Source organism: Notamacropus eugenii, chromosome 5 (genome assembly GCF_028372415.1).
Source record: "Notamacropus eugenii isolate mMacEug1 chromosome 5, mMacEug1.pri_v2, whole genome shotgun sequence".
Classification (NCBI taxonomy): Eukaryota; Metazoa; Chordata; class Mammalia; order Diprotodontia; family Macropodidae; genus Notamacropus; species Notamacropus eugenii.
In genome coordinates, this window is record NC_092876.1 from 46,813,139 (window position 1) to 46,876,914 (window position 63,776).

General features: G+C 40.6%; 1 long non-coding RNA gene across 2 annotated transcripts; it reads left to right on the top strand.

Annotated features, from left to right (window-relative positions):
• Positions 1-34,409: 34,409 nt before the first annotated feature.
• On the top strand, positions 34,410-37,987 carry LOC140504150 (uncharacterized). Of its 2 annotated transcripts, XR_011966979.1 has the most exons (3): positions 34,435-34,563; positions 35,604-35,735; positions 36,290-37,987. It is a non-coding gene; the product is annotated as an uncharacterized lncRNA (long non-coding RNA). The 2 variants fall into 2 exon arrangements; XR_011966978.1 differs by having other exon boundaries at positions 34,410-34,563; positions 35,604-37,987.
• The last annotated feature ends 25,789 nt before the right edge of the window (positions 37,988-63,776 follow it).

Below are 63,776 nucleotides of genomic sequence, written 5' to 3' on the forward strand. Positions count from 1 at the left end.
ATTTGAAAAATAAACGTAGCTCACTCATTTTGTAAATAAAAGAGAAAGTGTATTCAATAAATGTTAATAACAGCTCTTTTTTTTGGTAGTGGCAAAAAACTGGAAACCAAAAGGATGTCCATCAATTGGGGGATGGCTGAACAAGTTATGGTGTGATAATGTAATGGAGTATTGTTGCATCATAAGAGAAGTCTTGTGCAGTTATGAACTGATTCAGAATGAAGTCAGAAGCAGAGAACAATTTATTCCATAATAGCAATATCAAAGAGACAAACAACTCTGAAAGACTTAAGAATTCTGATCAATGTCTAACTCCAGGGATGGACAGCAAGAAAGGTGGTCTGAGCCTCCAATCCATGATGCCAGTAAGCTGGTGAGATGCTAGTATGAACTGCAAAAGGTGATCTCATGGGAAGGGTGGGAGAGCGGCTGCTCAGCTTGGGCTGAGGTAAGGTTCTCCTGACTCAGTTTCCCCACTGACACCTGGCAGACTTTAAGCCTGACTGAATGCAAGTGGACAATCTAATCCTGCCTGGAATTGACATGAAGTTGGGGAGATGTTGTATCCCTGCAACGTCCTTACTATTGGTGGCAATTTCCTATAGTCAAAAGGTTTGTAAGCTTAATACCAGATCTATTCAATTATAGATTATGGGTAGGGGAACATCCGAGATTGGCTAAAATTAAGCTATTAGGCATAGGACTTTAGACCAACAACAATAAGTTAGGGTGCTTTAATTCTTAGTAACACTGTGGAGACAATTAGGTCAAGAGCTTCTGAAGTTAGCAACTTAAATATTATTTGTGTCTCAGTTGGTTGATGTTTAAAAAAAAATTCTTTTGTGGTCTATACTGTAAATGCTTTAAAAAGAAGTATCACCTGACCAAAAGTTTGAGTTGTTTTATCTGTTATAAACTGTGTTAAAAATGAAAAATAAAATTAAAAAAAAAAGAATTCTGATCCATGCAGTAACCCACCACAGTTTCAGAAGGGTGAGGATGAAGCACGCCATCACCTCTGACAGAAAAACTGCAGTCCACGTAACTTCAGTGGCATCTGCAGATAAATTTTGGGTCCCAGAGAAAGAGTCCAGCTCCCTTTTACAATCTGAGTAGTAGCCCTGAGGAATTAGGGCATGACTCCTGATGCAAACATTACTGTCAGCTTCTGCCATCCCATGGAGACAATCTTAGGGTGCTTATCAGATGGGACGTCCCAAATTCTTCAGACCCATCACAGCTTGTAGGTTCTTTCTCCAACTCAAAGCAAGATAGGTGAAAGAGACCTAAGACAAAGACAAAGAGAGAGTTTGCCTTTTTTCTCCAAGTGAGATTAGTTGGAAAGTCAGGGAGGTTAGTTGGAAAGTCACAGTTGCTCCAGTTTTGGGACTGCCTAAAATTCTAGCTAGCTTGATAATTTGTAGATAAATGACCAAGTTTCTTTCATGTCTTGGAAAACTATTCTTGTGCACCAGCTCTCCAATTCACTCCGGTTGGAAGGATTTCCCACACTTACTCTAAAACCGGTGGTTGCTTGAGCATCTTGTCACTTTAATGGGGTGAGGTAACTTTATTAATTTACTCAGTCACCTTACTCTTATGGTAGTTATGGACTCAAGGTACAGAGACCAATTCATTTTGCTTGAATATACATATTTGTTATAGGGGGGTTGTTTTATTTTTTCTTTTCCATTAGGGGTTGGAGAGGTGAGAGGCGGAGGAAGAATAATATTGAGGTTGGCCAAAAAGAAAGATAAAGAAAAAAGGGCCATAAAATCACTTTTACAACCAACAGAAGAGAACAGAAAAAAGGCAAGAGGGAAACACAAACAAATAGGATATCCCTGAAAGTTACGCATTGAAGTTTTTATTTACTTAAAAAGTTTTCATAGTAGACTCACAATTTCATGTATAACCTTTTTTCTGTTCTACTTTGCATTTGGAAATGCTCCTTTTTATTTGGAATTTGTTAAGTTCAAAAGAAAAAATGGGGGAAAAAATGAACATTGACCCTTGCTCCAGGAAAACCTTCAGGCAAGAGAGTTTAGGAATAATTCCACAGATAAAATATAAATCAATTGAAGGCAGGAACTGTTTCATTTTTTCCCCTTTTGTATCTTGCCCCACCTAGGGTGCCACATAAGGAGTTACTTGTTGATTAAATAAGGAAAATATGACCACAGTCTAGTTCTGTCATAGGATTATACAGGTCAGAGCAGAGGAGTTTGGGAACCATCCAGTCATATACTTAGAATTGGAAGGGACCTCAGAGCTCATTTGTCCAGCTCTCTTATTTTACAGACAAGGAAACTGAGGCCCTGAGGAGACAAGTGCTTAGCCCAAGGTCACACTGGTTACACTTGTCACAGAGAGGATTTGAACCCAGGTTTATCAACTTTATTTACACTTGAAAGAAAGAGAAAGCCATATAGAAATAACTCAGTTTATCTTTAAAATTCAGTTTTTTGTGGACTTCCTTATTTCAGTCATCTTCTTGCTTAACATGCTCATTGGATGTGAGATATCTTTAGGGGAATAGGGTTGGAAGTCGGGGAAGGAAATAAGCATTTATTAAATGCCTACTATGTTCTAGGCACAGTGTTAAACATGATTTAGATCCACTGGGGAAGGAAGGGATATCTTTTCCTAGGACAAGAAAGATCAAATGTTCTTTTTCAAAAAAAGAAACTTATTACAATTCTCTAGAGGAGTGATTCCCAACCTGTGGACTGCAGGCAAGAATGAGGTTTGGGGAGGGACACGAAGGAGTTCTTTTAAAGACTCCATCCATATGCCCACCAAATATCTCCATTTTGATCTCCAACAAAATATGTAGGTTCAGGAAGAAGACACAGAAGAAAAGTACTTTTCCAGGCTTGTTTACTGCTTTTGAATACTCTTATTGCCTCAAGTTGGAGGTATATGGCATGTGTTGTGAGTGTTTATTTACATGCCTATTCTTGTTGCCAAGTAATAAGTGTGAATTAAACATATAAAACATGCGGCATGACTGAGGATCATAAATACACAAACCTACTTTCTAGTGGACTGAAGGTCTTGTACATATATACTCATGAGCATGTGTGTGTGTGTGTGTGTGTGTTGTTTCAGGACTGTGATCTCATTAGTGTTGGGAGTCTGTAGTATGGAAATTGATCAGCAGCTCACATGGAGCTTATAGAGCTGCCTGAAGCAGCACCAAGAGGCTGAATGAATGATTAGCCTAATCAACCAATCAATAAACGCTTATTAAACTTCTACTATTTTTTTTATCGGTGAGTTGGCTCAGTAGTGTTTGAACAACCCCACTGGGGGTTTTCTTGGCAAAGATACTGGAGTGGTTTGCCATTTTCTTCTCCAGCTCATTTTACAGATGAGGAAACTGAGGCAGAGTGAAGTGACTTGCCCGGGGTCACACAGCTAGTGGGTGTCTGAGGGTGAATTTGGACTCACAAAAATCAGTTTTCCTCATTTCAATCCCCCATGCTCTATCTAAGGTTCCTCTAAACAATAGGAATATAAAGAAAGGCCAAAACAGTCCTTACCCTCAAGGAGCTTATATTTTAATGAGGGAGGTAACATGTAAATTGTTAGGTACCTAAAAGATAAATGCAGAGTAGGAAACTGAGAAGTAGAAGTGAGGGGGCAGAGCATTCCAGGCATGGGGAAGAGCCGGTACAAAGGTATAGAGGTGGGAGATGGGGCCCCATGTTAGAGGAACATCAAGTAGGACAGTGTGGAGGGTCATAAAGTGTAAAAAGACTAGAATGATAGGAAGTAAAGAGACAACACGCAACCGGGCCACCTCCTATTTTTCCGGTCTTCTTAAACCTTCTTACTCCACACATACTCTTCCATCCAGGGATACTGGCCTCTTGGGGGCAACTAGGTGGTACAGTGGATAGAGCACCAGTGCAGGAGTCAGGAGGACCTGAGTTCAAATCTCACCTCAGACACTTGACACTCACTAGCTGTGTGACCTTGGGCAAGTCAATTAACCCCAATTGCCTCATCCTGGGTCATCTCCAGTCATCCTGATGAGTATTTGGTCACTGGATTCAGATGGCTCTGGAAGAAAACTAAGGCTGGTGACCTGCACAGCCTTTCCTCACTCAAAAAAAAAAAGTCAAGTGCAAGTCATGTCATCATTTCTCTGACAGCATGGTCTTCTTTGGCAATGTAGGAACACACTTGAAAAAAAGGAATGGTCTCTTGACTGTTTCACAAATAATACACTCCATCTCTGGACTCTGGGTGTTTCTCTGACTTTCCCCTGTGCCTAGAATGCTTTCCCTCCTCTCCGACTACTAACCTCTCTAACTTTCTTGAAGTCCCAACTGAAATCTCTCCTCCTATAGGAAGCCTTCCCTCATCCCTCTTAATTTCAGCGCTTTCCCTCTATTAATTGTCTCTTATTTATCCTGTACATAGCTTGTTTATACATATACATTTGCATTAGATTGTAAGCTCCTTGAGGTTAGAAGCTGTCTTTTTTCTTTTTTTGTGACCCCAGTAAACATCACAGTGTCTGCTTAGTAATGGTTATTGAATTAAATTGAATTATGAAATTGAATTTAGTCTTATAAAGTTGTCTAGCTTACTAGTTAGTAACTTTCCCAGGGACCCATAAATTGTGTGAATGAGATAAGGATTTGGACTTGCATCTTCCTGGCAACCAAGATGGTGATCAGGCCATGTCAAGTGAGGCTCAACTGAAGGAACTGGGTATGTTCATTTAGTCTGGAAAAGAAAAGGTTCAAGGGAGACCAGAGAACTGTCTTCACATCTTTGAAGGCTTGTCAAGTGGAAGAGAGATGACTTCTTCTGTTTGGGCCAAAGGGCAGGACCAAAAAAAAGGGATGGAATTGCTTGGTGTCAGGAGAAACACACACACACACACACACACACACACACACACACCTCTTCCTAACAATGAGAGTTGTTCCTGAGTGGAATGAGATTCCCAGAGAAGAAGAGGGTCTCTTCATGGAAGTCTTCCATCAGAGGCAAGATGGCCCCTTCTTGTGTATGTAGTTGTGGGAATTCCTTTGGGTATGGGTTGAACTTGACAGCTGCTGGGGTCCTTTCCAACTCTCAGATTCTGCAGTTGATAGTCTGGGGCCTTTTCGGGTTAAGTGACTTGATGTACACGGTAATAATAATAATGACAGCTAGCATTTTTATAGTACTTTACATGTACCATCTCATTTGATCCTCACTACTCCAGGAGGTAGGTGCTAGTATCATCCCCATTTTACAGATGAGGAAACTGTATTCCTCAATTCACACTGACTTTTTTTTTTTTAGCATTATGTCTTTTTTATAATATGAGGGATCTTAGATGCTTTAAAAAAAGGAAGGAAAAAAACCAAGTATTTTATTAAGTGCCAGATAGGTGCTAAGTATTTTACAATTAGTATCTCCTTTGACGCTCACAACAATCTTGTGCTATTATCATCCCTGTTTTATAGATGAGGAAATTCAGGCAGACAGAAATGAAGTGACTTGTTCAGGGTTCACATGGCTAGTAAGTTACTGAGGTCAGATCTGAACTCAGGTCTTCCTAATTCCAAGTCCAGTGCTCTATTAACTGAGCTAGAAAAGGTTGGGAATCATTTCTCCAGAGAATGAGCTCCTATGGAGGAAGTGATATGGAGGAAATTCTGTGAACTGTATGGAAGGGCACTAGCTCCTCCTTTCACATTCAGACAGGATCTTTTTGGGGTTTTTATTTTGGTCTTTGAGATTTCTTCTGTTTGACCAGGAAACCAGTAATAACGTCCTTATAGGGAAAGGTTCATTTGGGGCCGCAGGTGGGGCTCCTTCAGTGAGTGTCTATTTCTCAGTCCCTATTAGGCAATGGGAATGACCTGAAAAGCGTTTATTTTCATTCTGTGTCATTCAATATAAGTGAGTCAGTTCTAATGTTATTTACCAAGCTCTGGCTTAGTAAAAGCTAAAATCATCTATTCTTTAGAAACCATTACTATACACAGCATTTTTTTCTTGCTACTTGGTCAGGGTTAGGGTTAGGATTTGTTTTCTCTTCATACTTGTTTATGGCTCACTTATTAATAGCAAAACTTCGTGCCTTTATGTCTCATTCATTCGGAATGTATCACCATTTAGACCAGGGAAAAGTTTCTCTTTCAAACTGCCTACGAAAAATATTTCTATGCTGAGAGCAAGAAAGGAGAAAAATCAAAGCTTATGGAAAATAATCAATCAATAAACATCTATTAAATTCCTACTAAGTGCCAGGCACTGTGAGAAGTGTGGACACACTTATAGAACCTCACATCTCCAGCTGCCATCACCCATTTCCTCTTTATTGGAGTATGGTTAAAAACCAGGAAAGAAATTGATTAGCTGTCACACCACCTGTGCATTCAAATTCTTGCACTTTAGTCAGAGGAGAGCCCTCTGGGCTCTTACTCAGAGTTCCATTGACTTTTATTTACTCTTCTAGCCAGCCTATCTCTCCAGGCTGATTACACACTACTCCCTTTCACACACCCTTCTCTTTGACCAAGCTGGTCCACTTGCAGTTCCCTGAACACTCACCATCTCCCATCTCTGTACCTTCCTACACATGTGTAGAATGATCTCTGTCCTCTCCTCTGCCACCTGAGAGCCCCAGCTCCCTCTAAGCCTTAGCCTGATCACCATCTCCTTCAAGAGTCCCTTCTTGATTCCCCCAGGTTTTGGTGGACCCTGAATCCACCAATCACTTCGTGTTTATTTTGTGTGTAACCCATGTTTACTTTACCTGTGAATGGTGCTGAATCTGTCAAGTTAAATCAACCAGCATTTATGAAGTGCCTACTATGTGCCATGTACTATACTAAAGATATAAAAAAAAGACACACACACACACACACACACACACACACACACTGCCCAGCTACTTGAGGTAAGGACCAATTTCATTTTTGTATCCCTGTTCTCAGTTCCAGGCACAGTTTCAAAAAATATTTGTCAAGAGATTTAAAATATTTAACTCCAATAAGCTTAGTTATCAGGTTTCTAAGCCCATAGAAGATTAGAAATAGCACCTCAGAAGGGAGGTGAGGGTCTGGTAATACACAAGCAAATGAAAAGAAAGGACAGGTGACAGTCTGGCATTAAGAGACAAAAGAATGTAGGAAAAATACTGTAATCTGGGGCCATTTAGTGTAAGAGAAATAACCCCAGACATCTCAGCAGGCCCTGAGGGCCTGGCTCTATTACAACATAATACAGTAATTGATGTTCATGAGAACCTCAGAAAAGGTTAAATGAGGTTTAGGAAAGAAGGAAAGTAAGAAATTTTAGAAAGATTTCTATTCAAAAAGGCAGTTAAGGGTGAGGAGTGAAGGGGGTGGGGATGGGTATAGCACACAGCTATATACGGGAATTTGATATTAACTTCTATTCAGAGTTTTTCCATCTTTTTGTTTTTGTGGTGACCTGGGTCTCTCCAAAAGACAATCTGTCCCTGCTTAGTTTATCCAGTTCTGGTTGCTTTTTCTCTAATGCCTACTGAGAAGAGGCAGAATTGGCAACTCTGCCTCTGTCTGAGTCTCTCTCCTCTCCTCTCCTCTCCTCTCCTCTCCTCTCCTCTCCTCTCCTCTCTTCCCCTTTCCTCTCCTCCTCCTCTCTCTTTCCCTTTCTCTCTGCCTCTCTGTTTCTGTCTTTCTGTCTCTGTCTCTCCTGCCCCTTCTCTCTTTTTCTCTGCCTCTCCCTCTGTTTCTATCTTTCTGTCTCTGTCTCTGACTGCCTCTCTAGTTTTCAGACCTTCCATTTCATTTGCCACTTTTGTGTAGCTATCTCTTCTCTGTGCTTTACTCCCTTCTATATTTATATTCCCAGGATCCACTAATCCCCTGGCCTTTAGGAGTCAGGACATGGCTCATTGCCTTTTTTTTCTACCCAAACTACTATTCCCATTCTTGAGGGATTTGGTAAACTGTTGGTCCTCTTGAAAACCCTGGACTTCTAATTTTATCAGTCTTCCCAATTCCCACAATCTAGAGTTGCAATCCACCTCAATACTGCTCAGGGATGGTCACTCCTAAAATCTCACATTGTGGTCTCCCCCCCCACCCCCATGATCTTGGTGCTGAAACTACAACCTCCAGTGCTAATCTCCCACCTTTCCTTCTCTCCCTTGGCTTCATTTCTCCTGAGCCGATTCATTCCCCTCTCACCTCACTCTCCAGTCTCTCCCCCTTTTCCTGGACTCTGGTCCGACTTTTTTCCAATCACGGTTTTGATCCTAGTGATAATCAACTCATCAGTATGTTGTCTTCCCCCTTGTCTCCCAGGCTCCCTTGTCCTTCTGCACCTAAAGCCCTTCTAGTCTTTCACCATGTCTTTCCTTCTCTGCTGTCCTTGCCTGCTTCAACTCTTGTGATATGGAAGAAAGTCATGATTCAACTGTGCCAGCAGGTCCACATTTGTCCTATCTATTTTCAGCTGGACCCTTGGCTACTCTGGTGGAATCCTTTCAGTCTTCCTTGACTGACTCTCTATTCTCCCCACCCCTACCCCCACACCCGCCTCCACCCAGCATCTGTTCTAAACCTATTCCCGTCTCCTGAAGCCTCCAAGACTTCTACCCTCACCTCCCTACACACAGTAGGTGATGACCCATGCTTCTACTGAGTCCCTTGCTTTATTGAGAGAAGTAAAACTAAGTCCAGCTGTCTTCTTCATCTATAAAATACACCTGAGATGCTCTCTCTTTATTCCAGTCTCTGAGAGAGAGGTGACCCTTCACCTGGCTCTTAATCCCATGCTCTCTCTCTCTTTCAGTAAATCCCCAGCCCCTACACAACACCACACACACACACATACTCACACAGACTCATACTCCTATCTAGATAGATGACTAATAGATGGATAGATAGAACTCCCATTTCCATTCTCTCCATACCTAGTACTCTTTTTCTCTAGGCTACAGACATATTCAATTCTACCCTATCTTTTAAAGAAACACACACACACACACACACACACACACACACACACACACATGCATTCATTCACTTAACCCAACCATCCCCACAGACTACTGTTCTCTATTTCTTATTCTTTTGCTAACAAAATTCCAATAATTTTTCCACACTCACCTAATGCCTCTACTTTCTCTCCTTCTAGCCCCTCTCAGCCTCTTGCTTCTGATCCCATAACTCTACTGAAACTGCCATCTCCATCGTTATCAAAAATCTCTTAACTGCTCAACCAATGCCATTTCCTCTGCCCTCAGTGACCTTGACATCTCTTTTGCTTAGCCTGGATTCTCTTTCACGACCTCCTGAATACTTTCCCCTCCCTTCACTTTTGTGACTCTTCTTGGGCTCAATTCCCTTCTTACTTGTCAGACCACTCCTTACAAGTATCCTTTGATGACTCATTCTTTCGTTTCCCGTCCCTTGAGCAAACTCAGTCCTAGCCCTTCTTTTTCTCTCTTTATACACTCTCATTGGGTGATCTCATCAGCTCCAATGGGTTCACATATCACTCCATGGATGACTCCTTATTCTATACATTGGAATATACTTACTTCCTCTTTTGAATTCCGGCCCCAAGTCGTCAGCTTCCAGCAAAACGTATATCTTGGGACGTTCTGTAAGGCTTGCAAACTCAACATACCCCAAATAGAAGTGATTATATCCATCTCCCTCCTCTTAAACCTACCTCTTCTCCAAAAATCCCTGTTGGTCTAACATGCTCCCAGACAACCAGTTGGGCTCGTCACCTTGGAGTCATCCTTGATTCCTTCCTTTCTCTCAGCTACTATGTCCATTCAGTTGCCAAGTCTTAGGTAGCCTGCTTCTGTAGCATTTCTTGCATCTGTCACCTTTTTATCCATGCACGTGAGTTAGCAACCTGAGTTCAGACACTAATCACACCTCCCCTGGACAATGGTATTAGCCTCCTAACTGCTCATTCTGCTTTCAGTCTCTCCCCTTTTCCCACAGTTACTGAATTGATCTTCCCAAGGCACAGGTTGGACCACAGTATGGTTTAGTGCAAGAATATTGCAGTCAGAGTATTTGAATCTTGGCTTTGACTCTTATTATATTTTTAACTTTGAGCAAGCCTATTAAATCCTCTGGATTGCAGATTCCTTAATGGCAAAATAAGATCACAATCAAAGGATTGTAGATTAGAATTGGAAGGGACCTTAGAGGTCATTGAGGCTCTTTTACAAATAGGGAAACTGAGGCACAGAGAAGTTAAGTGGCTTGGTCAGGATCAAACTGCTAATAAGTATCTGAGGCAGGAATTGAACTCAGATCTATCCACTGAGCCACCAAGCAGCTTCTAATTTTATGATCCTGTGACACTCTCCTGTTCAAAAGCCAATTAGAATTCATATATTTATTTATTTATTTTGCTATATACATTCTTTCTCAAATGCTTTTATTGAATTTTATTAAATATTTATCAGTTACATGTAAAAAATTTTTAACATTGTTTTTTTAAAAAAAATTTGAGGTCATTATTTTCCTTCTTTCCTTCCCTTATCCCCGTTGAGAAGACAAGCATTTGATAATTATGTGCAACCCTACAAAACATTTACCCATATTAGCCATGTTGCAAAAGGAAACATAGACCAAAAAAAGAAACCAAGAAAAATAAAGTTTAAAAAGTGTTCTTTGATCCTCACTAATACTCCATCAGTTTTTTTCCTCAGGAAGTGGATAGCATTTTTCATCAAGAGTCTTAGAATTGTCTTGGATCATTTTATTGCTGAGAATAGCCAAGTCATTCACAACTGATTGCTGCACAGTATTGCTGCTACTATGCACAATGTTCTCCTGGTTCTTTTCACTTCACTTTACATTAGTTCATTTAAATCTTTTCAAGTTTTTCTGAAATCTGCCTGCTTGTCATTTCTTATATCACAATCAATGTACCACAACTTGTTCCACCATTCCCCAATTGATAGACATGCTCTCAATTTCCAATTCTTTGCCATCACAAAAAGAACTGCTATAAGCGGTTTTATACATACAGTTTTTCTTTGCTCTCTTTGGGATACTGACTAAGATCAACTAGAATTTATTAAGTACTCATTATTTTCCAGGCACTGAGCTAAATGTTGAGAATAAAAATACAAGAAGAAATCAAGAACAAAGACAGACTATACCTCTCAAGGAGCTTACTTTAGAATGGGGGAAGATATCACATAAAAATAATTTGAAAATGGTGTGTGTGTGTGTGTGTGTGTGTGTGTGTGTGTGTGTGTCTAGGTACTCCTAGAGGAGACATGGAGAAGAAATTCAAAGAGACAGAAGTAGAACTAGGAGAAAGCAAAGGAATGAACATGGGACTGGCCTGGGCACCTTCTGGAAAGGAAAGTGGTGCAGTGGATCGAATGCAGGGGCTTGGAGTCTGGAAGACCTGAGTTCAGATCCCACCTCAGACACTTAGTAGATCTATGACCCCAGGCAAATTACTTAACCTCTCTCTGAATCAACTGTGAAATGAACTGGAAAAGGAAGTGGCAAAACCACTCCAGGACCTTTGCCAGGCAAACCCCAAATGGGGTCATGAAGAGTCTGAAATGACTGAACAACAACAACCAGGAGCCCAGTTTTTAGCACTTTTTCTCTGGTCCATTAACCTGTCATTTGCTTATCTGAATTTGTGGTGTATTCTGCAAGTAAAAAGGAAAGTCTTTAAAGGAACTCACTCTCATAGGCTCATAGAGAAATCTTTTGTAGGTGAGACCCAGAGAGGTAAAGAGACTTGTCCAAAGTCACCCAGGTAATAAGTGTGAGAGACAGGACTCGAACCCAAGACCTTGGACTCTTCTTTGTCTTTCTTAATGCAGGATCTTCCTCAGACATTGTGTTTGTTGAACTGAATTCACTATGTTCCAGCCTAGAGGAATGACTGGGCTATCCCAAGCATTCTAGCTCCTTTCCTTCTCCCCCAGGGCATTTTCACAACATTCCCAACTCCCCTTTCCCTTTTTCCTGTAATGCATTCCTTTTTGAGCTCACTCTCCTAATCCTTTACTGCCTTCAAGGTTCAGCTTAAGTGGTAGGTACATTCTCTGGATAACTTTTCCTGAACCCCCTTTCCCTCTCAGTTTTTAGTGCTTCCTCAAAATATCTAGGATTGACAGGGAGGTGCTGGTAAATGTTTAATAACTGGCTCTGGAAGAAGGGAGTACACACGATCCCACTTTTAAGTTAACTCTACATTGTTTGCTATTTTCTCCATCACTTTCTTAAATTTAGACAATCAACAAAATAATAAATCAAGCACTGATTTGGAGTGTTTAAAGATTTCTTTAAATGCCTGCTGAAAATTTAACATTTAGTTTGGGGAATTTTCCAGCCCTAGGCAAATTACTTAACTCCTGCCTGCCTCAATTTTCTTATCTGCAAAGTAAGAAATCTGTAATTTCCTTATCTGTATAGTAATATCGCCTATTTCCCAGTTGTTATGAGGGTCAAATGATATAGTATTTGTAAAGGACTTAGAAAACCTTAAAGCATTCTAGCTATCATTATGAAGTTATCCTTTTTTTTTTTTTAAGGGGAAACACAGTAGATAGAACACTGGATCTGTAGTCAGAAAGACCTGACTTCAAATTCAGCATCAGCTACTTCCTAGCTGTGTGACTCTGGGCAAGTCACTTCACCTCTATTTGCCTCAATTTCCTCAACTATCAAATGGGAACAATAATAGCATCCACCTCCCAGGGTTGTTGTGAGTATCAAATAAGATATTATTTGTAAAGTGCCTATCATGGTGTCTGACACATAGTAGGAATTTAATAAGTACCTGACTTTGGCTTTAATGTTTGCAAAGCACTATACTTTGTTTCATTTGATTCCTACAACAATCATGTAAGGTAGAACCTATTATTATCCCTATTTTACAGATGAGGAAACTGAGGTTGACACGTTAAGAGACTTGCTTGGGGTCATATGGTTAGAATTTAAGGAAGGATTTGAATCTCAATCTTCCCAGTTCTTTTTCTAGCACTCTATGCAACTTGTTTGAAAAAGATCTGAAGGTTTTAGTGGATTTCAAGCTCCATACGAACCAAATGCAATATGGCAGCCAGGAAAGTTAATCTGATTTTGAACTGCATTTAGAGCACCAAGTCTTCCAAGAATAGGGAGGTTAAAGTTCCTCTAGTCTGCCCAGGTCAGACCATCTCTAGAATGGAGTGATCCAGCATTAGTACAGTGCCTGGCACACAGTAGGCACTTAACGTTTATTCATTGATTTTAGTTCTGAGCAGCACATTTTAGGAAGGACATTGATAAACTGGAGAGTGTTCAGAGGAGATAATAGTGAAGGATCTTGAATTCATATCATGGGAAGATTAAAGAGCTAGGCATATTTAGCTTGGAGAAAACTCATGAAGGATGTGATAGATGCCTTCAAGGATTGAAAAGACTTGTATAGGAAGGGGATTCGATTTGTTCTATTTCCAGAGGAGAGAATAAGGAGTGATGGATTGGAGCCGCAAAGTGACAAACTGGGCACACTGGATGGAGTGCTGGGTCTGGAGTCAGGAAGATCAGGGCTCAAATCCAGCCTCAGACACATACTAGTTGTATGACCCTGGGCAAGTCACTTGACCTCTGTCTGCCTTGGTTTCCTCAACTAGAAAATGGCAATAAAAGTAACACCTACTTTTCAGGGTCGTTGTGAGGATCACATGAGATAATATTTGAAAAGTACTTAGCCCAGTTCCGGGCATATGGCAGGAGATTAAAAAATAGTTGTTTCTTTTTCATCTTCCCTTTCTTCCTCTCTTCCTTCTTCTCTCCATTTCTCCTTTTCTCTTTCCGTCCCTTCGTGTCTGGATAAGAATTGTACTCCCCGAGGAGGTGGTGAGTGTTGGTACCTCCCTGGAGGTCTTTGGTGGATGACTTCATTGTAGCAGGGATTCCCATTCAGGAATTATGAGTTGGACCAGACAAATTCTTTCCCTCCTCTTTGGGTCTGTCTGTTCATCCAGTTCCTAGCATCTGGCCCATATCTCTCATCTAGTTTATGAGACTAGCACGATACATGCTTTGCTAAAATCCAGGTAAATCACAGGGGCAGCATTCCCCTGACCTACTTATCTAATCAGCCTCTCAAAAAAGGAAATGAGGTTAGTCTGGCAGGGCCTGTTCTTAATGAAGTCAGACAGGCTCTTAGGATCACCGATGACCTTCCTAAAGGCTCTTGTACAGCATCCTTAATAACATGTTTTAGAATTCTGCTGAGAACTGAAGTCAAATGCGCTGACCATAGCTTTGCAGGCTATGGTCTTTTCCCTTAAGGAAAAATTGGGACATTTGCCCTTCCCGTGTCCTGGAGCACCTCTTTCTTCACCATTTTCCAGTTTGGCAGGTGCAACTGCTCATAATGATAGCTAACATACGTATATGTATATAAAATGATTTAAAGTTTGCAAAGCACTTTCAATAAATGATCTCCACAACAAGTCTGGGAGAGAGGTGATAGTGTTATCCTCATTTCACAAAAGAGGAAACTGAGGTTGAGAGAGGTGAAATGATTTGTCCAGCTTCACACAGCTCGTAAGTGTCAGAGGTTGGATATGAACTCAGGTCTTTCTGAATTCAAATTCTCTTCATTACCCAGTTGCTCTACGATACAGCTTTTCTGCATCTGGTGACTTGAATTCAGGTGATCACTCAGATATTATAAGGAGGTGATCTCTTAACACCTTCTAGATTTTCTTGGGCTTTGATTCCTTGAGAGTTATTTTTGTTCTGTCTTCTCTAAGTCCACAGATTGTCCTCATTGGCTGAGGGAAAAAATAGAAGTGCTGTTAAAGTTGGTCATCCATGATCATTATTTCATCCACCCATTTTCTGATCCTATATCAGCCTCCTACAAAAACTTTTAAAACCCTCTTTTTCCTTTTTTGTGAGGCAATCAGGGTTAAGTGACTTAGCCAGGATCACATAGCTGTATGAGGCCAGATTTAAATTCAGGTCCTCCTGACTCCAGGGCTGGTACACTGCCCATTGCACCCCCTAGCTGCCCCTAAAGATCCCTCTTTATTGTCCATAGCAATCCTTGCCAACTTCAGCTCCCCATGAACTAAACACTTCTGAAGGGATTCTTACAGACACCTCCACTCCAATTTCAGGCACCCATCATAATATTCCTCCTAACTTGTCTCTCTAATTCCAATTTCTCTCTCCAATTCATCCCTCACACAGCAGTCAAATCAATATTCCTAATGCAAAGAACTGACCACGTCACTCCTTTGCTCAAGAAGATTCTGTGGTTCCCTATTGCCTCTAGGAACAAACTCAAGTTCTTTGGTTTGGTACTGAAAGTCCCTCCGATGCTGGTTCCAGTCTACTGGCCAGACTTCGTACGTATTACCTCCTCTGCAAACTCCTGAGTCTTTCCAGACTGTTTTGTTTGCTTATCCCTTCTGCATAGCATCCCATTTCTCGCTTCACCGTTTTGGGACAAGCTATCTCTCATGCCTGGAGCACTCTCTGTACTCACCTATGCTTCTAGAGTCTCTAGCTCACTTCCAAGTTCAACCTAAGTGCCATTGCCCAAATACTCCTAATTATACCTTCTCATTACTTTTTATATATTTCATATTTACTTTCTTTGTCTACATTATTTCCTCCAATAGAACATAAACTCTTTGAGGGAAGGGATGGTTTCCCTTGTGTCTCTGTTTCTCCAGTGCCTCGCCTAGTGTCTGACTTGACCCCAGGTATAAGCTTAATAAACTGGAACTCAGGTCTTCTTGACCTGAGGTATAGCCTCAAGACACGTTCAATGACTGAATACAGCACCATCCACAATTGTGGGTTCAGTATATGACTTGAAAACATTACAGTTGCTGAATGAGTTCCCTGGGTGCCCATCTCAATCTCTTTAAACCACTCTGCCCCTGCCCTCCTCCTGGGAATTGTTTCTCTTTGTGCTTTTGGAATTTCACAATTTAATCGTTCCTTTTCTGGGCTGAATTCCCTGGAAGAAATTTAAAAGCATTCTGCCTTTCCTTTTTCTAGTCACTTCAAATTCTACTCTCTGGAAACTGAGGCTGTATGTTCAGCTTTTGCTGACTTTCCTGTCCTTAACCCCTGATTTGAAGATGGGAATTGCTAAGGTTTCTAGTACCTTTCTTTATTGACAACCCACCCCCACTCCCACCCCGCACCCCTTACCTTCAGAAGGACAAAATTATCTTTAAAATGGGACAAGAAATTCTCACCTTCCCTGCTTTTGGTAGGGGGAGAGCTCTAATCAATATTGGATCATTGAAGCCCCTCTTGGTGTGCCTCCATGCTAGCCAGACTTACACCTTGCTGATCACATAGCTACTATTGGTCATTTTGGGAAGTACAAATATAGTCCACTCTCAGCAGGTCACTGCAAAATACCCCTTGTTCTTCATACTTGCTTGAAGCCAAGTGGACAGTTTTTGACATTATTTGTATCTTCATATAGTAGGCACTTAATAAATGCTTATTAACTGACAAATCATTTGTCTTTTTTTTCAGAGATTATATGGTGCAGTTAGGTGATGCAGTGCCCTGCATTCCTCCGAGCTAATTAGTTCCTTCCATAGGAAAGAGATCCAAGGCAGTAAATTTGCACCTACAGAACTGCTGAGGGGCATTCTGGGAAGTAGAAATCTGCAGATCACTGAAAAATTTCCCTTGCCCTTCGGACCTGAGTGAAGCCAAATTCATAGACAGTCGTCTTCTTTTTAGGGGGTTCTCCTGGTTTAAACTTATGGCTAATTTCTAGGGTAAATATCTTGTTTATGAGCTAAAGAAGAAAACTTGGGGAAGTCAGTGGAGTCCAGTGGATGCACACTGGGTTTAATGAAGAAGACCAAGGCTTAGCTCCTACTCAAGGCATTTATTCCTCGTACAACCTTGAGTTACAGCCTTCAGTTCTTCCTCTAGAAAATGAGGAGGTTGGACTTTATGGCTTCTAAAGACCCTTCTATCTCTGAAATTAGGACCCAGGATCCAATGGAATCCACATCATTCTTAATCTTGCAACAGATACTGATCTTCAGATTCTTCCTGAGACACTAAACTCTCTGCCCATCTGTGTATATGTGTGGGGGCATGGGGCTAGAGGTGGATTTAGGGTTAATTTAAATGGACAGATAGGACACGACAAGGGAATATTATCTAATGAAATCTACTCACTTTGTTTTACCTGCCCAGCTAAATCCCACCTTCTAAAGGAATCCTTTCCCCATCTCTCTTAATTCTCATACCATCCCTCTGTTGATTATTTCCTATTTATCCTGCCTATAGTTGGTTTGAATATATTTGCGTATGGTCTCCCCATTAGATTGTAATCTCCCTAGGGCAAGGACTCTTTTGCCTCTTTTTCTATCCCCAGTGCCTAGCACACTGTAGGTGCTTAATCAGTGTTTGTTGACTGACTGCTTTCTACCCTCCGGACATAACAGCTTTTGATTCTTTTTCTGAGTTGCTGGTTGGGCTGTGTTTTTACCCACCGTCAGTAGGTAATCCTGTGACTTTCCCTTCTCTGCTCTCAAGTGTTAACTTGGCTTTTCATCAGCATAAATCACCTGAGGTCAAGCAGTTGTAGATCTGAGACCTGGACCAGTCAACTGATGATTTTAATTGTTTGTTATCCTGTCACTTCTGGCAGAAACTAACTGATGGTTCGGGACACAGGAACCACGGAGGATGTTGGCTAATGAGCCACATGTTACTTCTTTCTCTCCCTCTCCTAAGCTGTTTGGATTTTTCTCGATCCAGCAAATATTAATTGAGCATCTACTGTGCACCAGGAACTCTGGTGGACCTAAAAGGTAAACAGTGGCTGTCCCCAAGGACATTCATTACATAAAAGGGAGTGGGGGAATAGAAAGCAGGCTTGGAAGTGAAAATCTGAGTCCAGATCTTGTCTTAGACACCAGCTGTGTGACCCTAGGCAAATCACTTGTACTCTGTGTACCTGGGTTTCCTCTTCTATAAATTGGGGAAAACCTCCCAGGGCCATTGAGAGCCTCAGTAATAATATTGAGCAATAACACATTATTTACTATGTTCCAGGCACTGTCCAAAGCACGTTACAATTGATATCTTATTTAATCTTTACAATGACCCGGGAGCTAAGTGCTATTGTAACTCCCATTTTGTAATTGAAGAAACCAAGGCAAACAGAAGTTAAGTGACTTGCTCAAGATCATACTGTTGGTAAATGTCTGAAGCTGGATTTGAAGATGTCTTCCTGACCCCATGCCCATTGTTCTATCCGCTGTACCACCTAACTGCCTGTTAATGACATTAATATCCATAATAATTGAGATTAACTTCCTTAAGATAGAGGTATGAAATATCTCTCTTCCCTTTCTTTTTCCTTTCTCTTCTTCCTTTCTTTCTTTTTCTTTCTTTCTCATGGTTAATTTGAACATTTGTTTTGCATGCCTAAATAAATATATATTTGTAATATATATATATCTATACACATGTATGTATATGTATACATATTTGTAATGGATTTTGTTTTTCTTGCCTTCTCAATGGGTGTGGGAGGGGAAAGGAAGGGAAAGAATTTGGAACTGAAAGTAACACTGAATTTTTAAAAATAATAATGGTATTAAATGAGATAACATGTGTAAAGTATTTTGCAAAACCTTAAAGTGCTTTATAACTAGCTATTATTATGAGAAAATATTACAACGCAATTTAAGACCAAAAACTTTCACTGGTACTGTTGAGTTATTGTTCAATCATCTTTCAGTTGTGTCTGATTCTTCATGAACTCTTTCAAAGTTTTCTTGACAGAGCTGCTAGAGTGGTTTGCCATTTCCTTCTCCTGCTCATTTTACAGATGAGGAAATTGAGGCAAACAGAATTAAGTGACTTGTCTAGGGTCACACAGCTAGAAAGTGCTTTAGGTCAAATTTTAACTCAAGAAGATGAATCTTCTGATTTCAGTCCCGGCCCATAAGGAAACTGGGGCTCAGGCAGCTGGAGCACCTCACCTTGGATCACACAAGTAGTAAGAGGCAAGAAATAAGAATCAAATTCAGGCCCTTCTGATCCCAAGTCCCGTGTTCCTTCCACTACACCTAGCTGCCTTCAATTCTAACATCCTCTCAGGAAGAACTTCTGGGCCCCGAAAAAGATTTATCCCTTAGCGGAACAGGCTGCCTCAGGTGAGAGGTGGGAGGTTTGCTGTTTCCCAGAGGCAAAGGCTTGATGACACCTAGTTTGGATTCTTTTTATTGGGTGCTGGGCTCCAGATTCTACCATAGACTTCTACTAAAAACAGCATTCAAGTAACCAATGAGTAAACATTTTTTAAGCACCGTCTGGTGCCAGGCACTAAGAGCTGCAGATAAGAATAACAGCTGATATTTATAGAGAGCTTGCAATGTGCCAGATGCTGCACTCGGCATTTTACAAGTATTATCTTGTCTAATCCTCACAACACCCCCTGGAGATAGATGCTGTTAACATTTCCATTTCACAAATGAGGAAATTGAGGCAATCAGAGTGGAAGTGACTTGCCCAGGGTCACACAACTAGTTAAGTATCTGAGGCTGAATTTTAATTCAGGCCTTCTTGACTCCAGAATATTACCTAGAACAAATTAAATTGACCCCTTCCTTCAAGCACTTAATACAATGCATGCTAGGAGAGGCTTAATAAATGTTTATTGATTGACTGACCAAAGTGGGGAGGAACATTGTATGCCTAGATAAATGTATACAAAATGCACATAAGGTAAATACAAATTAATTTGGGATGGGGGGGAAGACATTCGCATTTGGGGTTGATCAGGCAACGCCTCATGTGGAAGAAGGTGAGGCGGAGACTTGGGACAGAGACCAGAAACAGGAGGCTATTACATTAACCCAGGCAAGAGGGCATCATTTTGGTCATTAGGGTGGTGGTCATGTTAGTCAGTCAGTCATTTATCATTTACTGAGCACCTACTATGTGCAGACACTGGACTAAGTGCTGCAGAAGCAAAGAAAGGCAAAAAAAAGTTCCTCAAGGAACTTACAATCTATGTGCAAACAACTACATTCAAAGAATGTAGATAGATGATAGATAGATAGATAGATAGATGATAGATAGATAGATAGATAGATAGATAGATAGATAGATAGAGAGATAGATGAATGAAACATATGCATGATAAATTGGTAGTAGTCTTAGAGGCAAGGTACTAAAATTAAGGAGAACTTTCCTGCAGAAAGAAGGTAAGACAAGCTGAGACTTGAGGGTGTGGGTGTGGGTGGTGTAAAATGGACAACTGATTAGGTTCACTGATCTTTCATTCAACAAGCATTTGCTGAGTGCCTACTGTGTGCTTCTGAAGATACAAATATAAAACAGCCCTTGCCCTCTGGGAGTTTCTGTTCTTCTGGAGAAGCTTTCGTGTAGCTTTTGGAAATGTCTGAACAGCAGACTGGCTGCTCCATGGGCTGGTAGCCTTGGAGGTAACCCCAGGGAGAGATGGTAGAAGTGGGAGGGCAGTCATCTTCCTGGGCATCCTGGAGTGGGTCAACACTACCCTCCCCCATGGGTAGAGTCTTGGGAAGACCACGGGAGAGCTGATTGGCTCACCTTGGAGACTCTTTCTAGAAGGGCTCTCAGTAGTTCCGGGCTTTGTTTTGCTTCAGCATTACAAAAACCACTGCCGAGTGACAGTCACTGGGAAATAAATGATATGTCAGTGGGATAACAAGTTTTGATTTCAACCAGCTGATGTAGACCCGAGTTTTGAGAGCTCATCAGCCACACCCACGAAAGTTTGGCTCTCTTCTGTGCTTATTTTGTGTGCCTTTAACATCCTTAGGAGAGAAAGGTTAGTCATTAAGGATCTGGGCCCCCAAGCCAGCACTGAGAGACTTACCTCTGAGGTAGTCAGTAGCTTTGCCAGGGCGGGGAACCCCAGGAGCTACTTGCTCACCTTGGCATTCGATCAATCCAGGTCTCGTACCAGAGTGTTTGCCTTTGTTTTTTTGTACCTTTATTCACTACAATTTCATTACCAAATCATATCATGTCATATTAATTGTATTATATATCATGTTAAATTAATCATTATATTATCATGCCACATGCTGCCATATCTTATTTATATCACGTTCTTATATTATGACAAGTCATATTAATCATATTATATTGTTATGTTATATATTATATTATATCCTATTAACTATATTATGTTATATATTATTGTTTATTCATGTCTAATTCTTAGTAATCCCATTTGAGGTTTTCTTGGATATATACTTGGATATATGGGGCAGCTAGGTGGTGCAGTGGATAGAGCCCCAGTGCAGGAGTCAGAAGAACCTGAGTTCAAATCTCACCGCAGACACCTGACACTCATTAGCTGTGTGACCTTAACCCCAATTGCCTCATCCTGGGTCATCTCCCAGTCATCCTAATGAATACCTGGTCATTGGATTCAGATGGCTCTGGAGGAGAAGTGAGGCTGGTGACCTGCACAGCTCTCCCTCACTCAAAACAAAGTCAAGTGCAAGTCATGTCATTATTTCTATGATGGCACGGTCTTCTTTGGCAATGAAGGACAAACGCATACACACTTGGATATATGCTTGGATATACATTCCAAATACTGGAATGGTTTTGCCATTTCTTTCTCCAGCTCATTTGACAGATGAGGAAACTGAGGCAAACAGGGTTAAGTGACTTCCCTGAGGTTACAGAGCTAGTTAGTGTTCTGAAGCCAGATTTGAACTAAGGTCTTCCTGACTCTAGGCCCAGCACTCTATCCACTGGGCCGCCTACCTGCCCCATATTTTATATTAATTATATATTATATCATGTCTTGGTTATACTATATGTTACATAATATATATTATGTTATATGTAATGTAATATATTATATTATATCATGTCATGTTATGTTATATTAATTATATTATATATTATGCTATATTAAATTATATGGTATATAGGTGTTACATTACATAGTTGTTATACGTGTTCATTAAAAGTTCTTCACTCCTTTTGATCAAGTCCAGTAGTCAGCCAGTCAGTCAACAAACATTTGTTATGTGCCTAGCACTGTGCTAAGCTCTGGAGAAACAAAGAGAGGGGAAAACCATCCCCGACCTCCAGGAGCTCACAGTCCAGCAGGTGAGACATGTCACATACATAGGGGAAGGTAGAGACACTTTTTACAGGGAATAGCAAAATTTACACTCTTTGAGGGCAGGGCCATCTTAATTTTGTCTTTCTGTCCTCAAGGCCCAGCACCAGAGGCTGAGCCTTGATTCAAGGCTTACTTTCGAGCCCTTCCACCTGAGTGATTGATCCTGGACTTATATTATCCCCACTTTACAGATGAGGAAATTAAGGCAAACAGAAGTTAAGTGACTTGTCCAGGGTCCTCCAAGTCCCCCAATGCCTGGGTGCCTCAAGTGACTCTAACACTAAGTTACCACAGTTGCTTCTTTCATGATCACTGGAGGTTCCATAAACCATCTCTGGTATTAAAAAAAAAAAAAAAACAAAAAGAACCAAACACCATCTCAAAGTCCTAACACAAAACAGAGGTTTTATAATTGCTTGTTGAACTAAATCCTAGAAATTGGAGGGGGAATGGGAGAGCTGTTTCATGCACAGAACTAAGCATTAGAAATGAGCTGGGGGAACCATAATTTTTGACCCATAGAATGAAGCCTTCTTCCTGTCTTGGCAAACAGGCTGGATTAATCACAGGTATTAATTAATAGAATTAATTAATTAATTAATAGAATTTCTCTTGGTTTGTCTAGACTTCCCTTAGATTAATTGAACTGCTAAGGCTGTTGGGTATAAACAATTAAAAACTTCAGTTTGAATTGATGATTGCCTATTACCGTTCCAAGACATAGTTCCTTACTTGCTCCTAACGTGGAGGAAGACATATTTTTGTTTGGGGCCTCAAGTGCTGAGAAAGTAGGTGGTGGAAATACTTCTCTCAATCTCATGTTGAGTGTGGCTGGTGACAAATCTATGGCCATCGCACCACCATGATTTCTGCAGGTTGCGCCTTTATTTCTGTATACAGTAAGACTTAATAAATGCTTGTTTTTTTCTCTCTTTGCAAATAATAATCCCCCCAAAAAAGTAATACCCATAATGATGGGCATTTCTACAGTATTTAAAGGTTTGTAAAGTATTTTATAAATATTAATTCATTCTGTCCTGCAAACAATCCTGCATGGTAGGGGCTATTATTATCCTCATTTTACAGATGAAGAAATTAAGGCAAACAGAGGTTAAGTGACTCAGTCAGGGTCACACAGCTAGGAAGTATCTAAAGCAAAATTTAAAATCAGATCTGTTTGACTCCAGAAGGAGTGCCTGATTCGCTCATCCACCTAGCTCATATCCTGCTGAATCCTGGATAGAGTGCTGGCACTGGAGTTAGGAAGCCTCACATCCAAGTCCATTATTCAGATGCTTACTAGCTATGTGCCTATGGCCAATCACTTAACCCCGATGAGCCTCAGTTTCCTGATTTGTAAAATGCGAATAATCATCATAATAGTACCCACTTCAAAGTGCTATTGTGGGGCTCACATTTGATAATACCTCCTTGTTAACCTTTAAATGCTTGATAAATGACAGTTATTATTAATTTTGTACATCCTCACAACAACCTTGAGAGAAGCTCCATTGCAATTATGATCTTCCTTTTACAGATGAGTAAGCTGAGGCTGGGAACAGTGACATAAAAGTCCAGGATCATCAGGCTAATAATTCCCCTCTCTTCCCTCACAATAGATATCTGAAGCAGGACTCAAACTCCTGTCTTCCTGACTTCAACCTCACTACTTTATCCACTATGTCATTTTGAACCCTTACCTCATTCATGTACTATTAACCTCAGCCAGTACACTGGAGCTTGCTTTTACTTCACATGTATACCCCATAAGTAGTTGGGGGTAGAAGGGACATTGAGGCAGCTAGGTGGCTTAGTCCATATAGGACTGAACCTGGAATCAGGAAGACTTGAGTTTAAATCTGGTACTGATACTGACTAGCTATGTGAGCTTAGACAAGTCACTTAATTGTTAACTTGACTATAAAATGCGGATAATAGCAACACTTAATTACTTTGAAGAGTTGTTGTAGGGATCAAATGAGATAATACTTGTAAGGCACTTATTCTAGCACCTGGTATATAGCAGGCACTTAATAAGTGCTTCTTCTCTCCTTTATTTATATTCCATGTGTAATCATGTCTTATTTGTTATGCACACATTTGTATGCTGGAATCAAAGTTGCTTTAGTGTGTCCCTAAATGAATTCATCAAACATTTATTAAAAATCTCTATGTGCCAGGCATTATCTTAGGCACTAGAGGCAATAAACGCCAAAAAGAAAAGAAAAAGGAATAGTGCCTGCCTCAAGGAGTTCACATTCTACTGGGAGAGTAGGATATCACATGTACACAAATATAGTTCAAAGAAAATTGAGGTGCGAGAAAGCTCTAAAATGCATGAATGCTTTTATTGATTTTTTACTATAGGGAACATTGTACAATACTATCTACCTGAGGGCACTTGAATAAGTTATAAGGAGATGAAAAATGCTATTCATCTCCAGAAAAAGAACTGATGGAATCTGAATGCAGATTGAAGCACACTGTTCTTTTATTTTTTAAATTTTTCTTGGATCTTTTGGTCGGTGTTTTCATTCACACCATGATTAATATGGAAATATTTTTTGCATGACTGCATATGTATAACTTTCATCAAATTGTTTGCCTTCTCAAAGAAGGTGAGGGGAAGGGTGGTGGGAAAGAATTTGGAATTCAAAATTGTAAAAAAAAAAAAGTTAAAAATTGTTTTTACATGTAATTGGAAAAAGTATTAAACATTATTTTATTTTTTATGAGTGTATCATGGCAATGGAAAGCATTTGAAAAGAATTTTCTTACTCTTAGTAAGAATTTAGTCTGAGACACCACCTTCCCTCCTTACCTCAGGTAAGCAATAAAGGAATTCAAAAGTCAGACTTACATTCATGAAATCTTTTCTAGCCAGAAGACTGGCCCCGGCTGGTCAATGTCTGCATCTTAAAAGAACTGAAAGAGATTGAGGCAAGATTTTTAAAACCTGAAAACCTAGTAGCTGCAATAACATGTTGCTCAGGGGGAAAAAAAAGACAGTGCAGGTAAAAAATGATAAATAAAAGCAGAAAAAGATGTGGTTTTCTCTATAGAATATTCCAGAGTCTCAGAATTGGAAGAGTTAGAGACCACACAATTAAACCCATACCTGAGAAAGAATACCTGCAAGGACATACTTGACAAATGGCTACCCAGTGTTGGGTGATTTGAAGTTCCCTGGTAAAGGGAAGCCTACTGTCTCCTAAAGGGAGTATATTACAATGGTTATCATCATCATCATTATCCCTAAGCAGTCCAGGGCAGGAGCCCAGGACAGAGGACCTTCATATCCCTCCCACATAAGCTTCTGACTTTTCAGACTTTGCCACCGTGTTTCAGCTGCCATCTCACCCTGGAACTTCTCTCAACACTTGGGACCTCCTCACCCTGGAATATCCATTCATCCCAGCCTTCTCATCATGGAACATCCTTCCACCATGCTAAACTCTTTCTCCCATTGATTACTTCCTCCTAGGGCCTCCATTTTGAGGAGGATTCTAGACCAGCCAACCCTCACTTCTCTTCTGGCTTGACTTCTGACTCCACTTCCCCCTTTTCAGTTCTTATGTATTATTTCCCTCTTTAGAATGTAAGAGCAGTGACAGTTTTTCTTTTTTCTTTAGGGCTGTGTGTCCCTGAGTATTTAGCACAGAGTCTGGACCTTAGTAAGCACCCACATAAATGCTTCTTGCCCTGCCTTTGAATTGCCCCTAGCCATGCATGTTCCCTGATTATATAAGTTCCCTACACATATCTCTTCATGAATGTTCCCTGTATAAATCATGGCCCCTGCTGGTGGTGCAAAAACTTGTGGGAAAGTGATTCTCATTTGAGAATTTTTTTCTTGTCACTTATTTATCTCTACTGTTTGACTAAATGTTTTTGCTTTGAACTGCTATCTTCTCTGGGTCCATAACTTTGAGCTGAAATACCTCAAACCTGCAGCAGCTTTCTGAAGAGCCATGCATGAAGGGAGATGTTGGATGCTAAGAAAGACTTTCAGTACAGAATTCAGGACCTTTTCTATCGCTTTCTTCTATCTAATCATTCCACAACTTCCATAAATTAACAATCACATGCACTTAATGATCTAATGCCACTCAGTCATCAACTGCTCACACATTTGGCAGGAGGGACTAATTACATATTGTACCCGATGAGGTGAGAAAGCCATAAGCTGTAGTTACTACTTTGAAGTGATTAGGTACCAAGGGTGATGACTGCTGTTGTGCCATCTAGACTGAGTATCTGCATTTTGCTAGGTACTAATTATGATGCTTAAATTAAAGCATGGGGTGGAGATGCAACGTGACTAGAGACAGTGCCCCTTAAAATTCCATGCCGATGGGAATAAACCTCAGGAATATTACTTGAGGCCTTGGGTGTGGGAAGAAAAGCAGAAGATAACCTTTGTAATACCCCCACCCTCTCTTCTCCTCTCCTCTGACAAAGCTGTCATCTTGATACAGGCTCTCATCACCTCATGCCTGGCCTGTTGCAGTAGCGCTGGTGGTCTGCCTGCCCCAAGTCTTTACCTACTCCAGTTCATCTTCCAAAATGATCTTCCTAAAGCATTGGTCCAGCCACATCATCCCCTCTCAAACCATGACTCTTTATTGCCTTTGGGATCAAATTTAAAATCCTCTTTGGCATTTAAAGCACATCATAACCTGGCCACTTCCTGGCTTTCAGGTCTTCTTATGTCTTACTCCCCTCCATGGACACTTACCTCCTTACTATTCATTCCTGCCATAAGATAATCCATCTCCTGATTCCTGGTATTATACCTGATACCTGGATCTCTCCTTCCTTATCTCCAAGCCTTTCTATCTATCTATCAAACCTCAGCTTAAGTCCCACCATTTATAAGAAGCCTTTCCCAGTCCTTCTCAATCTTAACATCTTCCCTCTGAGACTATTCCTAATTTATCCTGTCCCTGTCTTATTTGTATCTAGTTGTTTGCATGAGATTGTTTGCTCCTTGAGAGCAGAGACTGTGCCTTTTGTCTTTGTGTCCCCAGTGATTAACACAATACCTGGCACATAGTAGGTGAATAATTACACTCGGTGACTGAATCAGCACCTCTTGCCTAGACTTTGGCAGTGACCTCTTAATTGATCTTTCCTCGAGTCACTCCCTTCTGCCGTCCATTTTTTACGGACCTGCCAGATTGATATTTCTAAAATATAGTTCTGACTGTACAACTCCCCTGCTCAAGGAGTTCCCAGGGCTCCCTATTACCATTATGATCAAATGCTAACGGCTCCATGTACCAACTGGCTCCAATCTACCTTTCTTTTGCCAAATTATCAAGAAGAGTCATGACTTGAAAGAAGACAGTTGAGAAGACACTCCACTCCACCCCTTAGCAAAGAAGGGAGGATCAGAAATGTTGAATGATGCACATGTTTTGGGATTTTTTTTTTTTGGCATCACGATTAATTATACTGCTTTTTTTCCTTTCCTTTCCTTTCCCTTCCATCTTGTTTTTATTTTTTTCCCCTTTCTCTTTTCCTTATTACGTTTCCCTTTTATTTATTTCCTTTCCTATTTTCTTTTATTTTTTTGTTTTATGGGATAGCTCTCTGGGAGGGGAAGATGGAGGGATAATGGGAAAACTGTAGTGATGTTTAAAAAAGGATGTTAAAATAAAAACTTAAGAGAAATCATTCTGAAACCCTATGCCCCTCCCCTCTGTTTTTGATATTCCTAGGAGTGCTTTCATCACGTGGGTCAGAGCACTGATCCAAGTGATGGGGTATCATCAGTGCCCAGTTGGTCAGCATTTCAAAGTTCACTCCAGGCCATTAGAGCAATCCTTGGAAGTGTCCGGGCACAACCTCCCCCCCACCACCAACCTGGCTGCCCTCCTCCCCTTAGCTGTCGTCTTCTTTCATGACATTGATGACTGGTTAGACTTCATTATAGTCATAACAAGACATGCCATGAACTGACGCAGAAGGAAATAAGCAGAGCCCAGAAGACAGTAACAATGTAACTAGTTATTGTTGTAGATTTCATCCTCATCTAAGATGTAGCCCAGATAATAACAGTTAATACTTTAATGGCGTCCCCTATGTGCCTGGCACCAGGTTAAGCACTTTCCAAATATTATCTCAAGTGTTCCTCTCAATAGCCCCAAGGGGTTCGTGCTGTTATTATCCTCATTTTATAGATGAAGAAACTGAGGCAGTGTTAAAGCAGGGTAAATAGTTATTAAGCACCTACTAGGCATCAGGCTCTGTGCTAAACCCTGGAGATATAAGGAAAGTCAAAAGACCATCCCTGCCCACCAGAGACTCACAGTCTAATGTGCAAATAGCTATGTACAGACAGGTTCTATACAGAATAAATAGGGAATAATCAAGAAGGAAGGCACTGGAATTAAGAAGAATAAGAAAAGCCTTTCTACCTAGAAGAAAGTGCCTGGCATACAAGAAGAAAGCACTCAATTAATGCGTGAGGAGTGACAACTATTGTCAAGGTGGATAAAAGAATTGCTTTTTGTAATTGAATATTATTTTATTGCTATCATTATTGTTATTATTTTCAAGTGAGGACATAATGTGCATTTTAATGAATAAATGCAGAGGATAATAATGTTTCCTAATGACATAGGACTTCTCTGAGGTCCTCCATTCCCTTGACCAATCAGAATGCAGGACCCAAACTCTCTGGCCAATTTTTGATTCTTGCCCTAGTTGACTGTAGGAGTTTGGGGATGGATAAAAGAATCTGTTCCTTTTCTCCTTGCCTCTCCTCCTGGCTCCCCCCAGCCTAGCCAAAAATGAAGAAGTTAACATTATTCCCTATAACAATAAAATGTACACACACATAATAAAAAAGGGATTTCTTTCTTTAAGATGTTTCAAAGTTGCCTCAGAAATCCTGATCCAGCTTCTGGACAGAGCTGGTCTGCTGGAATATTTACGGAAGCTCCCAGAGTTTTTCCTCCCACCTGGAGCTGAAAAATGAGCAGGTCAGTTGTCCTTTGGGCATCGTGTTAAGCAAGGCCGGCCCTTCATGCCCTGTTTATTCTGGAAATCAACCCTGGAAAATGCCTTACGCTGCTCTCCAGAGACCTGGATGAAGGCCTGCTTCAGGGCATGACGAATGAAAACAAATCGTCCTTTTGCAAAGTTGAGTCAAATCCATTTAAAAAAGAAAAAAAGAAAGTCTTTTAAGAGACCATACCCAAGCCTGGGAGATGAAAGTGTGGGGAAGTTAGGTTACAAAGTGGGTAGGACTAGATGAAATAATATTTAATCCATTTTGTAAATTACTTGGAAGTTAGATATTTCCCATTACCATAAAGTTCTCCTATGAGGAGCTTGCCTGTTCTCGTAAATTCTTACTCCCTTCCACAAAGTCACTGATTGAGAAAAGTAACAAAACATGAAGGTTCTTTAAAGAATATATATGTCCAAGACAGCATTATTTATTTTGTCAACCATGACAAGGGTTCTCAAAAATTTGCATTTTTTTCTTCTCCACACCCAGGGGTTTTAAGCCTAAAAGCAGATGTAACTGTAGATGTAGAGAACCTCCAGTGTAGCCTTGGTGCATACTGAGCAAGCAACTGGAAAATTCTTTGTAGACTGAAAAAGAAATGAGTAGTGAACACTGGAAAAATATTATTTGAAATAAGGCCTTTATTGATTCAGCACCAGGTATTCCACTCCTTTCCCTCTTAAAATTACTCTGTATTTTTTCAGTGCTTAGCAGAATGCCAAGTTCTTGTTGACATGACTTTTATTGCTTCATAAATAATTTGCTTACTTGAGTTAACTAATGTTTTTCTCAGTAGATTGTAGGCTCCTTGAAGGAAGGAACTTTTTTTCCAGATCTTGGTGTCGACTATCTAGAGCCTACAGTTAGGTAGTATGCTCTTGGTTGGACTGAATTAAATGATTTGCCCAAGGCTGTTAATAATAAAGTTGACAGCCAGGTGGCACAGTGGATAGAGTCAGAAAGACTTATCTTCCTGAGTTCAAGTCCAGCCTCAGACACTTCCTAATTCACTGACCATAGGCAAGTTACTTAACCTCATTTGCCTTAGTTCCTCATCTATAAAATGTAAATCATTCCAGTATCTTTGCCAAGCAAACCTCAGATGGGGTCACGAAGAGTTGGACATGACCAAAATGACTCAACAACAAAGCTAATAATAAAAATAGCCAAGACTGATATGTGCTTTAAGATTTACAAGGCAAGCATCTCACTTGGCTCTCACAACTACCTACTAGGGTAGATGCTATCACTGTGTTTATTTCATAGTTGAGGAAACTGGGTCTTAGTGAGTTTGCAAGGATCAATGAGTGTAGGAGACTTGATTCAAACATAAGTCCACCTTGACTGCAAGGCCAAGATACTTACCATTATACCATCTTGCCCTTCTCTCTTCATTTTTAAACAAATAAACCAAACCAAACCAAACCAAACAACCAACCCGATTCTTGTGGATTGATTGTTCAGGCAGTCCTTTCAAAATTTTCAAGTCACTGATTCATCATTAATGGGTTCTGCTTAAGTCTACTGGGCTGCTTATCCATAAACTACCTGTCAGATAAATCAGTCACAATCTACTAAATGTCTGCATTGGAAGGTTGCCTTGAAAACAAATTGAATTGTTTTCCCTCTTTATTAGATTTTAACTCCTCTGAAAAGAGAGGGTTCTCATGTCTTTTATATTTTCCCCGCCGCTGCCTCCCATTCCAGAGCCCAATGTGCTCCCTCAATAACTTTGCCTTTTTTCTACCTAAAGCTAAATTCTTGAATTCTGAGAGAAGCAGGATACTGATCTGGTTTTGAGCAGTGACTGTGAAATGAAGGGGTGTGGAAAGCAGTGGAATTTCCTCTCTCCACATTCCCTGTCCTTCACAGAAAGTGTTTATCTGGCTAGAATTTGTTAGGTGTACAATTTAAATCATTCTGATCAGATAAGATAACCATCTTTTTCCTTCACTTTTTTTCACAAGGTATAGCAAAGATTTTTAAGATCACCTCTGTTTTTAACAAGTCTATCTGTCAGTCAATAAGCATTAATTAAGTGCTTGCTGTGTGCAAGCACTGTGAGAAACACTGGGGATAACACAGAAAGGCAAAATCAGCCCCTGCCTTCAAGGAACTCACAGTTTAATTGGGAAGGTGAGGTGGGGTGAACAAGATGCAGACAACTGTTGGTATTCAGTCACATCCAACTCTTTGCGACCCCCATGGGGTTTTCTTGGCAGAGATACTGGAGTGGTTTGTCATTTCCTTCTCCAGCTCATTTTACAGATAAGGCAAGCAGGGTTAAGTGACTTACCCAGAGTCATGCAACAAGTACGTGTCTGGATGCAGTCTTCTTGACTCCAGGCACAGAGTTCTATTCACTGAGCCATTCAGCTGCCTCCTAGGCAAACAGAAATTAAGTGACCTGCCCAAGGTCACACAACTAGTAAATATCTGAGTCTGGATTTAAACTCAGATCTTCTCGACTCCAGAGCTCTGTCCACTGAACCACCTAGCTTCAGACAACTTCTAAATGCACCAACAGTATGCAGAATAAATAAGTACTCAACAGAGAGAAGGCACTAGCATTAAGAGGGATTGGGAAAGGCTTCCTGTAGAAGGTGGGATTTTAGCTGGGACTTGGAGAAGTCAGGAAAGCCAGGAGTGAGAGATGAGGAAGGAGAACATGCCAGTGAAAATGTCAGCCACTTTCTACATATGGTTTTTCATGATCTCTCCCTTCCCCAACTTCTAGTGCCCTGACTTGAGTCAGGAAGACCAATTCAAAAGCTCTTGTAATAATCCAAGCATGAGATGATGTGGGGATTGCACCAGGGTAGCAATTGTATGAATGGAGAGAAGTGTATACATATGAGAGACATCGTGAAGGTAGAAATGATAAAACTTGACAAAACTGGATATGGAGGTTGAGTGCAAGATGGCACCTTGATTACAAACAAGGTGATTGGAAGAATGGTATTGCCTTTGACAGTGTTAGGAAAATTGGGAAGAGAGAAGGGTTTTGAGAGAAAGAAAATGAATTCTGTTTTGGACGTGTTGAATGTAAGGTGTCTCTAGGACCTTTAGTTCAAAATGCCCAAAAGGAAATTGATGATGCACTGCTGAAGCTTAGGAGAGACACCAGTTCTGAATATATAGTTCTGGGAATCATCTGCATAGGGATAATAATAGAATCTATGAGAGAAGATGAGATCACCAAGAGAGATAAAATAGGGAGAAAAGGGAAGAGAGTCTAGGAAAGAGCCTTGGGGAACATCTCTCATTAAAGGATAGAACAGAGTAGTCAAAGAAAGGAGAAAAACTAGGAAAAGGCACTGTCATGACAACGTAGAAGGAGAGAGTATGGGGACCGGGTATCAACAGTTAAATTATGTAGCTAAGTGAAAAAAAGCTGACCACACTCATTAGAACTACCCCAACAATAATGACTAACATTTATATAGCATTTAAAGGTTTGCAAAACTCTTTACAAATATTATACCATTTGATCCTTACAACTAATCTGGGAGGGAGGCGCTATTATTTTCTCTCATTTCACAGATGAAAAAACAACAAAGGCAGACAGAGGTTAAGTGACTTGTCCAGGGTCACACACCTATTAGGGATCTGAGGCTATATTTGAACTACAACCATATAAGGAAAATTGAAGAAGGAACAGAGAAACCAAGAACCATTAAATCTCGGTTTCCTCATCTGTACAATGAGGGAGTTTGATTAGACGTTCTCTGAGGACCCTTCCACCTCTAGAGCTAAGATCCCATGAATTCTAATGGTGATGTAGAAGGAATGCTAGGAAGGTTATTAGGATACTTCAAGCATTAGAATGAATTGATTCCAATGTAAATAGCTATTAAGCAAGTCTAGTTGGTTGTACTGAGGTTCAATTTTAAACTTTGAATGAAACATGCAGCATGGGACAATAGGAAGAGAGCTGAGGATTTGGGTTTAATTTCCAGCTCTGCCTTTAAGGCATATGATCTTAGGTAAAGTCATCAGGTTTCTCTTGGTCCCTGGTTCTTCATCTGCAAAATGAAGGCAAGGGTCTAAATGAACTCTAAGGCCCCTTTCATCTTTATATCCATGAGCTCCTTTGACCTTTAAGGTACCTTATCACTCTAATCCATGAAACTGCAATTAATATAGAGTATAAAACAAGAAGTGGATGAGACTCGTTAGCCACCTAATTTAAACTTCTGAGGATCTAGGAAGGTCAGTGACTTGCCCAAGATTCCACAGGTATTAAGTTAGAAGCAGAATTTAATTCAGGAGCTAGTAAACAAAAAGAGAAAGATGGAAGGAAGGAAGGAAGGAAGGAAGGAAGGAAGGAAGGAAGGAAGGAAGGAAGGAAGGAAGGAAGGAAGGAAGGAAGGAAGAAGACTTAAGAACTCTAATCATCTTAGTGATCAATCATGATTCCAGAAGACTGATGATAAAGAATGCTACCAACCTCCTGCCAGAGAAGTGATGGACAAATAAATAGAATCAGATATATTGTTGGATATGGACAATATAAGAATTATTTTTGCTTGACTATACTTAGTTATTACAAGGATTCTGTTTTCCTTTTTTTTTCCCCACATGGAGAGATGTGGGAGATAGAAAGAATTTAATGTTTGCTTCTTGCGAAATTTGTTTAAAAGAAAAAAAGGAAGGAAAAAGAAAAGGAAGGTGGGAAAAGAAAGAAAAAGGGAAGAAGGATTAACAATAATGATATGATAGTAACTAAAATTTATATAGTACTTATAAGAAAAAAAAGAGAAAAATTTGAATTTTTCCAAAGCTCCTTCATTTTCAAAATTACTGCAGCATTTTTAAATAGTGGAGGGTGGAGGGGGCCTCAGTCCTTCTCTGACATTCTTCAGGAAATCATCATGTAATTGAGACAATTCCAGGAGTCCAAAACATGGAACCTAAAGATTTTAGCTGAGTGCTCATTTCCTATCTGTTGCTATTTACTCCTGAAAGTGACCAGAAACTTCAACTAGTCTTTCACTCTAGTCTTGACCTGAGGGGAAAAGATGAATGAACCATCTTGGCTCTGCCCAGGGCCTCTCAGATTGCCGACTTCCTGTTAGGTTGTGAAACAGAAACGTAAACATTTAATTGAATGTGGCTTGCAAGTAACAATCAACCTTATTGTGGAATGAATTCTGGTTTCCTTCCCCTTTTTTTCCTCTCTGTCTCATCAACTTTTTTTTTTTTTTTTTTTTTTTTTGGTGAAGACAAGGAACCAGAGAAGAAAGTCTTGGCCATTCCCAGGTATCTTTGTCAGAGGTCAAAGTTCCAACCACTTAGGGAGGTATGCATTCCACATGCCAGGTCCAGGGGCTGGGTCAGTTGAGCTCTTTGTGGAGTGTCCACACCTCTCCTGGTTTGCTTGAAGTACACTCAAGGTAAGTAATGGCATGCCCTGAAGAAAACCCACTCAGAAGACTTCAAAGGCTCACGAGTTGAGTTATTCTACAACTTGAGTGGGGAATTAAGGATTTACATACTTTGATGCAATTCTGAAACTCTAGGATCAAAGATTGAGAGTTGGAAAGGACTTCGTTGTTCTTCTTCAGTTGTTTCAGTTCTGTCCTAGTCCTCCTGACGCCATTTGGGGTTTTCTTGGCAAAGATACTGGAGTGGTTTGCCATTTCCTTCTCCAGTTCATTTTCCAGATGAAGAAACTGAGACAAACAGATAAATGACTTGCCCAGGGACACACAGCTAATAAGTGTCTGAGGTCAGATTTGACTCAGGAAGATGACCCCATAGCTGCCCATATGAGATTATAAAGGAAACCAATTATAGTGAAATATAGTTATCAAAATTTAAAAAAAAAAAGAAGTCTAGGAAATCTAGGTTGAAAACTCTTGGTTCATGGATTCAAAATTTCATTGCAGAAATAGATCACTCTATAGGGAATTCATGGTTTGATTTTTCTTCTGATGCTTAGCTCTAACTTTCATTGTCAACATTTCCGATTACATATATATGTACATATGTGTGTATGGATGTGTGTGTGTGTGTATATATATGTATATATATGTATATATATATATATATATATATATATATATATATATAAAGATCCTTCTATTGATTGATACACTAACTGGATAAAAATTCACAAAGTATATTGGCAGGAATGGTGTTCCTTGCTTGGCAGAATAGATTGGTGCTTAAAAATGCTTCCGTGAGGAAAGTTTCATCCCAATTTCACATTGATTTTAATTATAAAATTGGATTGATGTTCTAATCACAGTACCTGGCACATAGTAATGGCTTAATATTTTTTTCATTCATTCGTTTGTTCCATTTATTTGCTCCTCTGGAGAAAATATTGGTCTTAAAACTTAAGTCATACTTAAAAGTTAATCAAAGTCTTTCAACCCTATATTTAAGGAAAATATAATATTTAAATAAAAGAATCATTTATTCCTCACAGGCAACACCAAGAAGCATTGTTTCTATGATTTCCACACACCAGCTACCATAAGTCAAGCCAAAAATATGACCAACAATGATTTCATTTTTCCATCTTCAACACCGTCTGTGACAGTCTCCTGCTTTGTGGATGGTATGTGCTTCCTTTGTACTGTCTGTATTATTACGGGACAAGGATTCATGAAAAGGACCATGGTTCAAGTATTTAAAGGTCATTTATTTCTATGGGAATTTTAAAAGGGAGTGGTAGTGCTTTACAACTCCCTCCTTCCCTCTCCCTTCTCCCACCTTCTTTTCTCTTCTCTCTCTTCCCTTCTCCTTTCTTCTCTTTCTTCTCCTCCTTCTTCTTCTCCTTCTTCCTCTGCTTCTCCTTCTCCTTCCTCTGCTTCTCTTTCTTCTTCTCCTCCTCTTCCTTCTTCTTCTTTTTCTTCTCCTCCTCCTCCTTCTTCCCCTTCTTCTCCTTCTCCTCTCTTCCCCCTTCTTCTTCTGCTCTTTCTTCTTTTCCTCCTCCTCCTCCTCCTCCTCCTCCTTCTTCTTTTTCTTCTTCTTCTTCTTCTTCTTCTTCTTCTTCTTCTTCTTCTTCTTCTTCTTCTTCCTCTCTCTCTCTCTCTCTCTCTCTCTCTCTCTCTCTCTCTCTCTCTCTCTCTCTCTCTCTCTCTCTCTCTGTCTATCTCTCTCTCCCCCCAGAGGATGCTTCAAGGATGGGAGAGAATGAAGCTTGAGGCAGAAGGGAGGAAAACCCTTGGGCAGAAGGCAGGGCTACAGAGTTTCCTGGGGAACCAGGATTGTAAGAACACGAGATGAGATGGAAGGAGGGTACTCCAGTGAAAAGACATGAAGACAGAAACCTAACAAAGCATGGTAAAGACTCACATCTGACCATACCTAGAAGAAACCTCAAAGATCATCAAGTCCAAACCCATCTCTTTACCTCTGAGGACTTTAGAGCATCCATGGTCACACAGTTCATTACCGACAGAGTTGGGGACAGACCCCAGATCTCAACTTTCAGTTTATTCTCTTTACTCCTCCAAGGCCAAGATGTCAGTTGAATGATATTTCCACAATGGTTCTACTGTTCTACCACAGGAACATCTCAAGAAGGGGTATGCTGGGTTGCTGATTGTTAAATTTTTAGCATGTGTCCACACCTTGGAAAATGGTGAACTACAAATCAGAGCTTGATTTGTTCGTTTGTTGATTGTCTAGATTGAAGAAAGCGATGGAGAAAATGTTACTCATGCAGATTAAACATAAAAGCTGATTGTTAAATATTTACTGGTACTCTCTAGAATCGTGTGATTATGCAAATAAACAAAGACCTCCAGAACAAGCAATCTCTTATTCTCTGTCCAACCCATCCTAATCAAACAATCTACCTGTTTAGAAACTCATGGGATCTTGGATTTAGGGTCAGAAGAGACCTTAGAGGTCATCTAGTCCATTGTCTTTGCAAATGAGGAAATCAAGGCCCATCACAATGAAATTACTTGTCCTAGGTCACACAGTATTAAGGGAAAGAGATAGGTTTGTACTCCGGTCTTCTGATTCCAAATCCATTGGTTTTTCCATTGATCCATTATTTTTCTGTGATTTGGGTTTTTTAAAAATGGTGTATATTATTACATGGATTTGAGAAGTGGCATGGCATAAGAAAGACATAGCTTCAAATCCTCCCTCTGAAATGAGGACAATAATACCTACAGTAATTTCCTTCCCCAGGATGGTTGTGAAGATGAAATGAGATAATATACTATAAACTGGTGAATACTTTGTGTGTGACCCAATGCGTCAGGCCAGCTGTCCCAGCCATAATTCACTTTATCCTCCCACCATCTCCTTGCCAATTGTCTTGCCAACACAAACCCTCTGTCATTTCTCCTCCCCCCAAATTTCCAGTTGTAAACAGCTAAGTATTACAGTAGGTAGAGCATTGTGCTTAGGTTCTGTGTGACTGAGCAAGTCAGTTAGCCTCTCTGTGCCTCATTTTCCTCATCTGGACAATTAGGATAATAATAGTACCTACCTCCCAGGGTGGTTGTGATCTAAAATGAGATAATATTTGTAAAGTGCTTTACAAACCTTGAAGTGCCATATAAAGCTGACTATTATTATTATCAAATCAATACTACCACTGCTATTGGAAAGAATGTCAATCTGTTCTCCTATTTATCCACTCACCATTGGAAAGGATGTCAATTTCCTCTCCTATTTATCCATTCACCATAATTTTCCAAACTAAAATGTCCCTCCTTAGCAACTACTTTCCCTTAGATATTTTCTCTTCTTGAGAAAAATATCTATTTTTATTTTTGTTTTTTATTCTTTTGTTTTAAACTATGTTCTTAGCACATAGTAAGTGTGTAATAAACACCTTTTTATTCATTCACTTTGTAAGTGTGGACTATTATTAAAAATATATACACATACATATCTACATATATATGTGTGTGTGTATGTATATCTATGTAGACTGTAAATGTCTTTGTATCCTCAGGATCTTGTACAATACCAGAATGTGCTGAATAAATAAAAAAATAAATTTTATTAAAACTGAAATTTAAAGCAGGCTGTGGTATTGTTTTTTAAGTAACCTGTGACACCCATCCACAGTTCCCCTTTCTGGCTCATGCTCAGTTTCCCAGGTTGGAGTCCCCAAAAAGTGGACTCTTCGGATTCTAGGGTCAACCCTAAGGGATTACGCTTCTAATACCATAGTTCACATACTCCCCTCGTTGTACTTTCCATGAACAATCAGCCAGGAGACTATAGTTAGCTTTTTAAAAAGGTATCTACCAAGTAATGTAGCAAGGTCATCGGTACAAAACATTACCTACAAAACCTGAGGCATACTCTCCCACAATATACACAGTTTTCACAGGGGAAATAGGCTCAAAATTAGGTACAAGTGGCGGTGAGGCACTTATGTAGAGACTGCTTATGGCAGAGGGGTAACTAAGTCCTTTCCACCTTTGTTGAGCCCTCCTGGAGTTCCTCTTAGGGGTAGCTCTCATCTAAGCCCTAAATCTGTGCCTTTCCAGAGTCGTGAGATTCCCTCAGGCACGCAGGGTCACAGTCCCTGAAATTGCCTTTCTCACATCTCCTGGTGCTAGAAATTCTTCCTCCCTTTGGATTGCTATTTCAACATATCCATTTGTCTGCAGTGTGTTCCTCTACAGCTGAAGGCATTGTCTCCTATTGATCCAGTCTTTCTGATCCCAGCTGGGTACACTATATGTTAGTGGTCTAGGCTCTCTGAGGATATGAACAATGACATAAAGGGAGGGAGGGAAAAGAACAGACAAAGAGTTGGGAGAAGAGAGAGACAGAAACAGAGAGGGAAGTGAGGAAAGAGAAAAAGAGAAGTGGGGAAGGAGAGGGAGAGAGAATAAGATAGACAGAGATAGAAGAGTGAGGCAAGGGAGAAAGAGAGAGAAGGGATAAGAGACTGTGACAGAAAGAAAGAGAGACAAAAAGAAACTTATCCTTCCCCCTTCATTAAGAAGGATTCCCCCTCAGGGGCTTGGCTCTAACTCTCAAACAAGAATCTTCAGTTTCTTAACTAGAACCGAGAGTCCTCCACCTCTCAATTAACTCACTGCAGAAATTCCTCCAACTGTTTGAAGCCCCTAGGGGCAGGGTTAGCTCCTTGGGTTAGCCTATCACTTCTCCCTTCACTTTCGAACCAAAGACATTTGCACCTCATAAAAGTTGCGATTTAAAACCTCATCCAGTCCCACTGAGGGATGGACTGACTCTAGCTTCTGGCCTTTCTATTATTATTTTAATTGAAGGCAGAAAAAAAGCCATCTCCTCCCTATCTATACCCACACAAGTGTCTCAACCATCACAGGGAGCTCAAATTATAAACTGCCTAATTAAACCAGAATAAGGTAAGCCCTTTGAGGGCAGAAGCTGGTTTAATCTTTGTCTTTGCATATTCAGTGCTCAGCACTATGCTGGGCACACCATGGACCTAGAATAAATAAATGCTTGTTAAATTGAATAAAACCAAATTATTTGTAGTTTTGTGTAATGACAAGGACACAAGGGCCACATCACAGATGTTGGCAGCTGGCCTTCTTGGAGTCAACAGCTGGGCCTGTGGTTACACTTCAGTGGATAGTCAGCATAAAGAAATTGTGACCCCTGAAAAACAGTGTTTCCCTTATTCAGCCTAAAAAGAAAATTATTACACTTCGGACTGACATACAAAGCAAGGATAAAGAATGGTCTTATTAGGATTGCAACGCCGTCAGCAAATTCCTGCTTGTTATTGTTTTAGCGCCCCAGCTCTTGGGCTTTCACATTCCTGGTGGGTGTATTTATTTTGGCTTCATGGGAGCAACAGGGTCACTTTAAGTATGAAATTCATAGCTGGCTGTAATACAGTTTTTGTAAGGAATTGTTGCTAGATCTTAACTGGGCTTTGGCTACTTCAGAAAGAGATATGGATGAGCACTCCTGTTCACTAGATTCTGAACCAGGAGGGATCTTAGTTTCTTACTTAGTAAAATAAGGGTTGATCTCTCTGGTCCTTTCAAGTTCTAAAATTACTCTTATGGGATTCAGTTCTTTCTCCTACCCTCCTCTGTTCCCTCCACTGAGAGAGATTGCAATTCATTCAATCCTTTTAAAACTGCCTTTCAGAGGCAGCCAAAAACCCCCCATCACTTGATGACCAGACTTCTGGTAATGTTGTGTTTCTGGTTCTAAGCCAACAACTTCAACTTCATATAGTGAACCCCACATGCTGACAAAATTTTAAAAAAACAACAAAACATTATTTGAAAATTGTCAGTAATAATTATATAATTTCTATAAAATTGTGTTCAAATGAGAACAGGAGTATTCAATTCAAGTAAACATTTATTTGTTTTGAGAGGGGAAGGCAACCAGGGTTAGGTGACTTGCCCAAGGTCACACAGCTAGTAAGTGTCTGAGGCCAGATTTGAACTCAGGTTCTCTTGACTCCAGGACAGGTGCTCTATCCACCGTATGTATCTACCTGTCCCTCCCCTCCATTAAATATTTATTAAGAGCCTACTATGTACCAGAAAGGGGGCTAGGTTCTGGGAATACAAAATATAAAAATGAAATGCCTCCTTTCCCTCAAAAAGTTTACATTCTATTGGGGGGAGAATAGCTAATGCAGAGATAATAAAGTCACCGATAAAGGCAATTTTCTCTACCAATGCAAATGGGCACTTCTATGCAGTTTATATAATCAGAGAGGAGCTGCCAGGGACACTGAGACTTTGAGTGATTTAAGTGATTTGTCCAGGGTCACTTAGATAGTCAGAGGCAGGATTTGAATCCAGGTTTTGTGGCTCGAAGGCTAGCTCACCATCCACTATGCTGGGCTGCCTCTCACAGATAATGAACTACAAGTTAATTGAAGGAGAGTGGGCAGAGGGAGAATTAGGGAAGGCTTTTTTAAAGAGAAGGCATCTGAGAGACACCTTGAAGGAAGAGAAGGATTCTGGGAAGTGGAACTGAGGAAGAGATCTATTCCAGGTGCAGAGAACAGTACAGGAGAAGGGAAGAAACCTCTTAAATAAGATGGGACTTAAGTGTTAAAGGAAGGGGCTAGGTTTTAAAGGCCTTTAAAATCCAAACAGAATTTTTATATTTGATCCTGCACTGGAGTTTGTCTAGTAAGGGTTAAAATGATCCGAGTTGTACTTTAGGAAAATCATTTTGGTAGCTGAGTGGAGAGTAGATGGGAGTGGGGAGAGACTTGAGGCAGGGAGACCAACGTAGGCTGAAAGTGATGAGGGTTTACCCTATAGGGGTAGCTATGTGAGTGAAGAAAAGGTAATGGATAGTAGATATGTAATAAAGATAGAAATCACAAGATTTGTGAATGGAATGGATATGGACGTGAGAGTGAGGGTGAGTATGGTACGAAGGTTCTAAGCTGGGGTCATGGGGAGGATGGTTGGTAATAACAGGGAAGATGGGGAGAGAGGAAAGGTAAGGAGTTCTATTTTGGAGGTGATGAGCTCAAAATGCCTGCAGGACCCCTTGTTTGAAAAATTCAATGGGTATTTGGCCATGCAGGGTTGGAATTCAGGAGAGAAATTAGGATAGGAATAAAGCTACATAAAGATGAAGATTGAACCTATGATAGCTGAGGAGATCATCAAGAGAGACAAGGGGGGGTAAGGGGGAGAGAGAGAAACAGAAGGAGAGAGATAGAGGAGAGAAAAGGGAGAGAAAGAGAGAGAAGAAAGAAGAGAGAGAGGAGAGAGAGAGACAAAGACGGGAGAGAAAGAGATGGAGGGAGAGAGACAGAGAAACAGAGGGAGAGAGATAGAGGAGAGAAAAGGGAGAGAAAGAGAGAGAAGAAAGAAGAGAGAGAGGAGAGAGAGAGACAAAGACGGGAGAGAAAGAGATGGAGGGAGAGAAACAGAGAAAGAGACAAACAGAGAAAGAGAGAGAAGGAGGAGGAGGAGGAGAAAGATAGAGCCTTGTGAGACCAGCTGTGGTTGGTGCTATGGCAGAGTTGATTTGTCTCTGATTCCAGAGCTGGAAGATGAAGATTAGATGTCTGGGTGTAGGAAGAAAAGTGAAACATAGCTGGGCCTCCCTGAAGTAGTGGGCCAGGTGGGTCAGTCACCAGTCAGTACAGCAGTACTTGGAGATGGGGTGAGGGTGGGGAAACTCCAGAGATAAAAGGGTTTTTAATCCTCCAAGGTATGATGTAATCCTGGGGGAAAGGATGGGGAGAAGATGTCCAGAGACCAGACAGATAAGGGTGGGAAACAAACTTTCTTTTAATTAGACTTGCATACTATGGTATTTCCTCTCATTCACTTTCTTGATCACATAATGGCACAGAACTGTGAATCAGGGGGAGGAATGATGGCCTTGGAGTCAGAGGCTCCCTGGGTTGAAATCCCATCTCTGTCACTTGATACTTGCATGAATGTGAGAAATTCATTTTCATCTCTCTGGGGCCTCAGAGGGGTAAATTGGGTGGGGGCCAGAGGCTGAACTAGACTATACCTAAGGTCCTTTCCGACTCCTTGTTCAAAGATACCACTATAGCAAAAGAAAGCAACTGATCTAAAATATAATCAGTGAGAAATAATATCAACTTAGAGACTGGGATAAATGGAAATATGCTGAAAGGGGAATGTTACATTTGACAAAAGCAAATAGAACTATTGGTGTGTGTGCATGGAGAGCACCTGCCTCACCAGCCCTGACTTCTTTGTGGCTCCAGTCCCACATTTCCAGACATCAGGTAGGTTTTGCTACTTGATTCATCTTTTGTCCCCCTTGATACAAACACATCAACAACCCAACTGACGATTTGTCTCCTCAAGATTGCCCTTCTTCCTGACATCCTAAGAAAAACTTAGGTTTTTCTGGTGCTAGAAGTTATGTAAAGATTTTCTCACATGTATGTATATATTATGCATATATGTACACGTACATACATATACACACCCATCCATAGATATCTATATATGAAAAACTTTGCACACCTTCCAGCATATGTGTGTATATGATATGTGAGTGTGTGTATACATGTCTATATTGAGAGAGAGAGGGAGAGATAGATGATAGATAGATAGCCTCATGTGATCCTTTCAACAACCTTGTACGGTTGCAGGTTTTTTAATATTTTACAGATGAGGAAACTGAGGCTCCGAAAAATTAAGGGATTTGCCCAAGTCACACAACTAAGTGCCTGATGCCCAATTTGTCTTCTTGACTCCAAGTCCAGTGAAATATCCATTATGCTACACTGACTTCTTTTTCTGCTTCAGAGCTTTTTTTCAGGAACTGTTGACTAGTCATGCCTTCCTTCTCCTATACTTGTGAAGCTGATTTTTAAAAACTGAAATGTAGAATTTTACTTTTTTTTACTAATAAAAACAATGCATAGCTAACATTTGTATAATATATATGCACTATAAGGTTTACAAAGTGCTTTACATATATTATCTTATCTCCTTTCCACAATGCCTTTCTGAAGTCATGGGAACTGATTTGAAATTGAGATTGAGACTCAATGACTGAGGCTGAGGTAAGTGACTTATCTAGGGTCACTTAGCTAAGTAAAAATCTGAGGTAGGATTTGAACTCGGATTTTCCTCATGCCTAACTAATATAGCACTCTATCTACCAAAGCTGGTACATTTCCTCTTCTTAGATTCTGTTCAGTGAGATTTCTTTTGTGTGGGTAGAAGGGCTCTTGATTTATCACCTGACATACTAATTATCCCTCCCAGCTCCAGGTCACTTGCAAATCTGCCAAGTTTGCCTTCTACACCTTATCCAAGTTGTTGATTTAAAAAAGTGAGCAACCCAGGGCCTAAGATAGATCCCAGAGGCACTTCACTAGAGACTCTCCCAAGCTGACATTATTAATCCATTTAGCAAACTCAATGGCAATCACAGTAGGTGCTAAATCCTAGAATTGGAGACTTGTAAGAAATTAGTCGAAGTCAGACACAAAAGGAATCTCCCTGATCACATCCTCCCCAAGTGGTTGTCAAGAACCTACCACCAGCTCATTCCACTTGAAGATGGCTCTCATTGTTAGAAAGTTTTTCCCCAGCACCAAATCTAAATGACAAACTTCTGCCCATGGCTCCTGGTTCTATCCTTTGGGACAAAGAAAGAGAATACATCTAACCCCTTCTCCACTGACAGGCCTTCAGATGTTTGAAGACAGCTCTCATGTTTCTCATCCCCACCCTACCACCCACCCTCAGTCACTTCTGACTAAACGTGGCAGATTGACATGTTGACTACGAGCACAATCATCCCCAGGTGATTGGCTCATTCAACTGATCCCCCAACCACCTAACCGTACTGTCATCTAGACTAACCTTCCTCCATCTGTCCCTAATGATCGCATGAGAGATATTATCTAATATTCCATCACAATCTAGCTGCCTATATCTGCACCATGACCTTGACTTACCACTCTGGTAACACTGACAAAAATGAAAATGAAGTTAGCCCAGAATGACTTGCTCTTGATGATAGTCTTACTAGTATTCTGTAATCAAGTTACCAAGCCCCAGAGAAGGATAACCCAAGCTGCAGAAAGGATTTGTGGGTGTAATTGTTGAGCCAACAGCAAGGAGTCTTTGAAAACTTGTGGAGAACCAGAGAGGCACTGCACCAATTAGACTTTCAGTTTTTAAATAGGTAAAAAAAAAAAAAAAAAGATGAACTCTTCCCAGTTTGAGTCCTGGGAGCTTGGTTTTAATTACTGGAAAAAATTCTAGACTGTACTAAACATAATATATACTTTATTGTTAGGGTTGGCAAAGCACTTTGCAAATATCTTGTTTTATTTTCCCATCGCCTCTAGGAGGTAGGCGTTATTACAGAAAAGAAAACTGATGCAGAAAGTAGTTAAGTGACTTGCTCAGGGTCACACAACTAGTAAATGTTTGAGGCAGAATTTGAATTCAGGTTTTTGATTCCATACTCAGCATTCTATCCATCCACCGCATCTCCTAGCTAATTCTAGATTAACTTTTTTTCATTGTTGCCACATCTTAAGGACTTTCCCCTCCCCTTTCCCCAGAGAACTTTCCCCTGTAACAAAACAAAACAAAGTAACACATTGACCATGGCTGCCTTATTCTGCTACCATGGATCAAAGTTCGAATTATTTGCCCTGAGGCAAATGTCAGCTTCTCCAGGGAAGAGGCTGGATTTTATGTTTTTCTTTGTACTTCTGAAGCCTCATACAGTATCTGGCTCATTGAATAAATATATTCCAAACTGAGCTGAAACAACTATTATATAAAAAGGAAAAGAAATAGTAAAACACACACACACACACACACACACACAGAGAGAAATCAATCAATCAACAAGTATTTAATTAGCACCCACTGTGCCAGACTGTTTCTTGCACTAGGAGTATAGATACAATAAATAAAAAGTTCCCTACTCAAAAGGAACTTACATTTTAATAGCAAAAACAGTAAGGATTAATCGAGCAGGGATGTACTGGAGTCAGCCAATTGTTAAATTTTTCATTGTTAATGTTCATACCTTGAATACTGGTAAATTCTACAAATCAGGACTTGAGTTGCTGTTTCTTTGATTGCTACTCTAGACTCAAGGAAGTGGTAGGGAAAATGTAAAAAATGGAGGTTAAACTGAAAAGTATCTTACATACATTTTTCCCCCAGAGAGCCAACTGTTAAACATTTATCAACATGCCTCTTTTATAAGTATATAAAATATACTTATATATAACATTAATAAATACAGTAATTAAATGCAAGGTAGTTTGAGAGAGGGTGCTAGCAGTTAGGGGAATCAGAAAAGGTTTCATGTTGAAGGGGGTTCTTGAGCTGGGTCTTGACAGGGAGTCTATGAAGCAGAGGTGAGGAGGGAGTGCATTCTAGTGTATCTATGTTAAAGCAAAAGCTAAGGCATGAAGATGAGGTATGTTAGGAACTGAGAGATGGCCAGTTTGTCTGGACTATAGCGTATGGGAAAGAGAGTAATATAGAAGAAGTTGGGAAAGATAGGCTAGGGAGGGGTGTGTGTGTATGTGTGTGTGTGTGTGTGTGTGTGAATAGGGGGATTTGAGGGAGGGAGTGGTTTGTAATATCTTCTGTGGGGACTGAAAGGAAACCAACGAGGGAGTAATAAAGGCCTGCCTAAATGCAGTGAGTACCCAACTGAAGTTAGATAACCTGACCTTTTTCTTACTGTTGGGAGGAAAAGAATGCCTTAATTGTATATTAAAAAAAAGATTTTGAATAAACATTTCCCTGGTGGGTGTATGATGGGGAGGTGGGGAAAGTCAATCAGGGACTTCCAGGAACAGGAGACATTTAATTTAGATTCCTACGACGTGATGCTAACTGGTCATCTCTGTTAGCTTGCCTGGCACACAATAGATTCTTAACAAATGTTGGCTGAATTGGGTTGGACTTTGTGTTCTTTGATGTGGTCTAGAGATTATACTATATGACAATAACTGTGTGGTGGAGAGATTATTGCCTTAAGAGTGAGAGGAACTGAGTTTGGCTCCCAAATCTTCTGCTTACTCTCTTGTTTTCTCGAGGGAACTGGACTCAATGGTCCTTAAGGTACACCCTCTGCTCCAAATCTATATTCCTATGAGACCATTATATTTTATACAATGGATTTTTTCTTCTTGTTTTTCTGAAAGTTCAGGCATAAACTATTAAGACCTGTTTTCCTTCACTGAGATAGTTGAGTATTTATTGAATAAGTGATCCCTAGTGCCAAGTTTTTGTCTCTCCCATGACCTCCCTCAATTCTTTACCATTCAGTTTCACTTTGAAAAGCTTCCAAAATAAGCAATCATTAATTTTTTTCTGTACATTCTACTCTTCTATGGGCTTTATATTTGCAAATGTAAATACAGTCAAATCTTAAGTATCCCTTTAAGAAAAATGCCCTGCCAAAGTCCAAGTATGTAGTGTCTGCAGTATTTTCCTTTATCTACTAGACTAGTAACCTGTCATAAAAAGGGAAATGAGATTAGTCTGGTATGAATTCATTCATTCTTTCATTCAATAAGCATTTATTAAGCTCCTGTTGTGTACCAGGTAGTGTACTGGGGAAAGAGATATAAAGAGAAAAACAAAATAGTTCCTGTTCATATGAAGTTTATATTCTACTAAGGGATATAGATTCTCACAAAATACACGCAAGGTTTCAGAGACTAGGGAAATCCCCAACAACTGGGGGAGTGGGGATCAGGAAAGGCCCCATTCCCTGTAATGAGGAGAGAGAAGAAAAACTGTAGTAATCCTTTCCACATTGTGAGGGTTAGGGATGTGGCACCCCAATGATCTAGAAAATCTGTACAAAATTTTTTGATCCTCTCTTCATACCAGAGAAGAATTCTGAATTATCATGGTATTACAATATAAAATATGTTGATATTTTATAATACTATACATATGTTTAATGCATTTCTGAGTTTCTAAACTTTTTCTGGATTTGCTAGTTTTCATTTGTCACTCTGCAGCTTCTGCAAAACTCCCCCAAAATTCTCATTAAATTTTTTATGCCAATCTGAGATATATTGAAATTACAATGGGAAAAGTCATGATGTGGAAGGGATAACTGTACTTTAAAAAATTTTTAAATTGATCTCATTTACTTTTTATATCACTGACATTTGCCAACATATCCTTCTCCATGTCCTTATAACAAAGAATTAAAAAAAAAAGACAGAAAAATCAAAACAAAAACAATTCAGCCAAACTAGCAAGAACACTGAAAAAGTCTGACATGCATTGTTTCATATCCTTAGTCCCCAACCTCTACAAAGAAGGTGGGAAGGAGCCATTGTTTCTTACAGTAAATAAAAACAATCACAACTCACCAACCAGTGACCAAGTGTGACAGTGTTTAAGCTGATTTCTAGTGTCTTTTATAATTTAGATTATTGTATCATTTAAATTATATATATACATACATATACATATATACACACATACATATACATATATACACACACACATGTATATATGTGTGTGTATACATGCATATAAAACTACTCCAGTACCTTTGCCAAAAAACTCCATGGACCATGTTGGTGTGCTTTGGTCCATGGGGTTATGAAGGGTCAAATGTGACTGAACAACAAAATTATATAATACACATACAAATTTAATTTAAATGATTGTATTATTCATCCTGAATGTTGTTCTCCTGGCCCTGCTTTCTTTCCATTTCTCTAGGTTGCACCGTGATACATTCACATACCATAATTTACTTGTTCAGTTGTGTCCAGCTCTTGGTGATCCCATTTGGGGTTTTCTTGGCAGAGATAACCAAGTGGTTTTCCATTCCTTTTACAGCTCATTTTACAGGTGAGGAAACTGAGAGAGAAGGGTTTGATTTGTCCAGCTAGTAAGTGTCTGATGCCAGGTTTGAACTTAGGTCTTCCTGACTCTCGGTCAATTATCTATCTATCTATCTATCTATCTATCTATCTATCTATCTATCTATCTATCTATCTATCTATCTGTCTGTCTATCTATCTCTCTGTCTCTCTGTCTATCTATCTATCTATCATCTATCTATTGTAACATCTGTCTGACCTTGGCCCACCTCCTTCTTAAAATGTATTTCTCAGAAATGAACACGAGATTTTAAATGTGATTTGATTTAAGATGGAGTACAGAGGACCTCCCTCACCTCACTCAGCTTGGATATTTTGCCTTTCAGTGAAGTCTAAGATGACATTAGGATTTGAACTTGGATATTCCTGACCCCAAGTATAAAATTCTATCTACTGCGCCACCTACCTGCCTCTATATCTAATTCCTATTCTATGAACAAGTATGGTTTGAATTTCATTTACTAGGCTCTAATTTTTGTGAGATCAGTGACCCTGTGTTATTTATTTTCATCCTAACCAACTCCCATTATATTTAATGGACTCTCAGTAAATGTTTGTTGAATTTCCTACTGTTTGGATTTGGCATAAACAGGATTCCGGTGGCAGCTGAATATAAGGAAAACCAGTTACTCTAAGATGAAAGTCAATGTAGCCTAGTGGATAGTGCTGGGCTTGGTGTCAGGAAGGCATGGGCTCCAATTCTGTTTTGGACACTAGCATAAGAAAGACACATAACCTCATTCAACCTCAACTTCTTCATCTGTAACAGGATAACAAGGGCACAGAGGATGGAAGGCTGAACTTCTGGGTTCAAATCCTGCTGGATTTGATGCTGGATGTGGGACCCTGGGCAATTTGCTAAGTGGCTGACTTCTTCTGTTTCCTCCCTTCTCAAATGAGGATGATAAGACCTATAAGAGTCATTGTGAGAGGCAGGAGACATAGTGTAGATCAGGTGCAACCTAACTGCCAATTTTACTTTTATCAAAAGAAAGAAAGCTGTAGCCTTAATGATGGAGCTCGGAAAGGAAAACAGTAGGACAATATTAGAATTCAAAGAAAACCTTAACATTACTTGTCTTGCCAAGAGATTGTTGGGAAGTGGTTATGGAAATAAAAGTAGCAATAAAGACACTTACACATGTTTTTCCAAATGTCTCAGTGCAGTTTTAATAAGCTACGATAGCAACATATGTATATGAAATAAATTACATATGATATATGTATACTAAACATGTATGTGTTGTGTTACAGATTTGCATAGAAAGGCTCAAAGCACCTCTAAGACCTTTGTATACTGAAATTTATTACACATAATATGATTTGTATGTATAACATAAAATATAAATATATAATATAGTACAAAACAAATATTATACACTAAATAACGATCTTTATGGATGTTTTGAGGGAAAGAAATCACACGTGTCTCTATATATGTGATTTCACTGAGGTAGGGAATAAGGCATCTCCTTCTATCAGTTCAAATCAATGCCTCTGCTACCGTGAAGCCACCAAAACCTTGACACCCAGGGTCACAGAGCAGGGCCAGAAGCAGGATTGGAACCCAGGACTTCCTGGCTCGGAGGCCAGCTCTTTACCCACTACAACATGCTATTTCTCAAGGCCTTTATTATTAATATTTTATTACTGTTAATAATTTAATTTATTATATTTTACAATTATGCTCATATAATTACCTGCTAGACTCAAAACATTCTATGATAAATAATTATTCCAGTTCCTACAATAATCCTCAAAATTCAGTTTGATGAAACCAGGCACAGTGGGATGAGATTGTCTGGGTAGCAAATTATATTATTGGGAGTGGGGTATTTCTCATGCTCGATTTAGCCTCAGCCTTGCCTAGAAGAGGGGAAGCATCTGTGTGACTCTTGGCTTCACCTCAGTTTCCTCATGTGCAAAATGAGCGGGGCTGGACCCAAATGATCTCTGAGATCCCCTCCAGCTCTGAATCCCATGACTCTTTCACTTAATGGCAAAAACAAATACTGGGCTGTCATTACTAGGAAATCAAATGCTAATTGTCATCATTAACCCGCAGGTGCCCTTGAGCCCTCACATGGGAAAGCAAGCTAATTAAAATCAGATTAGTGAGAGTGGAAGGGAAAATTCAAGCACTGAATGGTCTTCATTGGTTTACTGTAGGCAGACAGTGAAAGTCCTGCTAGGCATGAAACATGGTTCTCAGTATCTGTGAAGGGAAAGAACCAGAAAAACAAACTCAGTGACCACAGGAAAGTGAGGGAAGGAAGAGAATGATGATAGAAATATGAAGCCATTTGGAATGGGACAGTCACAGATCTCTGCAGCTTACTCAGTGCTGTTTCTTCATAGTGTCCAACTCTTCATGACCCCATTTGGGGTTGTCTAGGCAAAAATATTAGGGTGGTTTGCCATTCCCTTCTCCAGCTCGTTTTACAGATGAGGCAACTGAGGCAAACAGGGCTTGCCCAGAATCACACAACTTGTAAGTGACTGAGGCCATATTTGAACTCAGAAAGTTGAGTCTCCCGGACTCGATTCCCAGCACTCTATCCCCTGTGCTACCCAGCTGCCCTATACAAATGCTAGCTATTAGATGAGAAAACTGAGGCCAAGAGAGGTTATATATGGTCATATAGTCGTTACCAGAGACATATCCTCCATGAGTAAGGAAATAACCCCCCACCCCCACCCCGACCCTGAGCTTGTAATCACAGGTGTAAAATCTCATAGTTGGAAGAGTCCTTGGAGGCTATCCAATTTAACTTATACCCTAATAAGAATCCTCTAAAAGATAGCTACAGAAAAGCCACCTATCTTTTCCCCCTCTGGTGAGTTCAAGTTCTTGAACTAGGTTATCTTGTCCACACCCTCCCCACCTCATCCACACTTGTTATCAATTTTGTCTTCTCCAAGTTCTTATCTTCTCCCATTCCCTTCAAGTGATCCTCCTGTATGGCTCTAATATGAAACCCTTCACCATCCTGATTGCTCTCCTTTGGATACTTTCCAACATATATCAATGTCCCTTCTAAAACATAGTGCCCAGAAAGGACACTAATCCTCCAGATGGGGGTCCAACCTGGATGGAGTACAGCACCCCTTTATTCCTGGAAGTCGTCTCTCCTAATGCTGACTAAGATATGAAGGAGCCTTCTTGCCTCTTATATCAAGTCTACAACAAAATCCCAAAGAGGTCATCCATCCTCTGCTTGAAGACCTCCAAAGGTGGCACCATGGGGAAACAGAAGTTTTCAATCCAATAATCATCTCTCCCTTTTATTTTCAGAAGACCCGAGCATTTTAGCTCAGTAAGGGTCAATAGTGCATCCCACTGAGTAAGAAAGCGAATCATGTTGCATATTGCCCGGGAGCTAGCTTCCAACGGATGAAACTGCTCTGCGCTTTCTGACTAACACTTTCTATAGCCTTGTTTCCCATAACTGCAATTCTCTCCCTCCCTCCCTCCCATTCTCTCTCTCTCTCTCTCTCTCTCTCTCTCTCTCTGTCTCTCTCTCCTCTCTCTCCTCTGTCTCTCTCTGTCTCTCTGTCTCTTTCTCTCTCTGTCTCTCCTCTCTCTTTCTGTCTCTTTCTCTGTCTCTCTCTGTGTCTCTCTGTCTCTCTCTGTCTCTGTCTCTCTCTGTGTCTCTCTCCTCTGCCTCTGTCTCTCTCTGTCTCTCTCCTCTGTCTCTGTCTCTGTCTCTCTCTCACTCTCTCACACACACACACACACACACACACATTTTTATGCTGACTAGTATTAATTTGCTCAAATTGTTTTAGGACTCAGGAGCTGAGTGAATTCCAAGATATCACTTGGATGACTCATGGGCTCACCAAGGAAAAAATCATCAGAGTGATTTTACTTACTGGTGCTCAAAGATCCATGGGGGATGGGGAGTGGGGGGTGGGAGAAATGAACATGTCCCAGCAGGGAGCTCATTCAATCAGTGGTGGTGATGGGGGAAGAACAAAGGCTCCATGGGGGTGGCTGGAGGTGTTGAAACCTCTTCCAGATGTGCCAAAAAGGACAGGTGCAGGTGTTTTCTCTGCTAAGGGGCAGGGGAACTGCTGGGGTTTATGGGCTGCAAAGTGCTATCAGCAGTTGATAAGCAAGGTTCTGAGTCATTGATTCTCCAGTGATTGGAGAAGGGTAATTGCACAAGCTCTAAGCTGTGAAACACGTAATGGTGAATCACTGACATGGGCCACGATCCCCATGGAAGATGGAGCATGATGTCCAAGTCTGGCTGCTCCATTCCAGGAAGAACATTGACCAGCTGGAGAGAGTCTATGTACAGGAGGTGAACCTACGAGACACGGGAGATGCTCAACCTACAGGAAAGGGCTTCAGAGGCAAACTAAACATAGAAACCTAGATCTAGGGCTCAAAGCAGCCCTACAAAGTCATCTGGTGCTCAAAGATCAATGGGGGATGGGGAGTGGGGGGTGGGAGAAATGAACATGTCCCAGCAGGGAGCTCATCTACAAAGCATTAGAGATCATTCGATTGGGAGGGCAGGAAATGTCTTCTGCCTTCCTTTGGATCTCCAGTGCTCAGCACATAGTAGATGCTAATAAATGCTTGTTGATTGGCTTGTTTAGTCCACTTTCTTTATGTTATTTTTATCTGAGGTCAGAGGTTAAATGACTCACCCTAGTTCAGACAAGGAGTTAAGTTTCAGAGATAGGATTTGAACTCAGAGCCTTTCCCATTTTATAGATTGGAGAAACCAAGGTCCATAGAAACACAAGGGTTCATAGGACCACAGATTTAGAACTAGGAAGAACCTCAGAGGTCATCTAGTCCAATCTTTCCTTTTACAGATGAGGAAACTACAGATCAGTTCGGGTAAGTAATTTGCCCAAGGTCACCTAGGTAGTTGGTGACAAAGGTAGGATTAGAACCCAGGTTTTCTGTCTTCAAAGCCAGCACTCTTTCTAATAGCCCAATCTGTATATGAAAAAAAAATCCACTGTATACATATCCTCAAAGACACCATGTCTGTTTAAAGACCTCTAGCGGTAGGGTCTTAGGGAACCTTTAGCTCAAGTGGTGTGTCTTGCCCACCAAGAACACCAATCCAGTCCATTGTGTTCCCTAGAGAGCTGTTGTTATTGGGAGTTTTTCATTACAGCCATGCTGAGAACTGGGAAAGACCTTAGCTTAAAAAGGCCAAGGTCTCCCACTATATTTGAGGTCATCTACAATTGTCCTGACTTATATCTTGCCACTGGACCCAGATGTCTCAGGAGGAAAAAGTGAGGCTAGTCACTGCACAACCCTGACTCACTTAAATCCAATTCATTTTGCAAATCATGGCATCACCTTCCTGATGTCATGGTCTTCTTCAATAATGAATAACAAAAAACAACATTCATTCTAAATCTGCTACTGAGTTTTATAAGTTACAAATGGCTACCATTTTGAGAAGGGATCATACATAGCGTCAGAACTGGAAGGGACTCTGTTGTTCAGTCATTTCAGTCTTGTCTGATTCTTTGTGATAGCGTTTGGGGTTTTCTTGGCAAAGATACTGGAGTGATTTGTCATTTCCTTCTCCAGGTCATTTTACAGATGAGGAAACTGAGGCAAACAGGCTGAAGTGACTTCCCCAGAGTCATACAGCTAGTAAGTGTCTGAGGTTGGATTTGAACTCAGGTCTTCCTGACTCAAGGTCCTTCTATTTATCCACTGGCTGGCATGTGGAAGAGAGATTAGCCTTTTCTGTTTGGCCCCTGAGGGAAGGGCTGGAAGTGATGGTTAGCCATTGCAGAGAGGAGATACAATGAAGGAAAAAACTTCCCAATCCTGAAAATTATCCCAAAGAAGAATGAGATGCCTTGAGAGGTTTTTCCTAATTCCCCATGTGTTAGTGCCTCCTCTTGAAATTATTTTGTATCTACTCATCTATTTATATGTTACCTCTTAGCCTGCCCCCAGTGGAATGGGACTTCTTTGGGGACAGGGAAAGTCTTGATAATATAGATCTAGGGTACAAAGGGACCTCAGAAGCCATCTGATTTAGTCCTTTCATTCTTACATGTGAGGAAACTGAGGCAAAGGGAGTTTAATGACTTGCTTGAGGCAATGCTGCAGGTAGTTAGTGTTAGAGGCAGGATCTTGAACCCAAATCCTCAGATTCCAGGGCCAGTGTTTTTTTTTACAGTACCATGCCACCACCTTGTCTGTTGCAAGTAACAGAGCTGAGATTTGAACTGTGGCTTTCATGCTCTTCCTTCCTTTAAAATTGGGGTTAAGTAACTTGCCCAGGCTCACACAACTAGTAAGTTTCTGAGACAACAGACTTGAACTCAGGTCCTGCTGACTCCAGAGCAGGTGCTATCTATCCACTATGCCACCTAGCTGCCCTTTCCATGCTCTTTCCACTGTGCTGTCTGTGTCTGTCCTCCCTAGGGCTTACCCCTTAGAAGCCACTTAATAAATGTTCATTGAATTGAATTGAATTTCATTGAATTATGCCCTAGTGCCTTCTGACTGGCTCCATACTCTGGACCCTTGCTAAAGGATATGTGTGACCAGAGGCTCCTGATTCATGGTCCCCAAGGGTTATGTCAAATATAATTGATTGGCAGCTGAGGAGAAAAGGCCACCCACTTAGCAAGCTTTCAAAGGAAAAAAACAATGTTCATTCTAGTTCTTTCTTCTCCTCTTTTGAATATGTGACTTGAGACTCCTACAGCTGGCCTTTCAACTTTCTCTTCCTCCCCCTCCACAACAGCAGCTCTGGAGGCTATACACATGTGACAATGAGTTCATGTGCTTGTCTAGGCTGGCCTGAGACTGGTCTTCAGGTCTCTCAATGCCTCTTTTACTTTATGTCTTCTCTTCTAAACACAGGTGACCTAACAGCAATCCTGAGGTGAATATTTTTAGCCTTGGTCACTATCTTAGTGAGACCAAGAGTTTAAAATATCCAGAATCAGGTCCTGGCTACCTGGTACCCTTCTGGCAGAAGATGTCTACCACCAGCATGCTTGATTGGCCAAAAGAGCTGAACTTTGAGTTCATGCCCAGAAAGTACTTTGGACCTCTCAAGAATCACTTGGATTCTAGACTTGTGTAAGAGATTTTCTCTAGGGCTCTGGGATGGGGGCATTATGAATTATGGAGTGCCACTCCCAGAAAAAGCTTGAATCCCTTCTCTATGGGGACCAGACTGCCCTAGGATTGAAGCTAGACCATATAAATGCAAAGAAGGAGCCCCTTGAGAAAGAGGGCTGCTCCCAGGATAGAGGTGACATCTATCTGTCTGTCTGTCTGTCTGTCTATCTATCTATCTATCTATCTATCTATCTATCTATCTATCCATCTATCTATCATCTATCACCCATCTATCTATCATCCATACACCCACCCACCCATCCATCCATCCATCCATCCATCCATCCATTTATCTATCTATCTATCATCTATCTTCTATCTATGTATCTATCTATCATCTCTCTATATATCTTCACCAATAACACATGCTGCTTGAAAGAAAGGACTGTTCCTTTTCTGTCTATCCCCAGCACCTAGACCAGTGCACCGCACATAGCAGATATTTAATAAAGACTAGTCACTTGCTTGATTGTGAGTTAAAAAGGCTAAACACCAGAGGGGAAATGCTTAAGGACTTGGGCTCCTTTATAGATGCCCCATTCTACTGGATTCACTGGTGCATCTGGAGTCATGGGTATCCCCTCATCTGGAGAGCTCCTGATTCTGCTGGGTCTGATTTTGGATGACACTCCCCATGTCCCCTTCGATGGTTCCTTTATTTTCATCAGCTCCTATTGTTTCTTTTAGCTCTAAACTCCTTCTGAAATTCACACTCTACCTTTAAGCTAGCCTTGGTCAATTCAGTCCATCCATTCCGTTCCAACCCAATCAATTCCATTCAATTAGATTCAACAAGCATGACTAAATTACAATCCCGCTGTTCCAAGCGCTATGCTAATTATAACAGCTATAGTTTTTGGATTTGCAAGGTGCTTTAGAAGTATCTCATTTTCTCCTCCCAGCAATCATAGGAGTTAGGTTTTATTATTATCTTAATTTTACAGTTGACAAAACTGAGGCAGACAAAGGTCAAGTCTCTTGCCCAGGGTCACACACAGCTAGGAAATGTCACTTTGTTGTCCTAGCCCCTGGATATACAAAGCCAAACTCCACCCCACCCCATCCCTGTCCTGCATTCTATTGGAGGAAAACACAAGTAGACAGATAATTCAATTTGATTCAAGAAGCATTAAGTTTCCTCTGTGCTAGACCCTATAGATGCGAATATTGAAAAATCAAAACTGTCCCCGCCTTCAATGAACTTGCAAAATGTGCGCAGATCAGTAACCTCAAATAACTACAAATTGAGTACAAAGTAGTTTTGGGGTGAGGGATGACTAACACGTGAGGATAACAGGTAAAGCTTGGTAGATAAGAGGCAAGATGTTTATTGTGATGACCACTTGGTTGGGACTGGAAGAAGAGTTGTCTGGGGCACTAAGATATCAAGTGACTTGTCCAGGGTCACACAGTCATTATGAGACAATACCAGGCCTTTCTGTTTCAGAGATCAGCTCTCTCTCTTTCCACTCTGCCCTTCTATTCCTCCAAATACAAAATGCACACAAAGGAAGAACCAAGCAAGGGAGGCAGTGGTGTTTAGCAAATAGGTAACTGACCCTGTAGTCAAGGAGTCCTAGGTTCAAATCCTGCTTCAGACACTTAATAGTTGTATAACACTGGGCAAGTGATTTAGCTTTCCTGTGCCTCAGCTTCTCTATTTTCCAAGAAGGAAAGTTGCTGGATTTTATAGCTTGATCCTTTCCGTATGATCTATAAGGAGCTAAGATCCCATGATAATTTTTGGAAGGAAACTCTAATCCCTGGAATTTTCAGGAAAGGTGGGCTTATAGGAGGAAGCACCTAAGCAGAGCCTTGAAGGGAGCTGGAGATTCCAAGGGCACAGGTGGAAGAGGGAGAACATCCCAGCCTCCTGTGCAAAGACCAGGGCAAAATCCTATCCAAGGAATTGGGGGGTGAGAACAAAAACATTCGTCAACAGATAATGATGATGATGCTGATAAAGATAAAAAAGAAAAGAAAAGAAAACCTTCTCTTGACCAGTTCAGATTTGAAAACCAACTTTTAAACTATGTAAAATAGAAAAAAAAAAACATTGCCTGGCATGCATCCAGGATACTTCGCCCACAAACTGGTTTGGACCAGTGAGACAGGATGTTCTGTGGAGCAAAGATCATGTGATTACACCGTGTGAACAAACAGATGGTGTATCATTAACAAGGTGTAAGGCTGCATTTTGGAGGCCTTGCCGTGATTAGTGACCCAGACAATTTAATCAGAAAATGGCACAAGGCAAAGGTTTATTCTGTTTGGAACAAACCTCGTTATTCAAAGAAAAACAAAAGCAAGAACTATGTGCCTTTCATATTTCAAAAGTGTTTCATCAAAGGTTTGGATTGGGTTGTTTTTTTTTTTTAAAATATCATTGTTACTTCCCAATATTCTTCCCCTCCCTGTCAATAGAAACCTCTTTTAAAAGAAAATTAACACTGACTATGTCTGTTTAGTCATTTTCGGTCATATACAACTCTTCATGACCCCATTTGGAGTTTTCTCAGCAAAGATACAGTAGTTGTTTGCCATTTCCTTCTTCAGCTCATTTTACAGATGAGAAAACTGAGGCAAACAGGAAGAAGTGACTTGCTCAGGGTCACACAGTCAGTGAGATCCATTCAATCTTCATAACAACTCTCTTAGGCACATGACAAAGCAGAGAGAAGGGCAGTCCTAGAATCAGGAAGATCTGGGTTCAAGCTCTGCCTCTATTGTCTGAGTAACTGAGTAATGATTTAATCTCTCAGTGTCCCTGTTAACTCTCAAATCAATCAATAAACAATAAGTGTTTATCAATAATGAGGCTAGATTTGAACTCTGGAAGATGAGTCTTCCTGACTCCAGGCTCAGTAGTATCCACTACAGCGCCACCTAGCTGACTCTGTGCCCACAGACTGTCACTTTTGTATCAAGAGGAAGAGAGCAAGTGGTGTCAGAATTTGAACCCAGGACCTTCAGGCTGTGAATTAAGTACCCTTTACACAAATCCCCATTTTTCTTGTGTGATCCATTCCTCCTTATTGTCTTCAGTCTCCTTTGTAAAGTGAGGGGTTTAGATCAAATTACTTCAATGGTTCCTTCTAACTTTGGTTCTATAATCCTAGGATTTCTCTGGCCTCAGTTTCCTCATCTGTAAAATGAAGAAAGCATTGGACTGGATGACCTCTAAGATCCCTTGCAGCTTTTGCTCTATGCTTTCATGGCTTCTGTAGACCTCATTTTTCTCATCTGTAATTTAGACTTGATGGCCTTTGACCTAAATCCTTTCCAGTTCTAAAACCAATGAGCCTACTCTGTTCAGTTCCAGGGGCCATATTTTAGGAAGAACCCCGATAAGTTGGAGTACTTCCAGACAGGAGGGGTAACCAGGACCATAATGGGACTTGAGTTCATGCAACAAGAAGACTGGGGGATGCTTAGCCTGGAGGAGAGAGATTTAAGGAGAAGACTCAAGTCTTTGAAGACGATTTTTGTATATGAGTGCTGTATTCCATCAGGCAGTTAGGTAGTACCAAAAAACATAGAGCACTAGACCTGGAGTCAGGAATTTCTGAGTTGAAATCCAACCTCAAATGTTTACTAGCTGTGTGACCCTGGGCAAGTCATTTCACTCTGTTTGCCTCAGTTTTCTCATCTGAAAAATGAGCCAAAGAAAATGGCAAACCACTCCAGAATCTCTGCCAAGAAAACCCCAAATGGGCTCATGAAGAGTGGAATGAGACTGAAATGACTGAACCACAATGCCCTGTTTAAGTGGTCTGCTTATATCCCTTCCAACTTTCAAATTCTGTGATTCTACAATGTGGAGGAGGGATTATCCTAGTTCCTTTTGGGGCAGAATCAGGATCCATGGGTGAAAGTTGGAAAGTTGAAAGTAGGCTCAATGTCAAGGCAAACTTCGTCCCAAGTGGACTGAATTGCCTGAGGAGATGGTGAGTGAAAGTGGGCTGTCCAACTGTCATGGTTTCTATAGAGGGGATTGGGTTGTTTGGTTATTTTTCAGGCATGAGACTGTACAGTTTCTGAGGACTCTTCTGGCCCTGACTTCTGGAGATCCATTCAATCTTCATAACAGCTCTATTAGGCAGTTGATAAAGCAGATAGAAGGATGGGCCCTGGAATTAAGAAGGTCTGAGTTCAAGATCTACTTCTATTGGCTGAGTGACGCTGAGCAAGTGATTTAATCTCTCAGTGCCCCTGTCAACTCCCCAATCAATCAATAAACAATTATTAAGCATCTACTGTATGCTAGGCACTGTGTTAAGCACTGGGGATACAAAAAGAGGCAAAAGACAGGCCCTGCCTTCAAGGAACTTACAATCTAATGGGGAAGACAACCTGCAAACAAATACGTACAAAGCAAGCTGTATACAGGATGAATAGGAGATAATTAACGGAGCAAAGCTACTGGAATTATGAGGGATTGGGTAAAGTTTCCCATAAAAGGTGGGATTTCAGTTGGTACTTAAAGGAAGCCAGAGAGCTGACTAAGACTATAAAGTACTGACAAATAGTCAGTCTACATCTGTGGAGCTACTTACACTGTTGAAATTATAGGTTCCAGACACACTCCTCCCCTCCCCCTCCCAAAAAAACTCAGTCCATAACTCTGTGAAGTAGGCAGGACAAGTATAATTTGTCTTGTACAGATGAGGAAACTGAGGTTCAGAAAAGATAAATCACTTGCCCAACATCACAAAGCCAGGAAATATAAAATTAAGATTAGTCCCCAGGTCTTTTGACTTCTTATGCAGCAATTTTCTCATTATACACTCATTTCATCTCAAAATAAAAAGCATAGACATATGAATGAGAAGAGACCTCAACAGACAGCTCATCTGAACTACACCTGAAAAGGAAACCCCACCGCAGCACATACCCAACATCTACTTGAAGTCTCCTAATAAAAGGGAACCCACTTATCCCCAGGCAGCCCATTCTCTCCTCTCCCCCTGGGAAGGGATCTTATCAATAGGAAGATTCTCATTATATCCAGCCTGAATTTGCCAGTCATTATTTCTACTTCTGTCCCCAGGAGGCACACAGAACAGTTGAGCCTTCTTTCTTATGAGAACCCTTCATGTACTTGAAGACAGATCTCACGCTCCCTGAGTACTCTCTTCTCCAGGTTGATGTTCCCCAGTTCCTTCAGCCAGACCTCATATAATGGGATCCCAAGGCCCTTCTCCAGTCTGGTTGTCCTTCTCTGGATAATGTCCAGTATGTGAGTTACCTTCCTAGGAAATGGTGCTCAGAACTGGACCCAGTATTGATGGGCCATCACTAAGGAAGACACCAGTGAGGACTCATGGACATTTGGACTAACACACATCCCTGAAACCTCTTAGGGCCGTCTCTAGATCTCTGAAGTAGTATAGTAGCCATGCTCTGTGAACCCAACAACTCCCCTGAATTCAGTGATCACTTCTACACAGATGATTCTCAGATATATATTTCCACCTGTATTCTCCTAAGCTACAATCAAGAATCCCCAGCAGCCTCTTGGATATCTCTAACTGGACATCCTCTAGATATCTCAATGGTAGCATTTTTCTGAAAGAAAATTCATCCTTCCTACACAAATGTCTACTCTTTCCCCCTGAGCAGAGCAGACCACCATCCTCCCGGTCACCCAGGCTCTTAACCTGAATGTAGTCCTTAACTCCTCATTCTCACTTACCCCAACTATCTGCTCTGTTGACAAATATTTCTACCTTCTATGTTATTTCTACCTTCACAGTATCTCTCATATATAAAGCCCCCTCTTCTCCATTTACACAACTCCTACCTAGTACAGACTATCATCATCATCATCAATCTCTGTTATAGTTAGTCTTCCTGACTCAGGTCTCTTGCAGCTGTAACTCATCTACTCAGTTGTCAATGTAATTTTTCTAAAGTTTGTTGTTCAGTCATGTCCAACTCTTCATGACCCCATTTGGGGTTTTCTTGGCAAAGATACTGGAGTGGTTTGCCATTTCCTTCTCCAGTTCATTTTACAGATGAGGAAACTGAGGCAAACAAAGTGAAATGACTTGCCCAGGGGCACACAATGAGTAAACGTCTGAGGCTGGATTTGAATTCAGGTCTTCCTAACTCTGAGCCAGGCATGTTCTATCCACTGTGCCACCTAGCTGCCCTATTTTCTAAAGTTTGTCTCTGATCGTGTCCCTCTCTTGCTCAATGTACTTCAGTGGTTCCCAAGACTAAATACAAACTCCTCTGTTTGGTGTTTAAGACTCTACGTAACCTGTCCCTCCTGCCTTTTTCTCTTTTTCCATACATCTTACAATCCAGGTACACTGCCTGTCTCTCATGTCGGGAGTATGTTGGACCCTTACTTCTATCTCTTTGTTTCTCTGACTTCCTTTAACACTCTGCTCAAATCTAACCAAGAGGCCTTTACCAGCTTCTAGTGCCTTCCCCTCTCAGATTTCCTCCCATTTACTCTGTATATATCATATACCTACCTAGTTATTTCTATGTGTTCTCTCTCATTGGAACATAAGCTTCCTGAAGACAGGGGAGAGTTTTACCTTTCTTTGGTTCTCTAGTACTTATGAAAGTGCCTGACCAGGGCTCAGTCTACACTGACTCTGTTGTCCCATGAATCCCCTGGGCTATCCCCGGCATGGAAAGGCAGGTGCTAGTTAGTCCAGACACAACAGCGTCTGTTATCTTTCCTCAGTGCTGTCCTCATCCTGAGGGACTTCTTTTGCTTCTTTTTTCCGAATCATTACTAAATGTTTGCAGATGAACTGACATGAATAGAATGCTTTAAAATTTGCATAACTCTTTCCATGATTATCTTGTTTGAGCCTCACTAAAGCCCTGTGAGAGAGGTGCCACTAGTATCAATATTCCCATTTTAAAAATGAGGGACATTGAGGCACAGAGCAGTCAAGTGACTTGCTCTGGTCACACATCTCGTATCAGAGGCAGGACCCCAAGACCACCCCTGTGTTCATTAGGGCACCTTGCCCCTCATCCTCTGTACTCATCAAATCTTGCCTTGTATCATGGTGATTTGCGTACCTTATTCCCTGCCCTATTAGACTGTAAGGTTCTTGACAGCATGAACCGTGGCTTTGCAAATATTATTTCACTTTGTCCTCACAATCACTTTGTGAGATATTATTATTTCCACTTTACAGATGAGGAAACCAAGGCAGGCAGAGGGTTAAGTGATTTATCCAGGGTCATACAACTCGTAAGTGCTACAGCTGAATTTGAACTAAGGTCTTCCTGACTTTCTGTCTACTGAACCACCTGGCTACCTCCAGGAGACAAACGAGGAGGAGAGAGGGGTGAATGCTAACCCATCTGGACACCTTGTACCTGGGTAGATCATCCTTTGGCATACTTACACCAGTTTTTGAATTTTTAAAAAATTTTCTTTAAATTAATTTATTTAATTTTAGTTTTCAACATTCACTTCTATAATCTTTTGAGTTTCAAATTTTCTCTGTCTTCCTCACCTTACCCCTCCTCAAGACTATGTGCAATCTGAAGAAGGCTTATTAAACAAATTTTCATGTTAGTCATGTTGTAAAGAAGAATTAGAATGAATGGGAGAAACCATGAGAAAGAAAAAACAAAACAAATAAGAGAGAGAGTAAATAGTCTACTTGATCTGCATTCAAACTTCATAGTTCTTTCTCTGGATATGGAAAGCATTTTCCATCATGAGTCTTTTAGAGATGTCTTAGATCCTTGCATTGCTAAGAAGAGCCAAGTCTATCAAAGTTAAGTCGTCTCACAATGTGACTGTAACTGTGTACAGTGTTCTCTTGTTTCTACTCATTTCACACTGAATCAGTTCAGATAAGTCTTTCCAGGTTTTTCTGAAGTCCACCTGTTTGTCATTTCTTATAGCACAATAGTATTCCATCACAATCTTTTACAACAGCTTGTTCAACCATTCCCCAGTTGATGGGCATTCCCTCAATTTATAGCTCTTGGCCACCACAAAAAGAGCTGCCATAAATATTTTTGTTCATGTGGCCATTTTTGTGATCTCTTTGGGATATAGTCCTAGAAGTACTCACACCATTTTTTAAGTCTTCAGAGACCTGCTGTCTTGAAATCTTGGCTTCTGGGGAGGATTTCATTCTCATTAGGACAATCACAAGATCATAGATGTTGAG